Below are 72,089 nucleotides of genomic sequence, written 5' to 3'. Positions count from 1 at the left end.
GAGGAGCAACTGAGGACACCTACTTCCCCCTACCCTCCTACCAGCCAGAGCCAGCTTAGCATCACTGCCAACCTCAACCTGTCAAACTCGATGACCTCACTGGCCACTTCACAGCACTCACCAGGTGTCCATCTCTCTCTACAACAAAAAGCGTACAGTCACTCTAACTCTCTGTATTAAAGCTTCCTGTTTTTTCACCTTGTCTACATGTTTTACTTCATCATCTAGTGAATTCAAATCAAAATGTTCTCATCCGAGTCACAGTCCAGAGAGAAAGCTGGTCACATTCTTGTCCTACGTTACCTCCTTTTGTTTGAAAAGACATTTCTTGTAAAGGGTTAAATATTTACCAGGAAATTTCCTTCATCATGAATCATCTCGAGGGGGTTGGATGCTGAGAATTATTTTTTTGGACTAGAATTACTGCTTACACGAAGAGAAGACTTTCACATAGAGCGCTTGCTCATAGATAGTCACAGATGGCAGACATGATGAGTAGTGTTGTCTCATGTCAGTCATCTGTGTGTGTCTTGTGTTACAGACAATAAAACCAAAAAAGTTAATCTGTTAGTGATTAATCATCAAAGAAGATTCACAGAAACATAAAGTTTCGGTTCATGTTACTCGAAGTTAGACTAAAAACATCTTTCTAAAGGAAAGCAGTCAGTGATGGGAGAGGTGATGTTTTAGATGTTCTGACTTGCACGACATGCTCACTCCTGCGATCAAAGAGATCTCAATAAAGTCTCTGACGCAGTGCTCATGTCTACCAAACCTTCCACTACACTGGCAGCCCTGATGAAGTGTGGTTAAAAAATACTAAATTTGCATTGTTTCCCTTTTCACCTTTATCTCTAGAACCAGGCTACGATAACATCAGCAGCTCGTCTATTTAAGAATAGACGAGCTGCTGCAAATTCATAATAAGCGGGCGGTTCCGTCTTCTGCACGCTCAACCCACGAAGCACCCTTAGCTTAAATAAGCACCCGCTGTGAGGTATGGTTTCTAGCTACTTCCAGAACAGGTCTGCCTTGGGCCTCGTGTTGTGTGCAGGATGTAACAAAGAACACCTTTAGACACTGTCCTGACCTGATTCTTCAACAGTTTGTTATGAGGTTGAAGGATATAATATAGACATTTTAAGACTACTAGGAAATTAACAGTGAGTGGCAGTTTACTTTATTTGTACAATGAATACATGTCACATATAAAAACAAAAGTTCTGTTAAAATGCAACTCAGTATAGAAAAGAAACTCAAAGAGCTTATTTGAAGTCTGTTTAATTAGACAAACAATATTATAAACAAGCTAAGAGATGTTTCTAGAAAAAAACACATTTACAAACTCTGCAAGTCTGCCTAACCAAAAGGATTCTCAAACTGTTAGCATCCATCCATAAATCCATGTATTGTAGCAGTCATAAGGCACAGGCTTAAATAGAGAGACGGTCATTTTCATTGACAATTTGCATCAACCTAAGATGCATGACTTTGGACTGGGGGGAAGCCGAAATACCAGAGATAAAGTCCACACGCTGAGACGACATGCAAGCTCCACACAGAAAGGGCCCCTGGATGTAGATGCAGGACCGTCTCGCTGTGAGGTGACAGTGCTAACCGCTGCGCCACGTCTCCTTCGCAATACCTTTCATTCATCAGACTTGTAAATGTTTTAATTAGATAATTTCCCAAGATTAGAAATATATGGTTGGTCTCAATAACAATATAATCTAAAGAGATTTTAAGAAAAATGGTCGAGAAAACAATCCCAGACAAAGGGAATGCCTTTAAAGCCTGTCATCCCTGTGTTCCTCCAGGTGTAGATAAGGAGAATGTCCAGTTGTCCCCCAGCTCAGCTTTGTCCAGTGGAGGTCGTACTCGCCATGGTTCAGCCAGTCAGGTCCAGAAGCAGCGCAGTGCTGGCAGCTTCAAGAGACCCAGCATCAAGAAGATTGTCTGATCGACCAGAGAAGACAGCTGCCCCGTCACACATATACTTTCTTTCTCCCCCTCTCCACCTGTCCCAGGCCTGCCAGGCCTCATGCTGCACTCCACATTTACTCTTTAGTTCCTCCTTCACGGTTGTTGCTTTGGCAGAACAGGTGATCGTGTGTTTCGTAACAAGGAGGAATATTAGCAAGGGCAAACTTGAATTCTGCTGCTTGATTTTTATTTATTTTATAATTTTTTTATCATTATAATTGTTTTCTTTCTTCTTTTTTTTCTCAAATCTTTAACTTTAGACAGTACATGGTGTCAGACAGGCTCCTTCTCTTCATAGGGACAGTGTTTGGAAACACTTTAACTGTCCTGCCGTGAGGGACGCCACACTTTAAGTGGAAAAACTGAAGGGAAAATGGTGTGAATGGATTTGGATGTCGACTGTGATGTGTCTCGGTCGGCACAGTCCAAACAGGAAGTCTCTGACTTCAGGCAAGTCCCTTGGCCTTCCTCCAGACTAAATATTCCAGTGTCAGTGAGATGGACCAAACGACAACAGTAAATAGGCGATTGGGTGTGTCTGCGAGAAAAGACCTCTTCTCTGGACATCTCAGCTCCCCTCTCCCAGTACTGTACATATGTTACATAGATTATGTATAACTAGTCCTTAGTTCTAATTTAGATGTGGATGTTTTCTCCATGGTGTGCCTTTGTCAGGGTTTTTCAATGTGTACAATTTGTAAAGTAAAATTAAAATCTTGCTGGGGACAAAGACCAGGTACTAATCTTGGAGGCGAGCCATCCATATCTTCACAAGTTCACCAAGCTATGTCACGACAGGCCTCCAACGATCATCAAATATACAATCATCAATATACCCTGCTGCCTGAAAATATTTATCTTGTACAAGTAGATCATAGTACACGAATCATCTATTTACTTTCCATAAACTGTCTTTCAACATGAAGATTGCAAAACACTAGAGAAAATGCATCTGTAAATAGCTGCGAGCTTTCGGGTTTGTTTGGTTTTTCTGTCCTCGTGTTTTTTGTTGATATTTTATTATGAACTGTATTTTTTTTTAGCAGCATAGCATTAAATTTGTTTACACATGGACCATGAAAATTGAGTAATAGGCAATAATCCTCAACTCTCAAACTTTGTCAACCTTTTTTTTTTCCTTCACACAAACCGGAAGAACACATTACTGTCAGCGTGGTGCAATATGTGGCCAACTTCTGAGTTACTTGTTCAAATAGAGATTTAACTCATAGTGGACAGCGTGGTTTCTAGGCGTGTTTCATCTCGGCAGTCTGAGCTGGATCCTTGAAAGGAAAGTCCAACCAGAAAGCAGCTTCGTCTGTTAGAGGAGTTGACTGTGCTCTTCTGTTTTTAAATCTGACTAAAGTCGCCACTGTTCCCGTCTGTACGAAAGTGAAAATCAAAAAACTCGTCACTGTCATGCAGCCAGAGTCTTGCCTTCTACTTGCTCATAAATGAGGCCGTAGCTCACGTCCTGAGCCTCTGCCGTTTTGAGCTTTCAGTGATCTTTGCTGTGCAATCATCATTTTCATAACAAAATTATTACTAAATATTAGCTTTACTCACAGAAACTCATTACCTTTATTATTCAGGATGATTTTCAAAATAAATGTATTTTATTGACAAACACTTTGTTTTATCAGCAAACATTACCAGTATTGAAATAATAATATTCGTGTTTACTTTTCATGTTCTTATAAACATTGATTTTGAAAATAAGCCTAAAACAGACTTTTTTTTTTTTTAATTTGTGATTATAGCCATCAGCTGCTTTTTCCCCAGATGTCTTTGCTAAGATGGAGTATTAAGTAATCGTCCATCTGCCCGGCCCTTAAAATCATGTCTGAATCCCATCTACTGGACAGAAACTGGTTCTGAATTATGTCAACAGTGTCAGAAGCACCTGTTTCCAAGATGTACAGTGGGGCAAAAAAGTATTTAGTCAGCCACCGATTGTGCAAGTTCCCCCACTTAAAATGATGACAGAGGTCAGTAATTTGCACCAGAGGTACACTTCAACTGTGAGAGACAGAATGTGAAAAAAAAATCCATGAATTCACATGGTAGGATTTGTAAAGAATTTATTCGTAAATCAGGGTGGAAAATAAGTATTTGGTCAATAACAAAAATACAACTCAATACTTTGTAACATAACCTTTGTTGGTTAAACGTTTACTATAAGTCTTTACCAGGTTTGCACACACAGTACCTGGTATTTTGGCCCATTCCTCCATGCAGATCTTCTCAAGAGCAGTGATGTTTTGGGGCTGTCGCCGAGCAACACGGACTTTCAACTCCCGCCACAGATTTTCTATGGGGTTGAGGTCTGGAGACTGGCTAGGCCACTCCAGGACTTTCAAATGCTTCTTACGGAGCCACTCCTTTGTTGCCCGGGCGGTGTGTTTTGGATCATTGTCATGTTGGAAGACCCAGCCTCGTTTCATCTTCAAAGTTCTCACTGATGGAAGGAGGTTTTGGCTCAAAATCTCACGATACTTGGCCCCATTCATTCTGTCCTTAACACGGATCAGTCGTCCTGTCCCCTTGGCAGAAAAACAGCCCCATAGCATGATGTTTCCACCCCCATGCTTCACAGTAGGTATGGTGTTCTTGGGATGCAACTCAGTATTCTTCTTCCTCCAAACACGACGAGTTGAGTTTATACCAAAAAGTTCTACTTTGGTTTCATCTGACCACATGACATTCTCCCAATCCTCTGCTGTATCATCCATGTGCTCTCTGGCAAACTTCAGACGGGCCTGGACATGCACTGGCTTCAGCAGCGGAACACGTCTGGCACTGCGGGATTTGATTCCCTGCCGTTGTAGTGTGTTACTGATGGTGACCTTTGTTACTTTGGTCCCAGCTCTCTGCAGGTCATTCACCAGGTCCCCCCGTGTGGTTCTGGGATCTTTGCTCACCGTTCTCATGATCATTTTGACCCCACGGGATGAGATCTTGCGTGGAGCCCCAGATCGAGGGAGATTATCAGTGGTCTTGTATGTCTTCCATTTTCTGATGATTGCTCCCACAGTTGATTTTTTCACACCAAGCTGCTTGCCTATTGTAGATTCACTCTTCCCAGTCTGGTGCAGGTCTACAATTCTTTTCCTGGTGTCCTTCGAAAGCTCTTTGGTCTTGGCCATGGCGGAGTTTGGAGTCTGACTGGTTGAGGCTGTGGACAGGTGTCTTTTATACAGATGATGAGGTCAAACAGGTGCCATTCATACAGGTAACGAGTGGGGGACAGAAAAGCTTCTTACAGAAGACGTTACAGGTCTGTGAGAGCCAGGGATTTTCCTTGTTTGAGGTGACCAAATACTTATTTTCCACCCTGATTTACGAATAAATTCTTTACAAATCCTACCATGTGAATTCATGGATTTTTTTTTCACATTCTGTCTCTCACAGTTGAAGTGTACCTCTGGTGCAAATTACTGACCTCTGTCATCATTTTAAGTGGGGGAACTTGCACAATCGGTGGCTGACTAAATACTTTTTTGCCCCACTGTAGGTGTCATGTTATCTTTATATACGCCTGATAGCTCACAGCAGTACCAAAAAGTGTAAAATTAGACAATTTTCTACAAAATTACCCAAGAACACAAAACAATAGGTCACAGAGCAGGACAAAGCACTAAGACTGTGACTTATGGTTCATTTCTATAGCTCCTTTGACCTTTTCTGAGAACAAAATGTTTGATCAAAGAGGGTGACAAAGTGACTGAATATAGTGGCAACTGACAGTGCTTGACATTTACTTTATATGTAGCTGCCCACAAAAACGATCAGGTATTCAGAAAGAAATGGGCATCATACCCCGCTCCATTTGGTATGGTTTTCTAGCATTACTAAAAAAAGGTGAAATAAAACGTGGTTTCGGTTTCAGTCCTTAAAAGTAATTCCAGAGCTCCCAGTCCGCACGATCATAGAGATGACAGGTCTTCACTTGCAGAGACTGAGCAGATTCTTTGGGCGAAGTACGTGGTAGTAAATGCTTTTCATCTGTGTGGCTTCAGAACGGTCTACATAATAAGAATTGTGTTTCGGCTCATTTACTACATATCACGGGAACTGTGCATCACTGCTGACTGTTTTCAAAGCATGCTGTTGTGTTTTAGATGCTGTACTGCAGTTCTAACTTTCAGGGCAGCCTGCATGTGGTGATAGAAAGTGAGATAACAAAAAAATCTGCAGTACAACCCAACACGTCTCTACGTGCAATGGTGTCAAAGTATAAGAAACCGGAATGGTTTACTTTTACACTCACACTGTTCCACTCACTACATATGTTGGTCACAATACTCCAAAAATTGTTCACAATTAAAATTAAATCATTAAAAATTATTGGCTCTTTCATTATTGGGTTTTTTAAACTGCCAGTCATTGCTATCGTTATTGTCTTTCCATTATTATTATTACTCTTCACAATAACAATAAACCTCTGACAACACAAGCAGTCACGACGCTCAGTGTAGATTACTTAACCTGCCTTGCAGGCTGATCTGGATGTTGGAACCTGTAGCTGTTTTGAGAAAATGACTTGCTTTGGAAGTGATCACAAAATTTGTAGTGACACTGTGTCCTGGACCTGTGCAGTTAGTCAAAACACTTTAATCTATGCATAAAAAGAGTTGAGTATTGTTGAACAACTATGAATTTATTTTAAACATATTTTTTAAAGATTAATGTCATTTGTTGATACATCTGTGAATCGGTCGCAACAGATTTCTTTCCTTGTCTTGTAGTGGTCTGACAGGATGTTATTTTCTACTGTGCATGTAGCTCTTTCAGTCAGTATATCATGAGATTTGTCATAAAGGAGAAAGAGAAATACTTTAATGAAGGATGTTTAGTTAAATAAATGAACACATGAAACGTGACTTCTTATGTTGGCCTCCATGAGGCCATCGCTAACAGATTTTCTTGTATAAAATCAAAGAGTCAAAATCAAACAAGAAATATGTATTGCTGAAGTCCTAACATTGTTTTAAAGTACAAGAAGTTAATAAATGCACAAAGAGTTCCATTGATGTACAATCTGAAAGGGCCGGGAGGAAAAAAACATTTCTGAATGTTCCAGTGGGCTTCAGTCTTGCAGCTTTCTGGTCAGAGTGCTGAAAATGCAGGTAACTCTGGACACTTGACAGTTCTTCTATGTCAACTTTACACAATTTGTCCATCTGAAATACTCATTCTGTCAGAATAGATGGTAATAGAGACCAAAATGTTTTGCCTTAATTTGACAGAGACGTATAATTGGATCCATCAATATTGCTTCCTGACGAATCGTAGCATGGTGCCTTTCATGATTTGTGAGATGTCATTAGGATGGATTTAAAAGGAAGTGGCTGCTGGGAACAAGAAGTGTTGTCTGACACTGGCTCCCTCATCCACTTTTCTCATTTCCAGTGTGTAAATCCTCTCCTATAGTCTTAGCCCCTTACACCCAAAACATGAGTGGTGGCGGCGCAAATGCAAGGAGAAATGAGTCACCACAGCACCGATCTACAATGAGCATGAACGTCTGTGTTTATTAAAAATAATTCACACTGACGTGACGAGAATGTATGGATGCAATTTTTTATACACTAGATGTGTATAGTTAAATCACGCCATCATTCATCTGAGAACTACAACTTTCATGCAGAGATGGATTTCCAGGTCACAGGCAGACGTGAGACTGTCAAAGATTGGCTGTTAGTGCACTCTGTATTACTGTTGGTTGTAGAAGTTGTGTTATGAGGTAAAAAAAAATAAGGTAACCATTCTGTCAGATTGATTGTCATCCAATATGAATTTAATAATGGGAATTTAAAAAAACAAAAAAAACATCAAATGTGATGTCATGTAATATTTTGTCTCCAATCCTGGCATTAGAAAGTGTTGGTGGTATGACTCACAGCTTCCTATAATTTGAAGCATCTCCAGACCTCGAAGCTACTGATGATACTGAACAGATACCACGAGTGTGATGTGTTAAAATCTTATTTGACATCAGATTTTTACAAATATTCTTTTCTAGAGCCACACTGCAGTCACTGAGATTATCCATTTTCCTTATGTAACTAGGCCTACTCTAAGATCAAAATGCAGCATCAAGTTTTCTCTCTTTTTCTTTTGACCCTTCAATTTGTTAAAACTCAATGAGAAACTCATGAGATGTGGATCATACAGTCACTGATGCTGTTAAGGGACACATTTCTTTAGAGTTCAGTGTCAGAATTGCATTGAAACATCTCACGAGTAAGTCTGCTCACCACTCCTCACAAGTGAACTGTTGTTAAAGATATACTACAGAACTATGTCCACAGCCATCCGGTCAAAGAATCAGCTACTATACCTTTAACCAAACACAATCAGGAAACATCTGAAGGTCAGCTGTATTTGAGGAACATGGCAACGGGTTTCCATTATTTCCAGGTTTTAGTTTGACTTGTGTGAATGAAACTATTAAAAATATATATCCATAACCTCTGACACAAGTGGTTAACTTGCACTAATTTAAAAATGGTCATGGGTTTGTAAAGATGAAAAACCTCAAAATGCGGCATGTTTTATTTGATGTTATGCAAAATTCAATGTCTGTAGAGTATTAGCCGGAGTTTTGTTTTTAATGCAGTATGTGTGGAATTGTAAATACTTTGTGTACAATTTGAGATGGTATATTTACTATACTGTACATATGTGTGACATTGTATCATTTTGTTTTTGTAAAACAGTTAGTTTCTGTATAATAATAAACAAATTTAACTACTCCAGTGTTAGTAATAAAATGGTTTACTCTTCAAAATTATGAATTTGTGTGACATTTTTAGTAAATACATCTTAGCAACAATGTAAAATTAAGTTTCTAAAAGAAAGTGCTCGTAGGTCTGTTTCAGGTGAATATCTCATATCTTCATACTATCTTCTGCAGCATAGGTCCACCTACAAGGGTGGAGTCAAAGTTCCTACAAACATACACTAAATGTTGCAGACAGTGGACTACAGGCAATCTATAAATGATATGAAGATTGTTGTTCAGATTTAACTGAGTTGTGACACCAAAATCTTTGGTATGAAACATATACCTTTTTTCTTTTGTGAATTACACTTGGTCATTATGAATAAAGATGCCGGAGAATATATATATTATTTATTTTATCTTCATCGTCAAAGTAATTCAGTTATGTTTTTCCATATATCCACTGGCACAGACAATAAGCCTGTTATTAGCCAATTCAATCTATTTTTTATAAATTGTAAAAACAAAAACAAAAAAAAACATCAATACAAAATCAGAGCATAATTTCGTTTCTGTTTCCAAATTTGTAATTTAATATTTTAATACTTCTGGTCTTCACTATAAATTTGGTAACTAAAACAGATTACTAATTTATGCCTATCTGCTATAAACCAGCATACAGCTGATTTCTTGTGTTTGTGAAGTTACATTTCATTAATTGCAAAACCAAAAGTAAAATAAGTCAGTTGGTTAAAATATAAACTCGCATTCCAGTTTTAACCACAAAAGCTGGTTTGCTCTGAACCACATACAGTTTTAGAATGACCAGCATGGCTGTGTTTAGACTGTTGGAGGAAGCCAGAGCCAACGAGGCGCAAAGAGATCCAACGGCAAACTGCTGAGAAAGGCTCCAGCTGACCAGAGGCATCTACTACAAAGCAGGATTTTGGCTGGTCCAGGCAACTTCAGGGTTAACCCTGGGACGACCCACACCTCTGGAGCAATCATTTCTTAAGCCCTCAGATGAAGTAAGCCAGGTCAGCCAGCTATTGCTGTCCTCCTCCATCCTGTGTGATGATTGATGGGTCCATGTTGTTGTCCCCACTAGCTCTGTGGAGGATATGGGGGTCCCCTCTCCTTGTGTTTCTTCACTCTGGTAATCAAGATGAGCTAGATCTTCTCGTGCCTGTGGAGTTTGGTAGAGATTGGATGAGATTTCTTTAAGTTATAGCAATTACGAGCTTCATGTGAAAATATTGAAATTTGCCAAAGCTACCAGTTTCACACCCTTTAACAAAAACTCATAGTTTTTAACCTCCTAAGACCTGAACTCTTCCACGGCATGCATTTTTCATTTCTCTTTGATATTTGGGCATATTGGGAACCAGTGAATGCAAAAACAAAGAATTACCAGATTTTTTTTTTTACCTGATTTTTGTTTCTAAGAAAAATGAGAGCCACATATGAGGATATTTGTTTAAAATTTCGATAGAACAGTAGCAGTATAATGTCCTTGTAAGTGGATATCAGGCCCTTGTAGAGCAAAATTGAGTATTTTGGTCTAAATAACCCAAAATGGGATGTCCACATATGTGGATGCCAGGTCCTAGGAGGTTAATGTAACCCAAGACCAACTGTTCCCACTAGGTGGCGCTTTGACCATTGTCAAACATGGCAGATGAAATGTGTTCAGGGTCAAAGCCTTATCACATATGAAAAATTTGGTCCAGACTGGACAATGCATGTGTGGGTGGCAGCATATTAAAATTCCATAGCGAATGATCAAAATTCGCTGTGGTGCCACGGCCACCCCCTTTGAAGAAAACTCAAAAGCTCCGCAGTTTAATATGGCCCAGATCTGTAGTTTAGACTGACCAAATATGAAGTTGAGCTGATAAAATCCCCAGGAGTTTGCAAAAGTACAACAAAATTTGCAAAATCAAAAGTTTCGACCAAAAATATTGCAGTTTTATGAGTTTTTGAGCATGTTAAAAAGAACATTTTGGGGGAAAATAATAGTAACAATAAACGGAGCAATTACAATGGGGCCTATCTGACTTCACGTACATTATTTAATACAGGGTTTAAGTTTAAACTTCAAAATCACTTCATTACATTTTCTTCTTTTCTGTGTTATTCTTGAAATAGAAAATCAATTTCCCATTTCACATTTGAACTTTCACTATGGATATAACTCAAGTTTCAGTTAAAGTAATTATACTTCAGTTAGATTTGTCTCTAGCATGTTCTCACATGACCATTCATTTGAACATAAACATGGGAATATTTTCTTCACTTTCTCTTTAAAACTCTGGCCATTTCTCAATATGCGTATTTGTATGTACTTGAGTTGTGATAAGTCATCAGTCGCAGTTTCGAAGGCAAAAAAAAGAAGATGTTTACTTTATAATAAACTTGTTAGTTATCTTAGCTAAATTTTATTTTCACAAATGCAAATACAGTAACAAAAAGCCTAATTTTAAACATTACTATAATGATGTTTTATGTCACATAAAATTGATTCGTGGATCACTTAACAAAAAGGCTATGAAAACTGTTACTATTTGTAGTAATTACAAATTATTTGAATGTATGTAATTCTTTGTATTACACCCCCTGGCATATGTTAACTTTGTTCTGGTTATATACATGTTCTGTATACTGTTTCTTAATAAAGTTTAATAATTTTTTTTTAAAAAAACGTCATCAGTCGCACTACGCTCAAAATGCCCGGATGTGTTCTCGCTCCTCCCATTCTATCGAGCGTGCAGCCAAATATCCCAGAATGCATTTCGTCCAAAACTCAAATGGCGGAGGAGGGCGGGTAAAAAAGTTTGAAATATTACTGTTTCTGTGACACAAAATAAACTTTTAAGAGATTTTCATGCGATGATGCAGGTGTGTAAATTACAAGGTCAAGGTTCACTAGAGCCAGCGAGCACACCTGACTCCGGACACATCGTTGTTTTCCAAAAATGGCAGGAAATGAAGCCACGTCGTGCATATTAACTACAGTTATTGGTGCGACCCTTTTTGGTACAGCTGACCTTACTTAGCAATTAAACCCGTGTGTTGTGTCTGACTACTGCTTTGTGGAGAGGCGGGTGCTTCTTTTGGTTTGGCAGGCTAGATGAAACAATGGCGTGTTGCTGCCATCTACTGTTCGCTACCTCCCAAGTTTTCTTCTAGATAAGCGAGCTAGCCACACGCTCAGTCTCAGGTCTTTATATTCTCTACAGGTTAGCACTGCATAGGTAATGTAACAGCTTTCCTTTTAAAAATATTGAAAATAGTTTCTCCAGTTGATCAAAGTCTCTGAACAGCTTTTTCCTTTGATGAACATGCTGCATTACATCGACGTGTCTCTAGAGTCAGGTCAGGTCTGGTTCTGCTCCTTAAATGCTAAAAAACCTGCAGCTGAATCACTGTATATATGATGCAGTATCGTGCCTTTGGTCCTCAACCCACCAGAGAGCCCATAAAACTGATCTGATATACACAAGCTTTTTTTAAAACTCTGTTTTCACGTATGTACACACTACAAGCCACTCTGCTACTTACATGACCTTTGACCCATCTGTATAAATTTGTAAATAGCCAATCCAAAGGTGTTCCATCCTAGAGTAGGTTATTTTTACGATATCTACTGAGTTCTTTTTCCTGTTCTTGTTGAGTATGGACCTAGAATCAGCCATGATGGTATACCTGACCAACAGACAGGAGAACACACATCCATGTCAACAAAGCCATTTTTTTCATGTCATGGATTTCAACTCCTCATTAAAGTTGATTTTGACTTCCTTTGCTGATCCCAAGAATTCCCAGTGCTAGCCCAGTTTTAACCAGAACTATTACATTTTGTCCTTTTCTTTTGATTAAATACTTCAGCCCAAGCCTATATTTTCTCATTTTCAAAGGCATTTCACACATTTCTATTAAAAGGACAATATTGGAGTGGTGCAAAAATATCCGGTGCACTCGTAGAGTTTTCGACCAAATTATATCCAGCTTCTTGATCAATTTGAACTGCTTGACTCTCTCAAGGTCCTTTCCGTAGATTTGCAGATGTTTAGTTGGTCCCTTCCTTTTATGTCCAGTTATCATACACTTATTTTTATCAATAGATATTTTAAAGCCCCAATCATTAGCTGATGTAACCACATTCTTTAAAGCTTTCTGAATTTGAACCTATATTTCAGCCTGTATCAATGATGGCAGTGGTGTCGTCTTGTTGGCGGTTCATCAATGCTTTAATGAACCTCTTGGGAAATACAGGAGACCAAGAGGTAGCCCAAAAGTTTCTGTCTTACTGAACCTGTACAGGTCAAGAGGAGTGGTGTGCAGGTTTTCACATTCACACCACTCTTCCTGTCCTCCTATACAATTTATCAAATCCAACATGTGTTATCCAAATCAGTCCACTTGTTATAGTTAAACTGAAGAAACACTCCAACATTCCAGCTACTTCACTTGTTTCCTCTCTTTTATAGGTGTTAGCGTCTTGTCCATCTCTTTTACTTTATCCAGAGTTGCAGTCTTACACGCCTCCACGTCTTCAGCTTCTCCTGTATAAAATCACCATTTTGTCATCTGATGATTGAAAGAGGCAACCAACACACAATAAGTGGCCACACAAAGCTGGTTATTAACTCTTTAAGTTAACCCAGGGTGTCAAAATGTCAAATGTTTGTGAAAAATCATGCACAAACAGTTATACTGTGTCTTATTCATTGAGCTACCATCACTTCAAAAAAACCATCAAAAAACAACAAAATCGTTTAAATGCAGAGAATGTACATTTCTTGTGCTTGACAGGTTGGTTGATATTCTGAAAAGCAATTTATGCTGAACGGCTCTGCATTTTAAAAAGTGAAAATTTGGCTGTCAAATTCTATTCTGTGACTCTTTTGAGTACTGTCCAGGAGGTTGGGTCACCACTTATTTTCTCAATACTTTTAGCAGGAACCATGGAAAATGGGTATAGTGATTTATTGAAACATGCAAATGTATATGTATGTACATTACATAAGGCAAAAACAGAGATTGTGCAATTCTAATGAGCTTGCAGGTCCGTATTAACATAACCCAAACCCTGTCGGGAAAGATTTCTTGTAATTTATTTAAGCAGTCTGTTAGTAAAACTTATTTTAGTTTTGAGATGTCATTCAGCTGACTGAAATTTGGAATTACAGAACTGAACTGGTTAAAGTGTCTCTTACTTTGCTGAATGATTTGCATTTTAGGACAAAAAGCATCTCCTGATTTTTTATATTCTTTTTTTGATTGGCTGTTTTTGTTCACTCAGCGTATAGTTGGTATCTATGACAGTTAAGAGATGTTCTCCCAATTTATAATCTTATACCACTGGGAAGCCTGTTTCTTTCTCCTTGACTGGTGTCACAATTGTAAGGTAAATGCATTTGTGGGTTGAGCAGCAGCGTTGCAGATGTGGGTTGTATCCACGAAAACTTGCAAAGTGTTCGGGCGATCGTGGCTCAAGAGTTGGAAGTTCACCTTGTAATCGGAAGGTTGCCGGTTCGAGCCCCGGCTTGGACAGTCTTGGTCGTTGTGTCCTTGGGCAAGACACTTCACCCGTTGCCTACTGGTGGTGGTCAGAGTGCCCGGTGGCGCCAGTGTCCGGCAGCCTCGCCTCTGTCAGTGTGCCCCAGGGTGGCTGTGGTTACAACGTAGCTGCCATCACCAGTGTGTGAATGTGTGTGTGAATGGGTGGATGACTGGATGTGTAAAGTGCTTTGGGGTCCTTAGGGACTAGTAAGGCGCTATATACAAATACAGGCCATTTACCATTCTCTGCCAATGACAAATTACCTTACTTTTTGTGAAAAGTTTGTTTCGTATTTTTTAGAAAAAGAAATAATCTTGTGATTAAAACCTGTGTTCAATGTGTTACTAAACATGTAAATAAACTTTACTAAACAATGAAATGAACACAAAATAATTATACTTAAACTTATGTCAAGTATAAATGTGTTTCAACAGGGTATATAACAAAAGCCTTTGCACTTGATTTTACTGCACTACAAACTTAAAGTATAATATGTTAAAAAACAAACAAAGAAACAAAGAAAACCAAATGATTATATTCACAATAAAGTACTAATGCCTTAAAAGGAAATACTGCCTAGATAGTGAGGTACCAGAGAGGTTTGGACTCTGTGAGGGCTCAGTGTTTGGCTTTCTTTGAAAAGCAGTGTTGTGAGACTGGTCAGGTGTGTCTGAGTAAGGGCAGTTGATTTGAGCACAACGACTCTCTCTCTCTCTCTCAGCTTGAATAACAGAGAGATCTGCATTTTTGATCATTAACTTTAATGCATAATGCCCAGGTAATGTTGTCTTTGATTGGAAAGGGATTTGGGACATTGTAAGGCTGGGTCAATGCCTTGAGCTCTTTGTCTTGATCCTAGAACTGCTTCTGAGCAGCTTTGCTGTGTGTGTGTGTTGGGGGGGGGGGGGGGGGGCACATTGTCCTGTTGGATCTGTAAGGTTCTTGGTCTGCAACCATGTAAAGTGACATGAATAAATAAATAAATGCCATGACTCAAGGTTGTCCAGCAGAAAATTGTATTAAAAAGACATGCCCCAATTTAATTTTACTTATCACACAAGGTGCAAATCCTTCCGTTTGTAAAATTGTGCTATTTCTAACGTGACATTTGCCTTAATGTGATGGCATTCATTTATATAGTAAAATTATATGAACGCGGTGCTTTGTCCCATCTGTACTCGAATGTTCTTTTTTTCCTATTTTTTATAGTAAAAGTGACCAGGATGATGTGAATCTACCTGTGAAACTGCATGAGCTTAACAGAAGAAACGTTTACCTTTACTGCATTCTCAGTTGACGCAAGACTCCAAGCGGCTTAAACTTTAGAGTATCGCGAGAATTGATCAGCTGTTATGTCTGCGTGTTTTTTCTCTCTCTCTTTTTTTTAAGACTGGTACTGGTCTGTCAAACACGTGGGGAGGAGAGTGTGACTTTCCACTAGCGTATGTTTCAAAAAGCTCACGTTGTTAGTGTTGCTATCATCGTTGCGGTACCGAGGACCCAAAAACATTGTAAGTAAAATAATTAGTCCGTGAAGGAAGTGGCACACTGAAAAAGAGACTGTTAGCTTTTAGTTTTCTATTTAATGCGTACATGGTTGCTTGATTCAGTTTCATTGACATTTATGTGAGTATGTTTCAGGGAAAAAAACATTCACTGGCATTTCTACTGTTCTCTGTGGGTCGTCAAATGTTTATTGTGTCACCATGTGATCCCATGTCATTGAAAAACTAGCCTACAAAGCAACTCCTCCTAACTTGCCATTCAGAACAGCACATGTAGCTTCTGTTGTAGAAGTTAAATTTCCGCACTTGCTTCGTTTTGTTGAGCTGTGCACGTGCCAACGTAGGAGCATTGCTTCTCGGATAATAATAAATGCATTTTGGCCCACAGTTGGCAGTCATTGTCGCCAGGCTGGCTAGCAGGCTAGCATGAAGGTCTAAGGCCCATGCGGGGCATTGACAGTCTTTGGCTTCAAATGTCCTTTACCCCTGCATCGATTACAGATTCCCCCTCGTTGGTGCAGTTGGGTATAGTTAACGACTATGTATCACACAGCTTTATGTTGTGGCCCAGTACGTCTGTAATTCGGGGATATGAAACTCTGAAGTGGCTTTAATAATGTAGCCACCTACCAACATAGTCTAAAAATAACACAGTGGAGGGAACGTGCCATTAGCTTATATTTTTTCATGTTTAGCTAGCGTTAATTTTCATAAACACCAAAGCCACTGTGGTTGCTAGGTAGCTAACTTCATGCTTTGTATCCTGCACTGCGGCCTCCTTAAACAGCCATGCTGTATTTCGTGTTTGCATTAGGTCACAGCCATCTCTGCTACACGATTTCGTCCCAGACGGTGCCAAACTCCCTTTATGCATTTGTTATATGGGATTTAACATCTTACTGGCTGCAGGTTGTTCAGTTTAGTACGGGGCACAACTTCGCTGTTGGATATTTTGTAGAATCTGAAAAAATTCGGCATTAAAAAGGACCTGTCAGCGTATCGTAAGTTAAAGTTGTTATAAATTGCTGCCTGCCTATGAGGGTCTAAGCATATATTTTTGCGCTTCTTTCGAAGGTTGTTTAGGTTTTAGTTGGCTAATGCAAAGAACTGTGAGGGATAACCTTATAAAGACAAAATGAATCGCTTGAGTCATAAGTGAAAGTGGTATTTTGGTATCACAACGAATTAATTTTTCCTTACCATATAGTCATGTAACGTTAAACTTCGAGAATTATCTATGAAGGTTCACATTGTGGCCTTTGTACTTCCTAGCTAGCTAATTGTGTTAGCCGGTGTGTGACGATGGAGTGAATGACCACACGCCACGCTTTTGTTTTGTTTTTATTATTATTTTTATTTATTTAGTGGGACAGAAAGCATCACCACTATCATTATTGGGAACTACACAATGTCCTGCAGTTGTAGTATTAAGACATAGCTAGCTGAACGCTTTTAGCATTTATTGAGTCGTTGCTGAAAGACAGCTGGGGTGTTGAGGCGCACCTTCTGTACATCACTGGGCTTTGGTCACATGTAAACTGGACTGGTATGTGTCTGTAGCAACTATCAACGCCACCTAAGTTTAAAGTTGTTGGTAGCAGCATGGCTCCTGTAAGGTCTTGACTTTTGGCCACAGGGCATGCAATACTTGACAGCCTACTGTATTAATATCCCGATCTGTCTGTAATTTGCTTTGTAACTCACGTTTGTTTACATAAAATAATTTGGTTTTCATTTATGTAAAAACTGTCACGTTCATTGTTAATTTTTCTTAGTGATGACAGTGAGTCCAAAGGTTCATTTAACACGCATGATGATGATTAAAGGGATATTGGAAAATGTATGACATGAAGAATAAAGTTTAAACGCAAACAGGTGGGAATTAAGTGACACTAAACTTGTTGGCATGGAGGTCTTTTGAGGCTACATAATAATTTTACACCAGTCTGTCTGTGCTGGCATGACGTAAGGGTTATAACATGTAAAATAGTTTTATCATTCCTGTTTGAACAGCCAAGGTCACAGTAAGAGACGAGTTTACAGTTTGTAGAGAGTCTTGACTATAAGGCCAGGAAAGGAACCAATAAAGACTTGTCTGACTTGTAAGGACAGCTCTTCATTTGACAGCTTGTTGCTTCCATTGTGACCTTTATATAGTGAGTGTGTTGTCCTTGGATTTAACAGCAACACATAAAAGCTACACATAAAGCCTGGGAGCTTCATGTGTAGCATCTTTGCTGGTCCTTTCTGGACAGATCTTGAATGTTACTCCTGGGACCTGCTGGAACCGCTCGCCCAGTTTGGGAGTCACTGCTGTAAGTGCTCTGAATGCCACAGGGGCCACTGTTGCCTGTATCCTTCACTTATTCTCTAGCTCCCCTCTGAGCCCTTGGCATTTCTCAAGCTTTACGTATTTCTTTTTCTTGATTTTTGCTTTCATTTGGTATAGCTACATGTACTACTATGGCTTTATTCCTCTGCTTGTCCACTAGTAATATATCTGGTTGGTTAGCCATTGCCGGTTTGTCTGTGTGTATCTAGAAATCCCACAAGATTTTAGCTTGGTCATTTTCAACCACCCTGAGGGGCATATTCCATTTTGATCTTGGGACTTCCAGGCCACACTCTGCACACATGTTCCTGTAAACTGTGCCAGCCACCTTGTTACTGGGTTTCATGCAAGTTCCATGCATGTATCCAGGTAGCAGAGGTGGCTAACGTTTACTCCATTCCATCGTCTATATCCATAGGCAGTCTTGGTAATGATTTGACTGATTTGCACTTTTAACCTGAAATTTAATAAAATAAAGGACCCCCTATTCCACCTTGTATAAGTAGGTAGGTGATGCTGAGGATTGCCACTTTATCAGCATTAGCTTTCTGGCCAAGCTGTGAATGCCATTAAGTTCTTTTTAAAAGGACAGAGTTAGTCAAAAACCCTGCATCCAAAACAAAGCTATCAACACTTGGAGCATTATCCCTTTCAGTTACATTGAACAAGGTATGAGAGTTCTGACTGAAATCTTTGCAGAAAGGGACACCTCGAAAACATGAAGTTTCCAAATATGTTACTTTGGACCTTTGACTGCTTCTTCAAGGTCAAATAAGGTCAAATTTTCATTATGTCAACCTTTCATAAAATGCTTCATCTTTAAAACTATGCTTAAAATTCTACTTCTGTGTTTGTATTGGCAACATTTAGAAAATTATACTGGTAAATAGTGATTCTAAATATCACATAGTTTTGATCCAACACGTTTGACCTCTGATCTCATTTTTATATTTCACATTTGTCTTTTTTTCTTTTCTCTTTTTTTAAAGATTGACCCCAAAAATGCATTGTATTCAGGGGTGGAAATTGGCACCCACCACTGGGAAAATGCAGGTAAATTTATGAAGTGGCTTGTAAATTTGAGCAATAGACAAGCCACCATGGCAGGTTTAAATTTAAACAGAAAAAATGATTTTCAATTTGCACTCCTGACCTGTCTGGGGCAGCAATGCGCTTGGGTTGCTGCTAGTTTTTATTAGCACTTTGCATCGGCAGCACATTTAAAAACCTTTGCCCATGCAGCAGTATATTAATGACTAACATCATATTGTGGTTGGATTCTCAGTTGTTCATCTGACAAAAGTTTGACCCATTTACTGCATCCTGCCATGCGATTGCATTTGTCCCTAACCATTGGGAATGGTCATGTTAACTTTTATGGAGTGAAAAAAGTTAGCAGTCATCCTCCAGCTTCACGGTGTTTATATTATGTTAACCATAGCTGCGTACCTAGCAACCACGTAGCACATCATTGTATGCCAGGTAGTTGACTTCAGTAACACTACAAACCTCACTACTGTTTAGTTTTTTAACATAAATGACAGAAATAATAGTTTAATTTTTCAGAAATCCCTCAGTCAGAACATGGTATATAATCTTTAAATAGAAACTAGCGAGCTAACTTCAGACTCCATTAAACTTCATAAATTAAACTTAATTTTTACACCTGCTAGAGGAGCCACACTGATTATTTTATTAAAGATGAAAGAATTGAGACAGTTTGTAACTCTGTGATGCTGCAGTGTTTGTTTGACTTTGTGACCAGAAGTGGAGTTTGACATTATTAGCAGTTTCTGGGTCCAAACTTCAAGACCCAATGGAAAACCAGTCGATCCGAGTCAAGTTGTGGCGAGTTTACAAATCAATATCTATTATTGGGGATGGGAATCGAGAACTGGTTCTCAGTAGTCCAGTTCCATAGAATTGTTAGTCTGTTTTCCTGTCAATCCCGTTTATTGGTTCCATTTTTACTTGCACTACAATCAGCTGACTCAAGTTTGCCTGTCAGAGTAGGAAAACAGTGGTCTCCATTTCTACCTTTTCATGTTTCTACAGTAGAATCACTGTGATGATTGCTTTAAAGTCTTTTTGTGCCGGTTTTTAACTTTGCTTTGTGCTGTCGGCTTCACTTTATTTGCAGGAATGTAATGTTGTTGATATGCTGCTTAGCAATGGTGGTCACTGTCAAAGCAAAGAAGGTGAGATCCCAGTTAAGGAATCAATGAGTGATATAGATGAGAGAATCAGAATCTACCAGAATAAACTAAATTCTTAGCAATTCTCACCCCTTCCTATTATCCATTACCTACTCCTTCAAAATTTCTGTGTAATCAAAGTCATGTTACCTGGATTTTATTCTGTTTTTTTTTTTTTTTTTTTTTTTAATTATATTATTGCACACAAAATGTCTAAGAAGAAGAAAAAAATGTAATAAACTAAAACAAAATACAATACTATTCCCTAAAAGTAAATAACACCCAGGTGGACGTTTCCACTCTTGGAGTGCTGCTTGAGGGTAAAACTGCTTCTGTGTGTCTGGACAGTAACTGACAGAAGTTTGAAGATATTTAACAAGCCAATGTGCATAATAATGAATCTGGTACTTTGAAAAAATCTACAAGCCTGGGCAGGGTTGGGAGTTTTTTTTTAGTATTCCAAGTAGGAATGGTTTCTTCCAAATTGTTTTACAAAGCATGTCTGGGAGGCCCTCCAGGCCTGGTCTTTGCCGTTTTGTAAAGATTTAAATGAAACATCAGTAATGGGACAATAGAATTCCTCATTCACATTTAACAGTTGCAGTTCGGCACAGCATTTTAAAAAGACAAACAAACACAAAAAGCAAGAATTCCACTTGCACTGGAGGTTCACTTGAGGAATAATGGGCAGGGGAAAGGAACCACATCAACCTTATTTACAAATTGAGATTGAGTGGCAGGTCCATGATGGAATGCAAGCATATAGCCAAATCTTGTTAATGTGATCATTTGAGAACAAGACGACATAGGATTTTGAAATTCATATTATCTGCTTGGAGGCTGCTCCAGTCTTTCTCTCATCTACAGCACAGACAGAGGGCACCATTAAAAATAGGACAAAATGCAATATTGTTGCAAATATGACAAGACCTCTGTCAATTTGTCACATGAGGACTGAAGCAATCCTGGCTGCTGTGGAGCCAGAGGCAGGGTATAACTGAGACGGGTAGTTTGTCACAAGAGCGAAATACTGGCAGAAAATGAGTACTCTTGTAAACCTGTGAGTTTAATATGTTTTATAGCTCAACACTTGTCTTCTTTTCTAATGTGACAATTTATCACATCTGAGCTCTGAATAGGAAGGGGAGTCGAATCTGTTTCTCAGTAGTTAGTCAACGCTAATCGGCTCCACTTGCACTATACTCCACAGATTTCAGTTTATGCCACAGGAGGAAAATAATTATGTCATCTACAAGGAGCAGAAAGCTAAACTCACCTGCAAATGCCCTTTACATCCACTGCTTAGTTACTTAATGCAATAATTGACTGCGTAGTTTACATCCAAAGCTGTCGGATGAAACTGTAACAGCTGTACAGGATAACAGAACAGCTGCAGTTATCCAGAGCTTGTTAAAACTATACTTCCTAAAGTTTATGCCGTCACTCTGAAGGGCTTGGTTTGGGTTTTTGTTTTGTTTTTTTAAGCATGACATCATTTGCATCTCTCTTTAGACCTCATAGCCATTTATTCATAGCTATAGTGTGGCTGTAGTACCAATAAAATTACTATAATAAACATACGATACCTCTCCCGACAAAGACCTTGTACCCTTTTCTTCTCTTGGAACATCCAAGAGGTTATTTAGACGAATAGAAGTTGAACATCAAACAGGAATGTAATCGGTGAATCAAAATACATTTCAAGGTTTACATCAAATTTACCACTTGTGTTCAAGCAACTCTCTTAATGTCAGGAATTCTAGAATTTAATTTCTGACTAGAATTCCTTTCTAAATCAGCCTGTAGTCAATGAGCATGGTTTTCACACATCCGTAAGAAGTTGCATTTAGCTTGAAATGTTCCTCATACAAATGTTTGTGTGCTGTTGTGGCTTTCAGGTGTAGCTGCTAGTGTCTTGAGGAAATGCCACTGAGGTTTCGCTCTGTTGTACCCTATACACTGCCCGGAGTACTCGCACTGATTGGATGTTGGTGGTACATCTCACGAAAGAGAGAGCGGCTCATCAACCATGACAGGACTGAGGGAACTCCAACCACTACGGACCTTAAAACATCTTCAGCAGATGGTAGCAATGGTTTGGTGGAGAAAGACACTGTATCCCCCACAAATGACACAGACAACCCCATTCACAGACCTCCAAATGCCAGTAACCAGAGAACACAACATGAAAACATTTCACAGATCCATTTCCAGCACACTGAAGCGTCACCGTCACTGGCACAAAGTTCTGAAAAGTTTTCATGTAATTCTGAGAGAATGAAACAAGGAATCCATAGGCCTCCACAGTCAGCACTGCCATCACTTGATAAAGATGACAGCTTACAGGTATCATCAAAAGACCGTAAAGACCCAGAGAGGAGCTTGTCACTTGCCTTGGGAAGAGAGCTCAACCTAGTGAAAGATCCAGTATCTGATCTAGAAAGAGCCACATTTTCCTATCAGTCTACCAAAGTCACCAGCTCCTTTCCCACAACATCGCTGCTTTCTGGTGCAGAGAGACCAGACCCGGAGGGGGAAGTTGCAAAGAATCACAGCACTAATAATACACAAGATGAAATGATTGGCTGGGATGAGCATGCATCCAATGTAGAGAGGGTGGACCCATCAGAAGCAGACTCTCTGAATACACCTCCACCAGTGCAGGATTTTCACCAACACATTCTGTCCAGCACACCAACTGACCCAGTCCTGGCCTCTACATCCCTAAGTATTGTCCAGAACACAACAGCAGTAACACCAGAGGACATATTGGTACACGGTAGCCCTGGAGAGGAGCATGATCTTGAGGATCTTGCTGCTCGACTTATAACGAAGGTCATCTCAGCTGCCACCCAGGAAGTCCTTAGTGTCACAAGTTGCCAGGTTGTGGACAAAAGTCTGCCTAACTGCAGTAGTGGTGGACTATACCCAGAGCTCGAGCCAATCATAGCAACGCAGAAACACCATCATCTCTCGACAAGCCCTTCTCAGGTAGGCTGTGATTGTAGAGAGGCAACAGAAAAAGAAGCGCAAGCAGTGCCTAACGGCTGCTCCTCGTCTCCAGTATGGAAATCTGTTGATGTCAGTCACATAAATCATCAGAAAAATGCTGTTCACAGCAGCCACTGGTCAGCACAGCTGCCCCAAGAAGCACAAACCTCACCTGTGTTGAACATTAAACTAAAAGGTGACGAGGCTGCTCCGCTGGCCGAGGACTCGGCCTGCAGCACCTGCCACTCTGAGGATGGCATTAGCAGCGAGGATCTTCAAAGCAGCATGTTTGACAACCAAAGTGATGTGATCCAGCTTACAGACCTCTCCGCAGGAGAAGCGGCACAGGGCCAGGTGCAGGCTGAGAGTTTGACAGAGGGCTTAGTTTTGTCTGCAACTGAAGACGACTCTTTGGATGCAGCGTGTGAGATAAAGGGGCTAAATGCAGTAGGTGTAAGGAATGGAGCTCATGGGACATGTGAAGTAGAGACGGATCAATCTGGAGGTGAGATTCTCTCACTGACTTTTGTATGTTTCTCATGATAGCTATTTTATTTTTTATATCAAGAATGATAACAGTGAGTTAAGAAATGTGGTGTACGTCAGCAGATGCAGTATTAGTAGTAATTTGTGACACAAACTCATAACTCGGAACATATAGAGGCTCATTTGGCCTTTTTTTGCAGTGTATTCCCGGTTATCGAGCAGTGGGTCAAAAAGTCCCCAAGAATGTGATGCCTGTTAACAAACATGTAAATTAGGACAGTGACAAGATCAAAACTGATGATGCCGGGAATCTGAAAATTCAGATGCTGTCATGCTGACATTGATTGTTTCCATTGCCAGGTTCTGATGTAAACAGTATGGACTCTGTGGATAGCGGATGCACTATGGGTGCCCTAGAGAGTAAGGGCAACCATGCTGCCTCAAGCACTGGGCTGATCATCTGGGAGATTGAGGTACCAAAGGTGAGTAAAGACAATTCATGTGAAATACAAAACCATATATTTTGTCCATGATTCCAACGCTGTACACCTCACACTACTCAATTAAAATGTTAATGTCAGTATTGTATGGAGGAATGCTATCATGATTCTACAACTAGGCAAATTTACTTTTCATAATTGTAATGCATTCATAAGAAAGCAACTTAAATATGACCCTGATTAGTGGATTTTGCAAGACATGCTTGTTTGGTTAATTGGGCACATGTGAGGTAGATGACTTTTTATTGCATATAGAATAAAATCCTGTCTGAATGAGTGGCCTGTAAGACAAGTACCGTGTAAATGCCTGTCCATATTGACGATTCTTTTCATCAGCATCAGCAACATTTAGAAATATTTTATTAAAAAATATAATATAAATACAAAGAAATAAAAATACTTTTGTTTTGAAGTAGAAGTATAGCAAGCTTTTGACATAACTGTGACACTTGGAGTTGGTGGTTCTCTCCTGTATTGAAGATGTAATGAAAGAATAGCTGTAAAAATCAGGGTCACTGGACGAGCACCAAATTTGACCAATGCCTATCTACTTTGAGGTACTGTAATTTTAAGAAGGTAAACTTTTACATGGCTTCATTGGGTATAGTAAAATTACTGTACAAAAAATTGCTTATTATGGAATTACCAGTAACTGAAACAAAAGTTCCCAACAACTGGCAGCCAACTGTTGAATAGAATGTTGGACCACTCAGGACTGTAAGTAAAGGGAAAAACTTTTTTTAATGGTTACAATCACATTAGAATTCTGAATATCCTCTGACATTAACATTAGCAAACAAACTGGGCTTCGTGACATGCGTTTTCAAAGCTGAGCAGTTGTCTATATTGTGTATTTAAAATATTTTGTCATAACTTGGTAGGCAGCATGCTAGTGGGTTTGATTAAATGTTCATTTAAACGGTTTAAAGGAACTGTCCTGTTTACTCAGTATTGTCTGTTCTACCTGTCCTCTTGTACCAGCATCTTGTAGGGAGGCTTATTGGAAAGCAAGGTCGATATGTGAGTTTCCTAAAGCAGAACTCTGGAGCAAAGATCTACATTTCTACCTTGCCTTATACACAGGAGTTCCAGATTTGTCACATAGAAGGTGAGTACTGAGGAGTTTGTCCCCACATCTTTCCATCTTCTTTAGAGATTTGTGAACAAATGTGATTTTGACCATAGGAGAAAAGCACAAGCATTTTAAACTCCTGTTTCTTACCTGTTCGTTTGGACTAGTGGTAAAATTTGACCTTGCTTGATCTTTTTCTAGGGACACAGCAGCAGGTTGACAAAGCCCTGTCGTTGATTGGGAAGAAATTTAAAGACCTGGACCTCAACAATCTATATGCTGCACCACCACCTCCACTTACATTACCATCTCTTCCCATGACTTCATGGGTGAGGAAAAATACTTGTGTTAATGATACTTTTTTTTTCTTTTTTACCCCTCCACTGTAAGGCGGATGGGATATTGTCACTCCGTCGAGCAAGCATGTGGAAAAGACACCCAAGTTTGTGAATGCGATGACTCGATAAGAGGCGATGTAGGAGCTTCGAACTGATACCATAGGTGTATCTACTAAAAGTCTTGTATAATTTTGAATCTCAGTGACCCTGACCTCAAGGCCTAAGGTCAAACTCTGAAACTCTTGTGAATGTGAAACCTCGAACAAGGCAACATAGGATTTTGACATGTCTACCAGGAGGCTGAGGGGTACCAGTTATTAACATTAATAAGAATATTTTGATTGAGATGTATTACACTAGAAACATCATACTTATTCTTCATCATACATTTTTCTTAGCGTTAAAGTAGTAAAGCTAAAGTGTTTTAAGTCCTTAGAGAGTGATGAATTATTTGGGTATGCTGATATAAAATATAAATGAGACTGGATTAATGTATTTTAAGGTTTGAGAAAGTTGTTTGTAGTTTTATGCATGACCAACATTTGTTTGATATTTGTCTTCTCAGCTTCTCCTTCCAAGTGGAGTCACAGTTGAAGTGATCGTGGTGAACATCGTGTCAGCTGGTCACGTCTTTGTCCAGCAACACACCCACCCCACGTACCATGCCTTGCGAAGCCTTGACCAGCAGATGTTCCTTTGCTACTCACAGCCAGGCACCCCTGCCTTGCCCTCACCTGCTGAAAGTAAGCTTAGTTGCTTAGTTGTACTGTGGATACTGCTAAATGTGTAAAGTTTTAGTAAACATGCGCAACTATAGGTTGTTTTAATGAAACTTTGACATTTGATTTATGCCTAATTTTAAATAATTCTCACTGCATCAGTGAAGCTGTAGTTTAAGCAAGTTTTGTTTAGTTTTTTTTAAATTGCAAATACATTTTTTGGTAAACTAACAAGGTCCCTGTGCTTCTGTTTCTTCTTTTTCTACATGAAATTAACCCAGTTTGATACATGGCTGAAATAAGCTAATTGTCACATGCAGTTGATGAACAACAAGCTAATTTGGTAAAGGTCATTCAGCTACTTTTAGCTTTTATTCTGTTTTTTGTCTCTTTTCTGTTATCCAGTTGGTGTGATCTGTGCAGCTCCTGCAGTTGAAGGAGCCTGGTGGAGAGCTCAGGTCATCACTTTCTACAAAGAATCGAATGAAGTGGAGATCAGATACGTTGACTATGGAGGCTATGACAGAGTTAAGATTGACTCACTACGGCAAATAAGGTTATTATAAGAGATCTCACTGTATTAAAACTTGTACTCTAAGATGGCGTCATTTAGAGTGTTTGCTTTATAAAACATGCCTCACTAACACAAGCACTTTTTTTTCTTTGCTTAAGTGCTTTCTATCTAACATTCGCACACGCTCCTCAAGAGCAACTTGGTAGATATTACGCATGCAGACTGGAACAGCCAGTAGATTACCTCCCATCCCCAAACAAAGCATTTGCTGATTAGACAGTTTAGTTGTTGTGTGATTCTGGTATTTGTAATACCTTTTTATTTAATTCAGAATTAAGTAGTGAAGTGTTAATGCCAAAGTCAGCGAGAAACGAATCTCTTGCAAGGTAAAGTTGCTGCAGAAAGTTATCCCAACATGCAGACTAGAGAAGCTGGGAATCAAAATGCCAACGTTCTGATTAGTAGATGACCCACTCACCCACATCAAAACTTTCTGCTGTGGGGCACACTCAGTTCTTGAACTTTCTAATGCCCTAACCTGAAATTATGGAGTTTTTGAAAGGTAAGGTTAGCCCATTGGGTATTAGTTGTATGTATATATCCACATTTATAATGGCAAATAAATAAAGGTGCACAAAAGATTATGGTTGTTGATGTTGCAGAGTTTATCCTCCAGAGGGTATTCTACTTCTGTTGCCAACAGGTTGTAAGGCCTGAGTTAGACTTCTGTAGTAAAACTTTGTAGAGCCTGAGTGAATCTACATTAATGGACAACATTACTCAGTGCTGCATTATTTGCTAATTACCTTTTGGTTGTGTCCGTGTTTTATGTGTATTTATGGATTTTGGTCGTAGAGAAGCCCAGACTTCCTTCACCCCGACCTCCTCTTCTAGCTTGTATTGTCAGACACAGATGTTCCCATGTTATCTCTCCAGTGAGTATTGGGTCTGCCCCAGGAAATCCTCCCAGTAGAACATACCCACCTAGGAGGTATCCAGCAGGCATGCTAGTCAGATGCCTGAACCACCTCAACTGGCTTATTTCAGTGTCCTTTCAGCAGCTCTACTTTCCCCTCTTGAATGAAAGAGTTCCTCACTCGATCTCCAAGGGAGAGCCCAGTCACTCGTTAAAGGAAATGTTCCCCTCTCCTTGCAAGTGTCAGCAAGACCCATAGATACTTGAAATCCTCCAAGTGATAGTAACTCATCCCTGGCCCGTATGGGGCACTTTTCCAGTCTTTGCCCTTTTCCGCCTGTGAGCCATGGTTTAGGGCTTGGAGGTGATGTGAAGCCATCAGAACCACATTATGTGCAAAACATGAAGATGAAATCTTCTGGCCTTGAGAGCTTTTTGCCATTGAAACCCCGAGGGGTGCAGTCAAATCCCATTTCCAGGTTAACAAAACTCATGTAGACTGGGTGGGCAAACGCCTATGCACCCTTGAATGTCGTTGAGAGGATACAGACCTGGTTTCAGTGCAGGGACACTGGACCCTAATTTGTGTTGCATATGGGTTATCTGAATCACTTTGTCTGACCCTCCACTCAGGACTAATTTGCCATGGGAAACAGTAACAGGGGGCAACTTGCCCCTGACAGCATAGCTTCTGGGATCACTAGAACACAAACCCCTCCACCATGATAAAGCGGTGGTTCATGGAGCGGCTTATGGAGACATTAATTTATTATTCGTAATATTTGGGGGTGGCTACTAGGCCACTTGGTCAAGGTTGGTGGTCCAGTTTGCATGCCAAATACTTTTGGGCAAGATGCTAATCCCAAGTTGCTCTGTGATGCATCCATCAGAATATGAAAGCGTGTGAATGTTGGATAGAAAGCACTAAAAGCTTCGAAAGGAAAAAAAGTGCTTGTGTGACTGGGTGAATGAGGCAAGTTGTGTAAAGTGCTTTTAGTGCTCAGAGTAGAAAAGCAACATACAAGAACTCTCATTGATATAATTCAACAACTGAAAGTAACCAGAAATGCATAATAAGCTTCATGGGTAAGGAGCAGATTGGTCAGCAGCATTGAGGCAATGTGTAGTTAAGAGATGCACATCAGGCTGCATAATGGGTTGTGGTGTAGGATTTAAGAGTGGGTTGTGTTACTGAGCATTTATGCTTCAGTAAGAAATCCATGTTTTAGCTACATTGTAACCACAACTGATATGACCAAAGTTGAGCAGAGCATAACTGAATAATACATGACGTGCGTGTGTGCGACGGCGTGAGAAAAATCTGCCAAACCAAATGTTTGTCTTCCGAATCAGTCAGTCTGTAGTTACTGTTTGCTGTGGTTGGATATACAAGGAGTTCCTACAAATTTCTCTAGCTGTTTGAGTAAAGGTCTGCTAGTAGGAAAAAATCTTTTTAGGCAAATTCAAGAAGATTATCAGCAGAATTTGTTTTGTTGACAAAATAAGTATAGTGAGAATAATTTTGTAAGTTAGACAGTCAGTGTAGCTAGTGTTAAAGGTCACGTTATCATTTAGTACAGTTGAAAAAAATATATTTATTAAACTGCAAAGTGTATATACACTCGTCCAAGTCTGCTCATTGTTATTTTCCAGGTCTGACTTTGTGACACTACCATTTCAAGGTGCTGAAGTATTACTCGACAACATCGCACCACTACCAGGTACAGTTTGGAAAAGTCTTTGGGGAGATAGTGGTGTACCTACCTAATGTCAGTGGCAATTTGTTAAAACAAAGTATAAACTTTGCCTTATGAAACCTGCAGATACTCTTTTGCTGGAAGGATACCTGCAGTGTTGTTCTGAAATGTGTTTAAATTGTCTGTGATCAGGAGAGGATCGTTTTTCAGCTGAGGCCACATCAGAGCTGGAGGAAATGACCAGAGGAGTCCCATTGCTTGCGCAGGTGAGACCACCATTCTCAGTGACTTTTTGCAATGTAGAAAAGTTGGGCATTACTAAGTTGCGTGTTTGTTTTGTTTTTTTGCTGAAGGTCTCCAGCTATGATAACAACACAGGCCTCCCGCTGGTCCACCTGTGGAACATGGTTGGAGAGGAGGTATGACATAAGTCTTGGATCCTTGCCACTGTTTTCATGTTACCTCTGTACCTCTAATATCTTAATTAATGATTCTAATCCTGTTCCTTTAAGACGCAAGTCACTGATCATTTTGTTTCTTCCCCTCTTTCCCCAGCATAGTCTGGGATAGTCAAATATGCACTGCTATGATGCCACTTTTTTTAAAATGAAAACTTGATTTAAAGTTAAATTAAGTGTAAAGTTGTTGTTTTTTTTTTTTTTTTTTTGTTTTGTTTGTTTTTTTAAATTGGTGACAATGATGCTTATTTAATTGATGCCCAAAACCTCAGGCAGCAAGCACAAGTATATTTTTTTTCCATGCATTTGATTTTTTTGAGTTGTTCCCAGCTAGAAAGACCCCAGAGATTAAAGGCTGGGATCTCTTTAAATGACTGGTCTCAAACACTTTCTTTAAATCATCCAATAATCCATCAGAACACTGACAAAGTAGAAGAGAGAGAGAGAGAGATGATTACTGATATTACACAATATACACACATAAATGCATAAAGCATCTTGAATTGGTTTTACCTGTAGTGATTCACTGACTGTTGGTCTTCTTTTTGCAGGTTATATCTGTGAACCGTACACTGGCAGAGAGAGGCCTGGGTGTTTGGGTGGATGGATTTTGAACTTGCATGGTCTCTCAACTTCATCAAACAGTTCACTTGATCTAAAAAAAAACAAAAATTCCCTCCTCACGCTATTGCCCCTTCTCCTCTTTCCCCTCCTTTAAAAAGAAATACATTGTTTGCAGGTATCACGGACATGATGAACAAGAACATAACGCTACTTTAATATGACAGCCTTCCATTTTTGTTCTGGTGTTAAAATAGGAGAAAGGAATTTTGTCTTTTAAAAAAAACAACAACTTTTGCACACTGACAGTGGGTCGAGTGTGAAAGGACTGGTACCTGCATCAGTCTAATGTAGTCATCTGTAGGTTAGTGCATTTCAAAGCTGCCTGGCTTGCCTGGAGTGAAAGTGGGGGACACAAAAGCTTACAGCACTGCAAAGTGTAGAGATGGTCAGACGGTGTTCCCTGTGGGAGCACTGAGCTAATCTACCCGGCCCTGCGGCCTCAGAGCTCGGACTTCTCTCTGGTCTCCTTTAGCAAGGACAGAGGAACTACCTTGTTGCTTTTTGCTTTGTTTTTCTCCATGAAACTGATTTGCAATACCAAATAATTATCATAAATGACCTACCATACAAAATGCGGTTGAATGATTGCTCTACATGTTGGCAGGATTTTTTTTTTTTGTTTGTGTGTGTTTGTGTGTGTTTGTGTGTGTGTGTGTGGGGGGGTGGGGGGTGGGGGGGGTGTCCAGGTCCAGATTTTTCATCTGAGGAAGCAGATCGTTACTTTGGGGCAATGCAAGTTCCTCAACGGGAGACGTTCAGTTTGGCTGACAAAACTACAGATTGATTTTTGAGGTGCTGTTTAAAAAAACAAAACAAAACAAATGAAATAAAAAAATCAGTCTATTTAGTCTCCCCCATTCCTGAAGGTTGATTATTTTATACACAAAAGGTGAAATGAACCATATGCAAGCTTGTGATTGAATGTGCTGTATTTTCAAAACTAATTACCAAATGGTTAAAAATCAGACTTAACGACTAAATTCAGTTAGTGTCATGAGTTTCCATTTACGCTGGAGACTTTCTGCCTGTTGTGACACAGAGGGATTTCTTCTACACTTGGAAAACTTGGTTGATTTGACAGAATCCCATACTTCAGTACTTCTAGTCAGACATGTTGAGGGATATCTTCAGCTTCACTGAGCAATGATAAGCAGGCTCAACAACTGGCTTTGTTAACTAAATATACTCATGCGAACAAGTTGAGTTCTAATTTACAAATTACATGATCGCAGCTGTGAATGGAGTACCTAATGTGACAGACTGAAACTGACCTGATGTGTCAGGAGCTATGTTTGGAGGAATATATATATATGATTTAAATCCAGAAGGTGTTATAACACAGAAGAACATGTTTATGTATTTAAAGTTGCCTGTACATGTAAAAACTCCTACACGTCTTTCATTTTGGTTGGCTTTAACCATTTAATATATATTAACTGACAGTCTTTTGGTTTTTGTATAACTGCCAAGATGTATTCTAGATTGTGGGAGTCTGTATGTGTGTACATATTTATATATATAAAAATGGAAGACTGTACTGGAACAAAGAAAAGGGATGAAATTTTACTTATTAAATATAAAATGACACTTTAAGGCAACATTGGGTTTATTTACTGCCACTTACCCTTACAAGATAGCCTTGACCTGCACTAATAAAGTTCAGTATCATGGGGAAAAAAACTTGACTTGGGCTCCAGAAAGATTTTGATCTGATCCTCTGAAGTAGCCATGTATTTATTAGCGGTTCACCATGATGGTGTGCTTCTGTTAATACTGGGCTAGTTTTTTATGGGGGGGGGAGGGGACAAAACCTGTTGTCTTTAACAGTAAGAGCTTGGAGTCTTTAAAGGGAACTGATATTAGCCTACTGCATAAGAATTTATTTATTTAAGCTAGCTGACATGATGTAAGCCTGAGCATCTTTCATAAAGAGGCTTCAGAAGAGGAGCAACGCTTATTGTGGCAAGCTGGCTTGAATCACAAATAAGGATCAAATGTTCATATACTAAAACCAGACTTGCAGAGATGCTGAGCACAGGTCACCACTGAAGAGAACACAGGACAAAAATGTACTGCAGAGCGGATGGAAAGAAACTATAAAATGAACAGATTATTTCAACCCATTTAAAAACTGAAGATGTGGTTTAACTGATCGATGGAGCAAGGCAACCATGCAAGAGCACTCTTCTGTCATTTGTCGAGCTCGACAGCGAATCAGTCCAATCACATACAACTGCTGGTTTTTGGTTCAGTCTGTATTTAAATGGTGACATGATGAATCTACAGATTTTATTTATCAAATAGTAACTTGCAATGGTAAACTCAAAATGGTAACTGTCTGTTAGCACTTCCTCAACCTCATTTTAACATGAAAATGTTACAGTGAGTTTGCAGGGCATGAATGGATCCTGGAATGGCCCAAGTTTAAATGATATGGACTGTGTGCACTTCATTTTTTAATTGTTTTTTCTTTAACATGAATGAAATCACTGTTATTCTAGCAATAAGGCAGCTTTATTCTGACTGAAGAACAGATTAGGGAAGGGGTTACCTGTTGTTTAATTTTGCTAAGAATGTTGACTTGATACTTTTTGTCAAATTCTTGATTATAGTCAAACTCAATGCATCTCTCTCACATGGTTAATTCAGTGGTTTAGTGACTCAACCCGTTCAGATACCTTGTGGAAGAAAATGGGTTGGTTGTGTTCAAACCATAACATTGAGTTATATGAAATTAGGCATGCATACAGTGTGCTTCGCATCAGCCCTATTGGCTTTTGCATTTTTCCATCCATCCATGTTTTACATGATCTCTGCTCCTGTGTGTGTATGTTGGGTTTTTTTGATTTGTTTTGGGGTTTTTTCTTCAATTCATGCTGGTGTTTGTCCTCCTAACAACAATCCTTCACTACAGCCTCAGATTGTGATGCTTTTGTTCATTTTCCTGTAGATAAGATGACTGTAATTTTCTATAACACTGAAGACAGAAAGATAAGGGAACATTATTTTTTCGTTTCTAAGATTTCTTCCATTTCATCCTGCCCCTGCCAGCTTTCAAATGTTTTCAAGCTGTGGGACTGACTATTAGGGTTTGTATCGCTAGTCAAGTCATCATTTGATTATTTAACTGGATGTTAAACTGTTATGCCGAAAATCAATTAACATGTACAGATCAGTTTTTGTTAGGATTATATTAAGTTTGATTTGATTGTACAGATCTGTTAGGGAAAAAAAATAAAAGTTCTTGAAAGTGGTTTCAAATCGTCTGGAAGCGCCTCGTTTTCTGTTTTCTTGTAGTATAAATTGTTTATACTGCTTTGGCATCATCTCAGAGTGTAGTGGTTAACACGCACTGAGCATGAATCACAAAGATAACCACCGTTGTGATATTCATCATCTGAGGTCTAAGATTATGTCAAGCCAGCTAAGAAAGTTTGGCTTTGTTGAACTTAGTTTGTTGTATACTTGAATGGAACTGATACCATTGACTGATTCCCACGCTCACCTAAATAATTCTGGGACAATATAATTTAGTTTATACAGTCCCAATCAAAAGTTTAAGACTTGAAAAGACATCTGAAAAATGGCAAAAAAAATATCATACTTTGCATGGTTGGAGCTTAAGGATCCACGTAGATCAGCGGCCCCCAACCTTTTTTGCGCCACAGACCGGTTTATGCCCGACATTATTTTCATGGACCGGCCTTAAGGTGTCGCGGATAAATACAACAAAATAAAACTAGTACCGGTACCGAAAAAAAAGACGATTTATTAATAACACACCTGAAAAGACCCAGGAAAACAGAGTTAACGATAAAAACAATAACAAAATAACGCTGAAAACAGATTTAAAAACCCTGAAAACCATACATTTCACACCTGAGCCTCAACTCTCGCGGCCCGGTACCGTTCCGAGGCCCAGGGGTTGGGGACCGCTGACGTAGAGCTTCAGCATGCAACAAGAAGAAATGGGAGTGAGACAAAACATTTTTTGAGCATGAAATTTATTGAAAACGTTTAAATTGAAACAGGCTGTTTTACAGCTGATCAAAAGTTTAGGACCATGTGCCTTTAAAAGGCCAAATCAGTGCAAAAATGTGAATTCATTGTCATTTTCTGTCAGGTAGTCACACTGTCAGGATGTTGTGATGGCAAAGGCAAAAAAGCTTTCCCTTTTTGAACGTGGTCGGGTTGCTGAACTGCAATAGCAGGGTCTCTCGCAACGCACCATTGTTGCTGAGGTGGGACAAAAGTTGATTCTGTTCATCTGGACGTAGTGTTTTCAGTGGGAGAAACGTTTTGTCACTCATCCAAGTGACTTCTTCAGTCACTGAAGACTGAAGAAACTACATCCAGATGAACAGAATCCACTTTTGGAGATTTACTTACCTGGATGATTGAGCATGCATCAAGAAAGTAATTTGGAATTTCTTAAATGATCCTGAGGGTTATGGAATAAAAAGGTCAAGTGGAAGACACCAAAATTTCACCAGCACTGAGATGGAGGATCCAGTTTGCTGTGTCAAGACACTGGCTGATCCTCAACCCAAATTAAGGCCTTGACTGGTGCCGACTGCAGCCCCATAGCCATCAGACAGCATCTGAGACCGAATGGCTTCAAAAACATAAAACGTCTTCAAAGGCTTTGTCTCCTTGAACGCCACAGAACTGACCGTTTGGACTTTGCACCAAACATGAGACATGAAAGGTGGAAGAAAGTTTTATTCTCTGTTGAGGAAAATGTAACCTTTATGGTCCTGATGGTTTCCAAGGTTACTGGCATTACAAGCAAATCCCACCAAAGATGTTTTCTACACACACAGTGGAGGGGGCGCCATAATGGTCTGGGTTGCTTTTTCTTCAGTGGAACAGTGGAGCTTCAGGAGGTGCAGGGGCATCAAACGGCCGCTAGCTATGAAGAGAACATCCCTCATGACTGAGGGCTCTCATCTGTGTGGTAACGACTGGGTTTTTCAACAGGACAACGCTATAGTACACAATGCCCGCAGGACAAGGGACTTCTTCCAGGAGAATACCATCACTCTTTTGGACCATCCTGCGTGTTCCCCTGATCTAAATCCAGTTGAGAACCTTTGGGGACGGAAGGCAAGGGAAGTTTACAAAAATGGACAACAGTTCCAGACAGTAGATGCCCTTCTTGCAGCCGTCTTCGCCACCTGGAGAAATGTTCCCATTCACCTCATGGAAACGCTTGCATCAAGCATGCTGCAATTATAGATCTGATCAACAATAACGGTGGAGCTACTCATTACTGAGTTCATGTTTTGAACTCTGATTGCTGTTTTGGGGGGTTTATGGGTTTTTTTTGGAGGTGTGGTCCTAAACTTTTGATCAGCTGTAAAACAGGAAATCAGTTTAAGCGTTGTTTATGATAAATTGCGTGCTTAATAAAATGTTTTTCTCACTCTCATTTCTTCTTGGACCTTGTTAAGATCCAACCATGCAAAATATGATTTTTTGCCATTTTTCAAGTGGTCTTAAACTTTTGATCAGGACTGTATCTATCTGACGCTGCCAGGTTGCACCTCAGACTCAAGGAGCTCAATGATGCCCTGGTCCACATGTGGGAGGGGATCCCCCAAGACACCATGTGTTACAGTCCCTAAATTTAAGTATCATCTCATGAGGATTAGGCTCAGGCATGCATACATACAAGCATGTGGGGTCCATACAAACTACTGTGCAACATTTTAAGTTGTGGCAACGCTGGATCTTTTTTTTCTTTTTCTTTTTTACTTCAATTTTCAAGATGTCTTTGAATTCAGCCCTCTGTAGATTGATCACTTTAATTTCCTGACTTTTGTTCCTAACATTATCCAGTCCATATACAACATGATTCCTCCCACTCCTTTACGATCTGATGTGTTTTGTGAAATTGTGTTTTGTGAAGTGATTGATAGCTTATGGATAGTGAAAAATATAACAACAGGAGTAACAGCTCAATGTGGTTGAAAGTTTGAATCTGAAACAAAAGGTTGTGAATAATCAGCTAAAATAGTTCGCCCAACGTTTTAAGAAATAGAGCTAAAACTATGATAAAGGACGAAAGAGTTAAAAAAAATATTTATGTTAGACACCAACATCTAGTTGAAACTGAATAAACCAGAGGATGGATATTTTGATCCCAAAAGGTGACTGCTGAATTCTTTTGACGTACAATTGTGAGCAAAATTAAGTCATACAGTCTGTTCCTCAAAATGTTAATACCCACAAGTCAGACAAGCAACAGCCAAGCCTGTGTTAATTATTCAGTTAATAGTAGCTTTGAGTCTCTGGCCAATCTTGTTAAAAAACAACAACAAAAAAACCCGCTTGAAACTTTAAACTTGCAAAACAAATTCACGATGTTTATTGTTATTTTGCATACCAGTTCATGATGTGGTTTCAGGTAAGTTATGAACGCCAGGCTGGGAGACAGAAATTGTACATACATTTATTAGTCTCAGATTTAGCCATTCTTATATTTTGCTTGTTTTATGTTATTGTATTTTTGCACAACTGTTGCTAGTGAAGCTCGCACACAAGAATTTCACATCACATGTACTGTACCAGTGTACCTGCACATGTGATGTGACAATAAAAGTGATTTGATTTGATTTGATTTGAAACTATGATGTTTTGCTCTTCAAACACAAGATTGGTCGCATCTGAAAATCTTGATTTAAATTGACGCTTTTCCAGTCTTTCCACATTTCTTTCTGTTCCATAAGCTACTTCAGCTCAAATTTATCTGTTTCGGTCTTGCAGTATCTCAAATATACATTTTTCATCATGTAAGACATCGAAAGACTTCATGATGAAAGAAATTTTCAAGCTCACGGGCACGTCACTGCAACCCCCACTGGCTTCTGCTCCGCAGTTGCTGAATGACCCCTCATCTGGGACTCTCCTCAGCTCTTTCTGGGATAGTGGCGCGGCTGCCCCTCTGTTGGTCTTCCTTGGTCTCTTGTGTTCTGGGGGCCTCTGGATGTCTGGAGTTTTGATCTCCTCCATACCTGCTTCCTGCCCTGAAGGACGGGGCAGTGGCCCCCACACCCTCTAGCAGATCATTACATGAAGGAACCTTTTAAAAAACAAGCGCGTCCATGCTCACAGGTGTACACACGGGTGATCACACACACAAACTACACCCTTTTTGGCTCCTACCTCAAAGCACACTGTGCGCTATTGATCTTACGTGCTGCACAATAATGTTTAATATTTAGTATTTACTGTCATATTCCCATATATCATTGTGATGTTGTTTATTCTATTACTCTCGTTTTCTTCTGCTTGTTTTCTTTTTTCTTTCTCAACAGGTGATCCAGGTGATCGATATATGTTTTGTTTTTTTTGTCTGCTTATTTAGTTGTTTTTTGCCCTTCTCCCCCGTCCCTCTTCTCAGCTGTTTTTCTTTCCCTCTTTCTTTCTCCCCTTCTTTCCCCCAGTCAAGTCTGTCCCGTATTCAGCAAGTGAAAATAAAATAAACAATAAAAGGTGAATCAAATGGACCATTTGGTAAAGTAAATCCGTTGGGCATCTTTCTTCGCCTTTAGACAATAATTCTGATGGCAAAAGAGCCAAACGGGACAGGAAAAAAAAAATTCAATCTACACCAGAGTTACACTCCACAAATAAGATAACTCTTTGTTGTCACTGCACAGTCATACTTAGTACAACGAAACTGGAAAACTGTCCCATGTCGGCACTAAGCACTACTAAACACAACATGGAAGAAACTGAAGTTGGTGAAAATATGGTTTGTTTGTTTTTTGTGAATTACCTTCCCTGTTAACACTTAAAGTAATTGATATATTATTTCTTAAATGTTTTAACAAATAATATTGCACAGGTATGGGTATGTCTTTTAGTTTGAAGATCAGCGTATTTCATGGCTAACGTCATACATCCGGTAGCCAGCTGAATTTTAACGTCATTTCTGCTGGTAAGTGTGTAGCTACTGTATTCCCGTTCTAATGTTAAAAGCTGCTGTCCTGCTGGTCAGCTGTTCTTCCTCTATCGCGTGGAGCTTTGTGTGGATACTGTCTGTTTAACCGGACATCGGGGTCTCTGTGAGTTTTCCAAACATTGCTCTTATGTTTTTTTTACCCCATGTCGAAGGACAAGTTTAAAAGACATAGCTTTAACTGTCGGATTGTTGTGTATGCTTGCTTACTTTACCGCTTATCTTTGTAAACAGCAGCTTGGCGATTTCTTAAAATGTTGTTTTGAACAGTATGATTTCTTGCGAGGGAAATGTACTACGTGTTCTTTTAGCATCTGAAATCCGATGAAACATTTTGAAAGTGTCTTAATTTAGGTTTGATGATGCGACTGCGAATTACTTACCGAGGCCTCGGAATGACGATTCCCTGCTCGGAGGACCCTATGTACCTGGTAGTGATTAGTTAGCCAATACAGCTAACATATCGGTGCTAACCCTAGTTTAATTAAAGGGAGCTTAGAATGTTACCCAGTGTTACCTAAAGTAACCCCACCCCCGCCGTTTTTCACTTAAATTGCGTTAGGATAAAGACTTAATATTGCGAGCAAAATATACATTGAGAGTTGGACCGTTAGCTAGTTAGCAGCGACCTAGTCTGTTTAGAGCACATATAAACCCTGCTACGGTGCAGCAGCAGCGATATCAGACCCCTGTTTAAAAGCTGTGCTACATTCTAAACTTCTGAGGTTTTAACATGTGACAGTCCACGGTTTCATTGGTCTGACCCCGTTTGAATGTGCATGAACTCCACATTTAGGCTGCATTGAACTGGATTTATCAGTTCAAAATATAGGAGTCTCAGCGCAGTTGCTGATGGAGCATAGGGTTCATCCGTTATTACCGCGAACATCCGTCAGCCTTTATGAACGCATCTGCTGTTGTACTATCAAAATATCTGTAATTTCTGCTAGGGCTGCAACTGTCAATTTTTTATTTTTAGTAATCGGCTATTCTTTGGATTACTCCATCAATTAATCGAGTAATTGGATAAAAATAATTTTTGCGCTATTAATGAACAATAATGAATATTAAAAATAGAATAGAATAGCCTTTTCTTGTCATTGCACATGCATAACGAAATTGTAGGTGCTCCGTTCAAACTATGCATGGATAAAAATATAAATGGTAGGACAGTAAGAATAAATAACAAAACAAGAGGAATATATACAAAGCAGGAGAAATGCACACATTAGAGGACACAAAGAAAAAACACAGGTACTCCAAAATGAGCTGTTAGAAATGGCAATGTTTTAATAATTTAACTGCACAACAACATCTCTTAAAACAACTAATATAGTATTTTGTTGTTTTAAAATAGTTGGGTTTTTTTTAAAGAAAACATTTTCGTAAATGCAAAAATAAATAAATAATCTCAAGCATGGTAATATAAAATAAAATAAAATAATATATACATGCAACAAAAAATAAGGAATAAAATAAAATTGCCTGTACAGCACGGTGATTAGCACATTTGCCTCACAGCAAGAAGGTCCTGAGTAACTATGTGTTAGACTGGGCACACAGACCTGTACCCTGCCTCCTGCCTCTGCCACCATGACAAGGATAAGCGGAAGAAAGTGGATGGATGTCTTCTTGGAAGGCTTTCTAACATTAATATGTTGCAAAAATAATTTTGTGTTGCATCTGCTAGATGAGATAGATTAAGTGTGTTTTCATATGTATGTGTTTTGTGCATGTGTTTCTGCGTATTTAAGTGTGTATGTGAATATGAGAGTTTGTGTGTCTGTAAGCCTTAAAAGAGTGTGTGTGGTGGCTGCAATGAAGAAAAGCAAGCATATCAGCATTCTGAAGTTTGCCCTGTGCATTGATGTATAATGTTTTTGCTGCTGAACAGACATTATGATGGTGTAGATGTTAATAATAATTCACTGTCCAAACTAACAGCCCCAGGTCACTGGCTCAGAGTTTTTTGGGGGAAAAAGTTGTTGTGAGATAATATTTTATATTATTTCACTTTAAATCTGTAAAATAACTTCACAAAAGCCTTGAAATAAATATGGTCTCTAAACTCACAAAATATGGTCTCTAAACTCGCCCATTTATTGCAGGTGTCGCAGGTCACTGAGATGGAAAGTGGGACTTCTGCCGTCAGCCTTCAGCAAGCGGCGTAATTAACTTAGTCTGATACACGGTTTAACCGTCCATCTGCATATTTTAAAGATATCCCACTTACGTGGCTTTACTTTAGATTTTTGCTGTGTAAAACAAATGGTGGTGAATACAGCTACAAAGTTAGCTTTTCTTCACGTCAGAGTTCCACCTCTCAGCTCTTCGTGGTGTAAACAGACTCTGGCTCCATGTTAAACTATGCTAGAGTCATCGTCGCTGCTGCTGTTCTGTCAGTCTGTTGGAAAAACTGCGTGGGCTTAATATTGTGAAACTTTTTATTCACATGCTACTCCTACATATGGTTGTATTCCAGGTCTGTTTTTAGTCACAAAAGTTACAGAGTGATGTATCAATCGAAGCAAATAATTTGTGTCAAGGATTTTTTATAATACAGTTATTTGAATTACTGGATGACTGGTTGCTACATTAATATCTGCACAGTTCAAATAACTGTCTGCACAGGACAGGGCTGTAGATTAACATTGTTAGCTCATAGTACTGGTGGTAACAAGGTTGCCAGTTTTGTAGCACAGAGCAAAAAGTTGTAGTGCAAGCATGAAATGTGGTGGGTTTTTTTTTAACATTGTGTCTTTTAAATATCTTGTTTGACACGACATAAGAATTGCTTGATTTTCTCCTTTTTAGCTGCTTCTGAGCAGTAGTGACAAAATCAAAGCTGTGCCTTAGCATCATAAATCAGCCATGGAAAGTCGTTTTTTCACTTGCTGTTGTACTTGTAAGCCTTTCCTTTTCTTTCAGACGTACCTTCATTTGGTGCAGGTTGTGTGTTTGTTTTGTCCTGATGGGCTGGTTTTCTTTAAAAGGTTTGAAATATTGCTCCATTCTTTTCAGCGTGAAAATACGCTTCCAGATTCCAACTCCTTCTATAAGGACCCCCACACAAGATCACTTGGGGTCACTGCACCGGGTGTTCTGATGACCACAGGGATCACTGTTGCCTTCACCCTCCATATCTTCTTCGGTTCTTCTCTGAGGCCTTGGTACTTCTTGAGCTTCTCGTGTTCCTTTTTCCTTATGTTGCTGTAACTCAGTATAACAATCACTACGGCCATCTTCCTCTACTTGTCTACCACTCCTATGTCCAGGTTGGTTAGCCATCATCAGTTTGTCTGTCTGTATCTGAAGTCCCACAGGATCTTAGCTCGTCATTCTCAACCACCCTAGGAGGCGTGTCCCATTTTGACCTCAGGACTTCTAGGTTATACTCTGCGCAGATGTTCCTGTTCACTATGCTGGCCGCTTGGCAGCATCCCACGTACGCTCTGCCTGCTAGCATCTGACACCCTGCTGTTATGAGCTGGATTGTCTCGGGAGCATCTTTACACAGCCTGCACCTGGGATCTTGCCTGCTGTGGTAGACCCCAGCCTCTAACAATCTTCTGCTCAGAGCTCGATTTCTCGTTCACTTCTTTCATACAGCTTGATGACAGATATGTAGAGGAGGTGGCTGACGATTGCTCCATTCTGTAGTCGGTATCCGTAGCCAGTCTTGCAGTGATCTCACTGAGGGATTCAGGCCTATGCAGAACAGCAGGGGGGGGAGGTTATCTCCTTGGTAGATCCCACACTTGATGTTGACTTGTGCAGTTGGCTTGAAGTTGACCTCTAGTATTGTTCGCTCCATCCCCTGAAGGCATCAAAACTATGAATGAACAGATATGGAAATATGTAGTAAACAAAAAAGTGTGAAATAACTCAAAACATGTTTTATACATGTTTTGATTAAATTCTTCAAAATAAATACTCTTAAGTGAAGTCAAATAAAATAAAATAGGATGAATGTGCAATTTAAACTAAGGCTTAAAAATGTATCTCTACTCTGTCTTCTTGGAAGGCTTTATACGTTTTTTACACGTGTTTCTGTGTGTTAAACTGTGCAAGCATATCAGCATTCTGAAGTTTGCCCTGTGACGCAAAGTTTTTGTGCTGCTGAAAACAAGATGTTATGATGGTGCAGACGTTAATTAATGTTAACAATAATTCACTGTCCAACCTAAAATCCCTCAGGTCAGTGACTCACTGGCCCATATTAATTTTATTGGCATGTGAAAAAATATGAACACAATTTAAATGAGACAGTATTTTATATTATTTCACCTTCAATCTTAAAATATCATGAAAACATTGAAATAAATCTGGTCTAGTACACACCATGCTCCCCTTTGGATTCACCCCTGTTCATTTCAATTTAAAATAGGATGGCTGCTGCCAGCCAGGCTGCCTTTATACAGCTAGTTGCAGCATTTCTGAATCATAATCATATACAGGTCTCACTACTATCTTGTGAACTGCTGCCATCCTTCTGTCACAAGTCACCCTGACACTGCTAATCTCCACTCATTCCATGATGCCTGCACTCTCTTTTTATATTTCTGATGCACTTCTGGTTCTTTTTCCATGGTTTATCCCAGGTATCTACCTTCACTACCTCTACTCCTTGGATGTTGACCTTTTCACCCGTCTCCGTCTGAAGCTGGTTTTATGGTCGAGCAGAAGTGGTGTGTTCATTGTCAGCTTCAGTCCGGGCCCCTCTGCCTGCAGGGAGCTCTGCTGTCAGATGGAAGATATGCAGGCCACTTTTGCTCGTGTTGTTAGTCTGTCAGGCAGCCTCGGAGAAGAGCAAATATGTAACATCCAAAAAAAAGTGAAGTGAAACAGAGTGTTAGAAATAATGAAACGTGTCCACTGCAGCCCTCGTTTGTGCTTTTCAAGCTGTTTTTTGATCTTTGAAGTTCTTTTTTTCTCCTCAGTTCTCCTTTTCCCAGTAAACTCCACTACCCCATAAAACCAGCTTTATTTATACTCATGTATTCGGTTTTGCTCCTACTGACTTTCATTCCTCTTCTCTCCATTTCATACCTCCACCTCTCCAGGCTCTCTTGTAGCTGCTCCTTGCTCGCTGCAGATCACAATGACACCTGTGAACATCATAGTCCATGGAGTATCATACTATCACCACTGTAAACAAGAAAAGGTTAGAACCATTTTGTTATTCCACTCTTACCAGTCACCGTCTGTTCCTCCCAGTTCTTCAAGTACATGTTTACCTTTGCCATTTCATTTTCTCCCCTGCAAAATCCACTTCCATATGTCCTTCCTCATGTTAACATCATACCTAGCCAACACCTCATCACCTTTGTTCCCTTTATCTACATGCCCATTGATGTAAGCTCCAGTCATCACTCGTCTACCCAGGGACATTTTTTGTTACTTCATCCAACTTAAGCCTCGATTATGCTTTCCATGTCCACAAGTCTGCTGCCTGGTTTTAAGTGACATAAATTTCATAATAAGAAAGTAAAGGTGGGGCTTCGTACCAGTTTCCCATCTGTTCTTTGTGACCAAGCGGACTTGTCCAGAGAATTTCTATAACTGTGCACCAGCTACACGTGCCCAGGTGCTGAACTTCCAACCCAGTATCAATGCAAAGCATGTAACACCGGTCCAACTTGTGGATGTCACATTTTGCCTCTCTTAAGTGTGAAATGGACCCACATACAGAAGTTGCAGTACGCTACAGTACAAGCCGTGGTGATATTTTATTTCAAGCCAATGTGAAAACAAATGATTAAAGAGATATTACTCATACATTTAAATGTAAACAAATATCAGCCACCTAGCTACCTGACATAGAAGGAGCCTGAAATGTACTTCACGCCTTCCTTGGTCAGTAGTGACTTGCTGGCTGTAAATATTTAATCTCCCCCTGGTGAAACTGCAGCTTCTGTATGCGTGCTCTCCAGAATTCCTGATAATGAGCAAGAGACACAAGTCTATGTTGTCTAAATATTATGTTAGCAAATACATTTTTATATTTAATTTTCTTACATAGGCAATTTACTGTCTCACAGCTGCTTTTTAAAAATGCATTATGTACGAGAACCTAGGAGTAGTAACTTTGTTAACACCCTTACAAAATCACCTTACAACCCGGAGGGGTCCCCAGGGATGCTGGATATTTCCTGAGATGCAGCATATGGACATTAGTAATACAATACAGCTTTATTTCCTTCTAACTGATTGAGCTAACTTTAAATTTATTAAAAACTGTCAAATACTTATTACCACCTCTTTCTAAGATGATCCTGTCTGCTCTCTCTGCAGGTGGCGGCTGTCATGTAGTTCGGCCTTTTACTTCATGGATTTTGAGTCTTGAGGATTTTGAACATTTAGTTTTTGTCACTATTTGTCTAAGTTCCTAGACATTCTATTATACACTTAATCATGTGTAATGCAGTCCAATAATGAATAGAACTTTATTTTGAAGAATTTAACTAGGTTGGGAAAATTCTTGTTTTTCTAAACTCCAATCAAAATGCAATTTGTGTTAGAATGAGAGACTGACCGAGGAAGTAGTAAAAGCAAGTAAAACCAAAGGGGCCAAAGTGCTTGTGCTGGTAACAGAAGAGCCACCCTGTCAGTAGGTTGGCAGCGCCTGAGGTAGCCAGGGCGTGAGGATGACTAGCTTGTTTAAACGCAGTAGCAGCAATGGAGGCTCCAGAAGCAGCGGAAATGGAGGTGGGGGTGGCAGTGGACAGGGGCAGCTTAACAATAGCAGGCCAAGCCGACAGGTCAGACGCCTGGAGTTCAACCAGGCCATGGAGGACTTCAAGACCATGTTCCCCTCTATGGACTATGAGGTGATAGAGTGTGTGCTGCGATCTAACAATGGAGCTGTGGATGCTACCATCGACCAGCTGCTGCAAATGAGCATTGACGGACAAGGCTCAGATGACAGCTCAGACTCGGATGACAGCATCCCACCAGAGGTCAGTGGAAAGGGTCCAAGGGTACAAACACCAATACCTGCTGAGCTTGACTGGCTGTCAGTGCTGGCACTGTAAACCAAAGCATCCCCTGCATTTAAATGCACATTAGGGTTCTGGTGATGACCAGGCTTTTACAGTGTTCATGTTTGGATTTGCACATGTCTTGCATTCAGAAACGTGAGCAAGAAATGTGACGTTTTGAGAAACATGTGCATGCAATGTATATAATGCAAAAGCACAATATTATGATGTTTGAACTTTCTTTGATGGTACAGAGCATAGTGGCTCAAATCACATGATAATGGCAAGGCAACAGATGGTAAAATGCATCTAGGAATAAAGTAATAACCAGGTTTAAAGTTCAAGTGTTTAAGTTCCATGTGAAGGGATTAAAGGTTACAAAAATCAACGTATGGGAAGTTTAAAAACCAGGTTGCTATCTAACAGGATTCCTGTAAAAGCAGTCGCTGAAAATTTCAAGATGGCTCTGAAAAAAGAATGAATACATGTGATGAGATTTCTCAATCACATGTATTCATGTGATTTTTAGAAGTTCTGTTGATACAAAATTGTATTTGTTTTATTTATTTATTTTTAAAGAGAATCTGTTCTATAATTGGCTTACAGCTAAAGACTGGAACTGCAGAAATGTCCATTTTTTTGACAAGTTGTTGTATCGAATCAGATGTTCTTGTCTAGGATGTGGTCATATGCATGAAGGCACCATGACAAGTATAACAATAAAACGATGCTGGTCAGTCTTTTTACTGAAAAGAGCATAGCTACTCAGTTCAAGATCAAGAACTTTTGCAGTAACTTGAAGTTTATTTAGCTGGAAAAAATGGAAATCTAGCTTAAGGCAGCTTAAATCAATCAAAGCACCTAATCAAACAAAACTTGTGTTTTCTAGATATTGGAGCGAACTCTGGAGCCTGACAGCTCAGATGAGGAGGCACCTCCAGTTTACTCTCCACCAACATATGACATGCACATTTATGATAGAAAATACCTAGAAGCCCCACCAACACTATCTCCACGGTAAGTAACAAAGACTTAGGTGCTATGTTTTACATAATTGTTCTGTTAATTTTTTAAATAAAATATCTCTGTAACCTGCTGAAGCCTCGGGCATTGCTTTTGTAAATAAAATATATCAAGAACATTTCTTCAAATTTGGCTCAAATGTCTCTTGGACTCAAAGATAAATTGTCTTTTTTTCTAGGTCAAAAGTCAAGGTCACAGTGACTCATCAACATGAGTCCATATTTCAAGAATTCAGATTCTAGTTATAACAAAAAAGTGAAGTGATAACATTTTCCCAGGTTAATGGTCAGTTTCACTGTAATATCACAATGCAGACACATTTTTCAGAGTGGACATGGGTCCCTAAAATATCTCAAAATATCTTAAGTATTAAAGCATTTAATTGTCTGGGTGGGTGTTTCAGTCGTTGCAGTCACTTCAGTGTTGCTATTTTCACAATTTCACATATTTAGAGCAAACGATGCCTCTGCGCTGTGTATTCGAGGTGTTTTAGATTAAGAACAAACAGCTTCCATATATGTATATATGGTCATGTTATTTGCTAATAAAATGTTTTAAAACCAATGAAATCCTTCTAATTTTTATTGACTGTATAATAGAAACGTAAAAAATGATCTAAATAAGTGGCAAAGAAACAAATAAACATTGTACGTCTACCAAAACGTGGCCACAGTTGTAGTTGTGTTCATCCAAAGCGGGGCCTTTACAGTGTTTTTATGCTCGCTGCATGCCTCTTGTCGTGGCTGTCATACACCGATTTTGACGTTTGGCACGCTGGTCGGTTGAGCACACACTGTGGCCGAGTAGGGGTTTTTTGTTTGTTTTTTTTTGTCCTTCCCCAAGGGCAAAGTCTTCCAGGTTTGACTTCCCCTTCCTGTCTCAGCAACTATTTCACAGTGTTGTCTGAGTGGTGCCACCTATCATTCAGGAGAATGCTGCAGTCCCTTCCTGTGCCTTAACAGCGGGCATACCGGAGTGACTTTGTGATGATCATGTGGTGGCGAGTGAAGCAACCAACCAGAGATTATACTGGTGACCTTAGTTGTGCTTTTGTCCTTCAGCAAACTGTGGAGGGTTGTAAAGTACAAAGGCTTTGTTCAAGGACAAAGGACATGGTCTACGTAGGCTGAGTCCTTTGAAGGAACCAACCCCTGAATTTGCAGTGTGTAAACACAAACGGCCCAGCACAGCTGTTGTGTGGTTTTCCTTTTGTGTTTTTGATCTTTTGATGTTTTGTTTTTCCCCTTATTGTTGTTTCCTTTTGATACCTTATTTTTTCTTCCAGGCCTACATTTCAGACAACCAGCAGTTGACCAACACATACCGTCCACATAAGGAGATGCATTCTTTTAATTTTTAAATTTTTTTTTATTTATTTATTTTTTGGAGGACTGCACATGCCTATGTACGTCAATCTGGGTAGCAGAATAACTACGCAAACTGACACAAAAGCAGTGCCATCCCCCATAAGAGTCCTTTCCTTTCAGAGAGTGTATCCCCTGAGGAGGGTCTTTAGTGGGGTAAAAGTATCTTCCTTTTCGTGTAGACCCTGGTCCATGCAATTGATGAAGAAGTTTTCTCTGACGCTTTGTGCCGCCAAGAAAAGTTACTGCAATGTGAAACTTTGTAACTATTATTGACTTTATGCATTGCTTTAAGTGGCCATTTAAAAAAAAAGAAAAGAAAAGAAAATCAGCATAGGTGTTTCCCCAGTTACCACTATATGTGAAGGACAGTGTCACAGGGAATTCGTAGAACCTTTTTGTTGTGAGGTGAATGTCCTGCTGGGCTGGGGCCTTTCTGTGTGGAGTTTGGTCTGGTTTTTCTGACTTCCTCTCACAGTCCAAACAGACACATGTTAGGCTAATTGTCGATTAGACAAGTAGTTCAATAGTAAAACTATAAAAGCACCATGCAAATGCCAGTGTGGGTCCGATCCTGTGCTGCTCCTTTAACATCTGTATCAGCAGCTATGATAATTCATCCAAAGATTATTTACTGCAGTACAATGATGCAGAGATATGTAAATAGTTATGGGGTGACGACAGACAATACCATACAGCCCAGCACCTTTTGTGACTTGAACAAAAAGCAGCATAAGATTGTATGTTATATGCAAACACTGACAATGCTTTAAAGACCTAAACCAAGCAAAGAGTTGGCATGTCTTAAAATCGAATTAGCCTGTTTTAATTGTTTGACAGTATTATAGATTGTGTCTAGGCCACATTTGCAAACACTCACCAGGCATTTTCTCATTCATAACATCATTTTCCTGTTGAGATATATGGGGAAAAATAGATGTTTCTTGTCTCTAGCACTCCGTAGTTATTATTGTGAGAGCACCATATAAAGGATTTAAATAATTAATAATAGTTTCAGATAGAGACAACTTGAAAATGCAACTGGTAGATTTACTAATCTGTCCTGTTACTCCGTGGACTCTCCTAGATCTAAAGCCCAGCCTCCTTCAGCTCACCAGCAGGTCAGAAGCTACCGTAACTGGAACCCTCCATTGCTCGGAAATCTCCCTGATGATTTTCTACGGATTCTTCCACAGCAGTTAGACAACATTAAGGTAAAAATGGGATTGTTTTTTCCCCAAGTGTTCACGAGATGGCTCCTTTTTTTTTTCTTACTGTTAAATACTGTTAATACCATTAATGTCTTTTTCTTATGTTGGCCTTGTTTGGTTTTTTTTTGTTTGCTTGCTTTGTGATACTGTAATATGTATGTAGTTAAACAAACAAAAACGAAATAAACCTATCAGAGACAGAGAAAAGCCTTACGGAGTGGCTGAATTAACAATCTGGGACATGCTTAAAAAGAAGAATTGCATTTGTTGGTTAAGAAAACACCTTGATAACATATCCAAGTCAAGAACGTTGTCACACAAACGCACTCTTTATTAGGACGCAAGCTATAAAATTCCAGGATCTGGTGAAGTTTAAAACAGTGCAAATAATATATAAGGCAAAGAAAGGGATGCTCCCAATCGAAATAAGTAAATGGTTCTTAGAAAGAGAAGGGAGGTATAATTTTAGAGGGAAGTGGAATTTAAAATTACAGAGAGTAAGAACAACATTGAAAAGGATGTCTATTTCAATAGTGGGAGTTAAATTCTGGAATGAGTTAGAAGAAGAAATAAAGGTCAGTAGTGATATAAACCAGTTTAAAATAAAACTCAAAAAAGAAATTTTAAATAAGTATAAGAATGAAGAAAATGCAATTAACCCAAGACAGCAGTCAAACTGATGTTTATTTTCTTCTGCAAATTAGCAAATCGAAATATAGTTTAGTTGAACATGAGAAAATATTTTTTTTGTGATGTTATGTTCTAAGTTGAAGGCGTTGTATACGTTTTTGTTGTTCAAATTTAGATGATGAGGATGTAAACCTGAGGGGGCTAAATAAGTATATACTTCTGCCTACTCCTATTCAAACAACTGCATGGAATGATTTTATGAAACGTTGGTGAATGTATATGTTTGAAATAAAAAAGAACTGAACTGAACTGAAGGAGGTAGAGTGTCAGCCTTCACTGACAGAAGATTGTGTTCTGACAGCCACATCAGAAATGTTTGGCTAAGTTAATTATGTTAATTATATTACTGGGGGCAAGGAGGAGAACATCTTTGTGTAATTCAATGAAATTCAATTTTATTTATACAGCGCCAAATCACAACAACACTTCCCTCAATGCACTTTATATTGTAAAGTAGACCCTACAATAATACATACAGAGAAAAACCAAAGAATCATATGACCCCCCTGTGAGCAAGCACTTTGGCGACAGTGGGAAGGAAAAACTCAATTTTAACAGGAAGAAATTTCCAGCAACGGATGTATCCCCAGATATGTTATTTAAATATAGACGTTTGGTATCCACAAAAATGTCAGAATCTCAGCTAAAAGCGTACAATACCATTTAAACAACCACCAAACAGCAAACAATTAAAGAGCAGGTAAATCCACAAAACGATGTAAACACAAATCGCTGATCGTTCACCCGACATGCTGTCGGGTACTGAAATCCAACCTCTCACAGATTCTGAAACTGCAGGTTTCGTTGTCACATTTTCATCACAGAAAAGTTTGTTTTTCACTTTGTTTTTTGTGATATTCTTTTTATTTCTTTTGTTGATGCAAAGACAACTTTAAAAGCATCACAAACATTAAAAAAAAAAACCAAGCCAAACGGAAACAGTGAAAACTGTAGTGGCTTACTTGAAAAGTAGTTACCCTGGTACAAACAATAGTTATAAGGAGGGTGTGTGGGTGGAGACCATTTTGACCAGATTCTATAAATGTATGTTATGACCCAAAATTGCGATCTTTTCAATTATGTAAATTTCTTGCACAATAGCAACCCTTTCTTCAATGGTAGGTGCTTAAACTTTCAGCCATTTTCTTGTAATGGCAATAAATTTTGTAGTACATCACCCATATCCATAGTAGTGCATTTAAAAGGAATCTTAACACCAAAAACATTCTCTATGTTAATTTGGATTTCTTTCCAGTAACCTCTAATGATTCCCAGAAAATATGACCATGAGGGCCTCCTCTAGTCCCACAACGTCTCCAGTTGACATCTCCACTGCCCAGATGTCTTTTCTGAATGGGTGTGAAGAAAAATCTCAGTGTTCTTCCAATAGAACTCTCACCATGTATTTGTGAAAGTCCAATGAAGCTGCCATACGGTTTCCCAGGTTTCTGCTGGAGCCTCAGTTCAGCCTCGCACTTCTTCCTTAATATAGTCCATATTTCCTTGTTGAGACAACTTCCATTATAAAGTCTGGAAATCACTTTAAAACAATGTGCTGGTTTCATTAATGACAGGAAAGCCACCAAAAATCCCACATTATAACCACTCAGGGTATTTTTAAAAAAAATTTTGGTTGAAGTAATGTCTGACTTGTAGGAATTTGTAAAAGTCAACTTATTCTAAACCGTACTAATTTTAAATCTTTAAAACTCTTGAATGACTCCTTGTGGAGAAATGATTTACAGCATGTGAGGCACCTGAGGGTCCAATTTTTAAATCTGTCATCACTTTTGTTCAGTACAAAGTCAGAATCGCACCATCTCAACGTTTTGGATGGATCCTCTAGTTTAGAAGTGCTAATTACACCTTTCAAGGTGTTAAACTGGCAGTCCTGATAGGGGGTTTTCTGAAACCGTCAACTCATCCTTAAATTTTACTATCAGCTAGGAGGGCAATAACAGGGAACACCTTTCACAGTAATAACGAGTTACAATAGTCCATCCTAGAGGTAATAAATGCATGAACTAGTTTTTCTTTGTTACTCTCAGACAGGATATGTCTCATTTTTTGAGACATTGTGCAAATAGAAGAAAGCAGTCTTACATATTTGTTTAATGTGTGCATTGAACAATATATCCTCCGCAATTCCTCAAAGTGTTACTGGAGGCCAAGGTAATGCCATCCAGAGTAAGCTTCTAGCTAGATGCCAGATTTCTAAGATTTTTAGGGCCAAAGTACAATAACTTTAGCTTTATCTAAATTTAGAAGCAGGACCAATTAGAAGTGGCACAGTGGTTAGCACTGTTGCCTCATAGCAAGAAGGTCCTGAGTTGAATTCCACAATCAGGCCGTGGTCTTTTTGTGTGAATTTTGCATGTGTTTGTGTGGGTTCTCTCTAGGTAATCCGGAGGCCACTCCCACTAATTCGTTAATTGGAAACTCTAAATTGCCCAGAGATGTGAATGCAGGTGTAAGTGTGAATGGTTGTATATGTGTTAGCTCTGCAACAGACTGGCAACCTGTCCACGGTATACTTTGCCTCTCACCCTAAGACATCTGCGATAGGGTCCAGGCGCAGCTTTCCCAGCGACCCTGAAAAGGATAAGCGGAAGAGATGTCTTTACATCTGTATGACATTCCCACAGTTTAACTATCTGGCTATCTGGCTTCACGGATAGATAAAGTTGGGTGTTATCTGCATAGCAGTGAGAATGTATGCATACATTGCTATACCTAAGGGAAGCATGTATAATATAAACAGAATTGGTCCTAGCACTGAACCCTGTGTGTCAAGAGGACTCTCCATTTAAATGAACAAATTGGAGTCTGTTAGGTAAATGATTCAAACCATTGCAGCGCAGTACCTGTAATACCTACAGCATGTTCTAATCGCTGTAATAAAATATCATGGTCAACAGTATCAAATGCTTCTGGCTACACTGAGGTCTAGCACGACAAGCACAGAGATGAGTCCACTGTCAGAGGCCATAAGAGCATCACTTGTAACCTTCACTAAAGCTGTTTCTGTACTTTGATGAGCTCTGAAACCTGACTGAAACTCTTCAAATAAACGATTTCTCTGCAGATGATCAGTTTACAATAGAGTTTACAATAAGTCTTTCAAAAAAATGTTCAGATAAAAGGAAAGGCAGCTAGGTCAAGTGATGGCTTTTGAGGAAGTAATTACTGAATAAATTGGAGAAAAACAGTCTAAATAAATATTTGTGGTACACAATGTTAAGTCTGTGAGATTATGAATAATTTTTTTCTCTTAATGGTTAAAATTTATTTTGTGAAGAAGTTCATGAAGTCATTACTAGGCAACATTAAACAAATGGTTGGCTCAACAGAGCTCTGACTTTTTGTCAGCCTGGCTACAGTGCTGAAGAGAAACCTGGGGTTGTTCTTATTTTCTTCAATCAGTGCTGAATAGTGGGATGTTCTAGCTTTATGGAAGCCTTTTTATAGAGCAGCACCAAACTAGCTACAGATTTTTCAAGAGTGCAGAGCTGGAACTCCACTTTAGTAATCCTGGCCTCTGAAGTTGTAAATGGGCTATGTTTATTACAAGTATCGTTATTACTCAAGGAGGCTGAGGAGTAACTAAAATCTGACCGAGCAGGAAAGTGCAGGAGGGACTATGACCTGCGAGATAAAGCTTGCTGACACTGGGCATGACATTTCATTCCAGAATGGCTTGATAGTCTGGAGATTTAATTGTACACTGCATAGATTCAAGGCACCCTGTGTCACATGCAGCAAAGCATCCCCAGAACATGTCCATGCCTCCTCTGTTTTTCGCTGTAGGTTCAATGTTTTTTTTTTCTTTGCTTCATTTCTACCCCTCGACTGTTAAAGGCTGCTGGGGTATTATCGTCACCCCACGGGGCAGTGTGGACACTCAAGTTTGTAAATGAAATAACTTGAGAACAAAGTGATGTAAGAGCTTCAAATTGACACCATTGGTGTGTCAAGTGTGTGACGAGAACTTTCAAAAATTGATAGTATTGAACAAGTTTGAATCTCAGTGACTTTGGTCTCAAAGTCAGAGTAAACTTTCTGAAATTCTTGTGACTATGAAGCTTGTCCCAGGCTATCGCACAGCTAACACGGAGAGACAGACGACCATTCACACTCAAATTCACACTTTTAGAATTTAAAATAATAATAATAAAATTATAATTTTATTTCATTTTTTTCTGTGACCACTGAACTTTTTTTTTCTTTAGTGGAAAATGATCAACAGTTTTGTTCACATCTGTGTACCCTGATTAAAAATTAGACCCCCCCCCCCAAACAGCTGCTCTGTTTTTTACGTGAATTAGTGTGTTGTTTATTTAGTATTTATCCTCCCCATTGTCTTTTACCGCCTCATCCTCACTTGATTTATAGACCTGCATTTAACACACAGGCACAACATTTTTTCCATCAATTTTTCTTCACATCTACCTCTTAGTTTATTCTACAATACATTTGTAACAGGGTCTTTCTGTGTGGAGTTTGCATGTTCTCCTCATGTTTGCGTGGGTTCCCTCTGGGTACTCCGGCTTCCTCCCACCGTCCAAAGACATGCACTTTGTGGGGATAGGTTAATTGAGAAATCTAAATTGCCCGTAGGTGTGAATGCGGGAGTGAATGTGAGTGCGAATGGTCGTCTGTCCCTGTGTGTTGGCCCTGCGACAGACTGGCGACCTGTCCGGGGTGTACCCCGCCTCTCGCCCTATGACAGCTGGGATAGGCTCCAGCGCCCCCCGCAACCCTGAAAAGGATAAGCGGAAGCAAATGAATGGATGGATGGACATTTGTGGCCAGTGCTGGTACAAAATTTGTTTTTCATGCACTTTTCTGCTTCAGTTATTATTTTGATTACTTTTTTACATGGTTCTATGATGTAATGACGAACAGTCACAGGGATTTCATAAAGGGTTTTTTTGTTTTGTTTTGGTCTTTTTTGCATTTTTGGCATTGGTGCCACTGGTTTAGACAAAATAATAGTAATCCTGAGTACTAGATTGATACATACATTAATCCTTTTTTTTTTCTCAGCAGAGCTCTCAGAACAGTCTGTCTCAGCTGTCACCGTCCTCCTCGTCAGTTTCTTCATTAGGTCAGTGGACAGTGCAGTCTGGTTCTGGGTCTGCTGCTGGAACCACTGGGGGTCCTGGTTTAACAACAGCAGCTACAGAGCAAGACAAGAAACTGAAACAGTATCTGGAAGATGAGCGTATCGCGCTGTTCCTGCAGAACGAAGAGTTTATGAGAGAGCTACAACGCAACCACGAGTTTCTCATTGCCTTAGAAAAAGGTATTCCTGCTCACAGTATACACAGAAAAATTCTGCCATTAATGTCAACATGAGCCTGTGAGTTGCACTGCCTCGTCTTATATCTTACCTGATGTATTGGAATTTAAAAAATACTTAATAAGATACTGTTAATACTGAAGAGCTGTCAAGTCCTTTTACAGTGTTGTGCATCTAGCCCAGGGGTGTTGAACTCCAGGCCTCGAGGGCCGGTGTCCTACAGGTTTCAGATCTCACCCTGGGTCAACACACCTGAATCAAATGATCAGTTCATTACCAGGCTTCTGGAGAACTTCAAGACATGTTGGGGAGGTCATTTAGCCATTTAAATCAGCTGTGTTGGATCAAGGACACACATAAAACCTGCAGGACACCGGCCCTCGAGGCCTGGAGTTTGACACCTGTGATCTAGCCCATCACACTACCACAACCATGTCATATTGCTAATATGACTTATTTATTTCATTAAGTGCAGTGTTAGTTTTACGCCAGATGTAATCGGATGTAATCTTCCATAAAGTTCAATGTTTGTCTTGTTAGCCACAGAATTTTTTCCCAAAATCGTTACGTAAATTTTTTGCCAATTCTGAGATAAGCCTTTTGCCTCTTTTCCACTAGCACCTACTCGGCTTGACTTGACTGTACTTTGCTCTACTTGGTTTTGGATGATCCACCTGAATGTGGATGGGTTTGTTGGACCAAGGCAGAATGAAAGTTCTTTGTTGTATGTGACACAAACAACAAAACAAGACGTTGAGGTGATGGTATAGCTGCTGCTAAACTGATGGTAAACGTTTGCACCTCTTCACTGGACTTCCAGTGTGATGGTTTAACGAGACAGACGTGTGAAGTAACTGTTTATTGATGGACTTAATCCACTAAAAACGTAATCATTGACGATTTTTCTAGAGTTAAACCCACGATTGAGTGGGGAAGGAATCACAGGAGGCTGACAAAACACAAATATGCCTAAAATAGAAGATAAAAACAACTCACCGGCAAGAGCTAGCAATGTCTTGCTCGACTGGAAGCTAGATACTACCTACGTAATGGAAAACCCTAAGAACAGAAAGTCAAGTCCAGCTAAGTAGGTGATGGTGGGAAAGAGGCTTTTTGCGTTCTTTTTGGTCAGCAGTGGATTTTGCCTTGGAACTCTTACATGGACAGAGTTTTTACCTGGTCTCTTTCTTAGTGCTGAATTATGAGCAGTCAACTTAGTTAAGTTCAGTGAAAGTAAGGATTGAATTCCTTTAGTGTATTTTCTTTTCTTTTCTTTTTTTTGTGACCTCCTGGATGAACCGTTGATGCTCTTTTGGAATAGCATTGGTAGACCTTCCACTACTAGGAAGGTTCACCACTGTTCCAGGTTATATCCATTTGTGGGTAATGGCTCTCACTGTGTTTTGCTGGAGTGCCAATGCTTGGTAAAGATTTGCAACCCTTCCCAGACTAGTAGATATCACTTATGTTTTTTTCTCATCTATTCTTAAGTTTCTTTAGATTATATTATGTGCTGTGTTGCCTGCATAGCCTATTTCACTTTGTCAGACAGGTTCTTGGTAAGTTAGGCCTAGCGAAATTGAACTCAACTTTCCAAAAAGGTGGTTAATGACAGTTAATTTATCATTTAAATTACTTTTTCACACAGGGCAAGGTAGTTTTTTTCCCCTTAATGAATAAAAACATAATTTAAGTTCACATTTTGTAGTCAATCCAGTTACCTTTGTCTAATACTAAATAGTGACGTGGGCGAGTAGTTGACTTGCTGACTAATCATGGCTAGTCGGTACCAGACTAGTTGTCTAATCTAATTGTTAAAATTTTAATTGATGCCCAATGCCTGTAAATTATTGTCATAAATGTTATGCAACCATCTGCCACCAGATAGCACATTGTTTTTGAGAAATGTAATAAATCTGTGAATCTAGGCCTTATCTTTTTGTATTAGAGCATGGAGGAAATTAGCTTTCTCTGAAAGGTGGATGGCTTATCCCTTTAGCAACAGGGTAGGGAGCTCAGAGTAGAGCAGCTACTCCTCCACATCCACTCCTCCACAGACTCCTGGGTAAGGTGTCCCGACTGTGAATGTCCTACCAGGAGGAGACCCCGGTGTAGACCCGTAACACACTAGGGAGATTACATGTATTTGCTGGCGTGCAGAATAATCTATGTATATTTATTCGTAGATTACCATTCTTTTTCTATTATATAACAGAAAATTACTGACTGCAGGATTTTGTGAAAGCACACATTGTGTTTTGCTGAGGACCACTGAATGTAAACATAACTGTTTAAAGAAAACTGCACAGTGCAGAAAACTGTTTATTTTTTCTTGTTTTATTTTGCTTTGTTATTGCCAAGGTCTGCTTTTATGCTTAAGTATTATGCTTGGTTTTTTTTTATTACTTTGGTTAAAGTAATAAAATTTAAACGTTTGCTCTCATACAACACAGTATTAACAAAAAAGCTAAAGCTACCAAGTCTAGAGAATGCTGGAACCAAAATCTGAAAAAGAAGAACTCTCAAACACATCTGCATATGCTTGGCAGTCACCGCAAAACAAGAAATCTGTGTTCATTAAACAAAACAAAACCTATTTTGGGGTGGCTCGCATTCATGAAAAGTCAACTTCTTAGTGATAGTTCACTATAAGTAGTGGGATATATCTCTGTACGTTTATTGTGAAAGATTTGCACAAGAAGTTGCTGCATTTACTCTACAATGTGCCAGAGCTCTAACAGTTTGCCTTTCCCTGCAGAAACTGAGATTAAGAATTTAAATTTGGGTCATATTACTTTCATGCTAGAGCTCGTCACATCTGGGCAACACACATTAGTGGTCATAACATCTGCTCTCTTTTTAGATCGCTTGAAGTATGAGTCAAAGAAATCAAAGTCCAATCATTCAACTAGCTTGGAGAATTCCACAGGTAGATATCACTCATCAAGATTTCTCTGCTAAGCTACTTTGAGCTCTGTCTAAATTGTACAGAGTACTGGTTTATGTGTTTGTGCATTCACTGTGTTAGCTGCATCAATCATTTGCACTCAATATATCACACTGTGCATATTTACGTTTGATATATTTGATCTTCAGATGCATAAGTGTACTGTGTGGTAGTGCTTCTGTGTATGTGTGCAGGAGACCAGTACTCTGGAGCTTCCATGGAGGCCATCTCAGATGATGCGTTCAGAGACAAACTCAAACACATGGGCAAATGTAAGTCTGCTGATTTACAGTAGTATTATTGTTTCACAATACCTACCTAGCAGGATGGCTGCTGTGTTTGCTTCGGATTACTCCTCACCCCCCACCCGACCCCGTGGCTTGTTACGTGTTCCATAATGTTGTGCTGTGGACATTTATGTGCTTTTTTGTGCAGAGGAGTTTTTTTGTTTCCTGTTCTCATGCTGTCCTCCCAGGAGCCCAGCATGAGCAGAGGTCTCTATTTTTCCTCTTGTACTTTCCCATTGTAGTGTATACTTCAGTGTTTTTCTGTAACGCTACCGATCTCCGACCTGTATCCCCATGTGATGTCTGTGTTGTGTGTGTGTGTGGGGGGGGGGGGGGGGGGGGGGTCCTATTTCACTGCAGGGCAACCTGCACGTGGCGAATGAAGCCTTGATTGATCGATTGGTATTTATAGTCATTTTGTCGTTTGATTAATGGAGCAGGAAGTTGTTTTTTCACCTTCAGCAACAAGAAAGAAGCTGTTTGAAATTGCCAGAACATTTTCAGAAAAGACAAAGAGAAGAAAGTCAAAAAGGAGGACACTCCTGAAGCATCATTCGTATCCTTTATGGAAATGTGGTCAGGCTGAGATTCTTGTATTTTTAAAAAGGTTCCATTTCATGTTGTGAGGCAGTACAGTAGCTAAAACAACACATTAAATCAAAACCACTTTCAAAAATGTTATGATAATGGTTAGACTTCTAGTACACTACACACAGAAGATTTTTTTTACTGTTGATAGTACTTGTTTTAATGTACAGCTGTTTCTTTTCACTGCTGTTAAGTGCTAATCGGTGACTCAACTCCTGGGTCCTCCGGTCTGCATGTAGAAATACCTTGGGAAAGATACTAAACACTAAGTTGCTCCTTTAGTTGTTTGTGTGTATGAGACAAAGCACTTAAAGGCATAGAATGAAAGTCTTTTGTAATGAGACATAAAAAGCAATACAAGTATTTTGAGTGCTCAGAAAAGCACTATACAAGTAGCATTCCACAATGGAGTACATTATGAAGAAAGAGTAAGAAGAAAAATTTAACTGAGTAGTATGTAAATAAGTAATTAGTTAAAATTGCAGAACGTTCTTGTCTTGTTCTTGTACTTAATTTGATAAGTGTTTGATTTCGTAAGTCACTAACATTAAACTTTGTGTGTTGGTAGTGTTGTTTGATCATACAACAATATTTGGATACTTGCTAACCCCCTTGAGTGTCTTTTAGTACAGCTGAAGGGTAAAACACCATCAACTTGACACTCTAACTATGTTCAGTTTAAACCAGTGTTTAAACTGAACATAGTGAATTGATATACATCTGAACTTCTGATCACAGGTGACATGAAAGGTCTAAAATTTGGCATTTTAAGCATGGTGAAACATGGTGGACAATTTTAGGCATAAGTGTGTTCAGTTGATGCAATAGAGTTGTAGGAGGCTGAGGCTGTGAGGGGAGGGCTCCAGCAAGACACTGATGACACTTCCTTTGGGGTTCGCTCACACTTTCTTTTATTCCACACTTTTGCGGCCATACTTCCCAGTTGCCAGCCAGCTCACAGCGAGTTTCCAACTGCAGAAACCAGCTTGGCTCAGCTGTCTTCCTTCATCTTCTCTCTTCCACAGCATGTCTTTTATCCTGTCTTCCTTCTCTCACCCCAACCGGTCGCAGCAGATGGCCGCCCCTCCCTGAGCCTGGTTCTGCCGGAGGTTTCTTCCTGTTAAAAGGGAGTTTTTCCTTCCCACTGTCGCCAAAGTGCTTGCTCATAGGGGGTCATATGATTGTTGGGTTTTTCTCTGTATCTATGAAGCGCCTTGAGGCGACATTTGTTGTGATTTGGCGCTATATAAATAAAATTGAATTGAATTGAATTGAATTGAATTGAACCCAGCAAGCAACTGTTGAAGAAATGGGGAATGGCTGATTAGACAAAAACTGACATCTGTGTGCAAAACAAAGTGATATCTGCGTGCACTCTGGTGAAATGGCCCCATGAGGGTGGGTTTGATCTAACAGACTGGTCCATCTTTGAACAGCAGGACCTGGTGACCTTCACTTAGTCTGTCCTTTTCTACATTAAAGAAAGTGTAGAGAATGCGACAGTGACCTAAACTGTTTGCATTTTTCCTAATCGAAAATCTTGGATGACAAATGAAGTACAGGCTCTGGTCAGAATTCGTAACTCAGGCTGAGGGACAGCACTACCAGAGCCAACCTGAGGAGGGGCATCGAACTGGCCAAGGAGGGCCTATAGGAGAGTGTGGAGGCCGTCTTACTGATAACATCTCCTACCAGGTGTGGAGAGGAATCCAAGCCCTCACCAAATACAAAGGCCAGAGCCCCCCCAACAGGAGCCTCAAAATTGCAGAGGAGCTCAGGCAGGCATCCTCACCAGATTGTTCAACCTTTCCCTGATTCATGCCACTGTTCCCACCTGTCTGAAGGCCTCCACCATCATTTCCATCCACAAAAAGCCTGGTATAGACCATCTCAAAAATGACAGACCCATAGCCCTCATGTCTGTAGTCATAAAGTGTTTCGAGCAGATAGTGTCTCCACCCTTTTGCCTACAGAGCAAATCAGTCCACGGACAATGCCATCAATATCAACCTTCACAGAGCACTGAGCCATCTGGAGAGCATGAAGAGCTACATCAGGATAATCTTTGTGGACTACAGCTCGGTGTTCAACACTATAATCCCAGACATCCTCAGCACCAAACTGGTCCACCACCACATCCCACTTGCTTTGTGTTATTCAGAGGTTATTCAGATGTTGTATGAAAGTACGAGGTAGTTTAGTGCAGGCTAAACAGTTAGTTTGCAGTAGTGTGGTAATATTTAAAGCAATGCACTATGTTGGACTGTTGTAGGCATCTGTGTTGTTCATGGTCACTGTAACAGGCATTTTAAATTTAAACTGATGATTAATTCAGTGAATTTGACCTTTATACTAGATTTATGCTGTCTAGAGTTTGGAAATCAATCATGATAGCTCATGTAACACATGCTTGTATCTTGCTGAATTCAGTTGAAACCAAAAAGAACAATAAAACTTAGAGCAGCACAGGTTAGATGACCACAGGCTGTATACAAAATAATCTGCTGGAGCACACAACAGAAATCACTGTGAATGATTTCTAAGTTACTCCTCGCTGCACCACTACAATTGATCTTAGGTTTCTCACTCCTGCTGAATCCCACTTTAGCCCATGAGTATACTCACTTAATAGGACAGGCATTTGTTAAATTTTGTTTGTTTTTTCTAAGCTTTTTTCCCATAATGTTTGTATTCCAATAATATCATTTTATTGGTATATTAACATGACATAAGGTTCTGTTAGCTGTCCTCAGTAATAGCTGGTAGATATGTCCTTCAATAAGCTACTTTTTAAATTGCATTTTTACTGTATTTTGGATAATTTCAGAGGCTGTACTTTTTATCAGTACTTTTACAAAACCATCTACTGAAGTGACAGATGTGCAGTTTTGCCACCTCTGGTGGACCAGTGTTATTCATAAGGTGCTAAGCACCATATTCATATTCTGAGAAAAGCAGTTCCATAGTCTGTGCCATTGTTACCGAGGTTTTTGGTTCTCATATTATTGCTAGCCATGCATAAGCTTCCATAATTGCATTTATTTCTCCATGTTTGTGAGTCCATGAACTCTGAGAGATTGATCTGGCTTGCAAGGTCTGAGTTTTGTGGCTCTTAACTAAACTCCTTTCCAGATTGGGCACAGCCAACTCTACAGCCAATCTTCTTGATGATGTAGAAGGACACCACTGTGGTAAGAAATCATATGAACGATACAATTCTAATGGGTTTCATGCTATAATGTAAAGGAGTGTTTCCTGACTGATCTAGCTTAAAGGTCAGACCTCAGAGAGAGAGTAATGGTTAAAGCATAAAGCACCCTAACAGTGATTCTGTGTTTTCAATCCTTGCATTAAAACACAAAGATAAGTAACTGAGCCACATTTTAGTTTTAAAGAATTAGTCCTAACCAACTTTGTGGTGGGCATAGTTCCAGTTCGGAAATTCAGAAGAGGACTGGTACAGAAGTTAAGCAATGTAATATTTTGGCATATTTGGGTTTGGCGGCAAAATGTGTTTTAGCCAGTTTCAAAAAAGGTTTTAAAAACCTAAATAACTTTCTGACAGGAAACTGAACTTCTGACCACATTAGACATAATTTGTCTTCTTTTCCAAACCCAGCTGTGGTTGGATACTTGCATAAAGGTCACAAAGGAACCAAACTACTCCTTTAATGTGAAAAAGCAAATCTGACACAGGACCTGATGCAACTTGTCCTTCGGTACGACCATAATGTGTGGTTCAAATGAAAAACATGTACAGGAGGTAGTCAAGAGAAGGACACAGGAGTATCTTCAGCTGTCTGTAAAACACAGTACAGGCTTTGTCATTGTATTGATTGATTGATTAATGCAGTAAAAGTACTGTCATATTTGGATCCACCATGAAATACCACCTGAAAAGGATATGATTAGCAGCAGCTTGATTTTTCAGCATGAAATGAAAAATGAGTAGCCAATTTTGTTTTGCCTTTGTTTGGGAACACTGTTGTCCGTCTTACCCTAACCCTACCTAAAATTTGGACTGGTAACTCAGGAGGTAGAGCAGGTCTTCTACTAATCACAGGTTATATATTCTTGGGTAATATACTAGCCTTGAGTTGCTCTTCAGTGCATCCATCGAAGTATAAATGTGTGAGAATGTTAGAGCACTTTTTAAGTTTTTTAGGTGCGCATGTAACTGTTCATTTACTTTTGTGTGTGTCCAGAGGAAGATGGCCAGCCTAGAAGAGCAAACACTCAGGAAGAAACTGAAAAACGCAGTGAAACAATATCATGGTAAGATAATCTTTTGTTATTTTTACAGTTCTTAAATGAGTCTATGTATAGTGGCCACTTTATAGATCCTGCATCATGATTAGGGCTGGGCATCGATTTCAATTTCTATAACTGATTTGATCCAGATTTGATTCAATTTTGACTCCGACAGTCATAAATATTCTAAAAAAATATGGATATGTAGAGATAAATGATCAGAATTATATCTATGTATAAAAAACCAAAGCTGATAATGTGATACGGTAGTAACTGAGGATAAAACACAGAAAAATATAAAGGAGATTTTGCTGGCCTCGCTTATTATGGCAGATAAATATTCTGCAATAAATCAAAATCTGAAGAAAACCATAAATCAACATATTTATGGTTTTCTTCATTAACTGCTGCTGCTGAAGTGAAGTGAAGTTTTATTGGAGACATAGCTAAGCATGTTGCAATTTGGCATAACTTGTAAACGTTTACATTTCTTCGGTATTAAACAGCAGAAAAAAACAAACAAAAGCAAAACAGTGGCTGACGGCACTGAACACAACAGTAGACTGGTGCGTAATAAGCAAGCGAATAATACAGAAACAGAGAATTTTTTTTATAGTAAACTGTTCTTGAAACACACTGAGAGAGAGCTGTGCACGAAGCGCGATCTTATCATGATGGAAGCAGAGCAGCAAAAGTAAGAGGGAATTAATGACGATGTTTATCAAACATGAAGCGTAGTTTTGATCTTCTTTTGCTGCTGATTCAGTGAATTTTGGTTGGAGAGTGAGGAAACCTGCAGCTTCATGTGAGATGTCAGCTTTCAGCACCCGACGGCAATTCTGCATACATGCCGCCGAGTGTGTTTAGATCTTTGTGCCGAAACCTTTTACTTGCTTTCACGTGCTGTTTTAGCTCTTTGGCGGTTGTGCAAGTAGTTTTGTGAGCTTTAAACTGAGATTTTTAGCGTTTCTGGCATTTATATTTAAAAATCGATTCAGGATTTAATGAATCGATATCGCATTATTCAAACTAAAAAAAAATTGAATCGGGTAAATCTTTTTTTTTTGGTTTTGTGTTTTTTAACCCACACCTAATCATGATGGAGAAGATGTTCTGTGACCACGTTTCCAGTTGCATGGGGACAAATAAGTGTCATCTGCAGTGGTATCTGCATCCAACTGTCCTGAAAGGTGGGACCTCTGTCCAAAATGACACATGCACAACTGCTTCTTCTCATCCATAATGGGAAACATCAGCACCTTCACAGGAGCATTCAGTCTTTACAAGGACTGCCAAGGATAGAGGTGGATAAAAAAAAAAGATGCTTCTTCGAGAGGAATACTGTTACGGACTCTCAAGATCAAGGGTAATGTGCAGAGGAGTGGGAGAGAACTACGTGATGGTGGTGCAGGACATATGTGGGGAGGTGTGCAATAGGAGTGACATATGGGTTAAAGGTAGGGGTGGTATGTGATGATATTATGATCGGTAGTGGGAGTAAGAAGCAGATGGAAGAGTTCCTGGTAAAATGGAGGTATATACTGGAGAGACTGAATTAAATTAAATACTTCAGATCAACCATGTAAAGTGTCATAGTATGGGCTCAAACTGTGGTCATAAATATTTTGTACTTGTAAATCAGGATTTGTATGTGTAAAAAAACAAAATTGTGTGCTTAAAATAAGATTTGTGTGTGGACTTACGTGTGAAACTCTGCAAGTTACAAGTACGAATTTTGACCCTACTTTTCTTCCTTTCATCTGATTGGCCAATGTTATGTCAATCACAAATTTAACTATCCAATCAGAGAACAGGTGGGTGCTTTATGGAGCTTCAGGTCCTTGAAGGGAATAAATGCCCTTTTACATGCCAGCCCAGCGTTTTCCTTCATCACCACGAAAAAAAACAATCTGTGGTCGTCCCAGTTTGGTGATTTTTGTGTCACAGGTTTACGTGCTTAATACAGGGACCTCCAGTGCCTTTTCAACAGCGCTGTGGACCGCGGGGGTGGGGGTGCATTGTTTTGGAAATGACAGTCTTCACTAGTGGGGATAGTTACAAAGCTTTCTTCGTGAGCATACATGTTTTTATTGAACATTTGAAGAACTAGCAACAAAAACAAACTCTTGTAGAGGACATAAAGTTAGAGATAGAAACGACAAGGAGCAGGTGCATCTAGTACAGGTAGAGCTGCTGCAAAAACCCACAGAGCTCAGCAGCCAGCGCAACAAATTCTGGATCCTTGGCTTTTAGTTAGCAGTTAGCATTAGCAGGACATCCTGCGTGCGATGTGAAAGGACCTTTATGCTGCGCACTTTGACTCACAGCAATGGTCCCGGGTCAGCCCTAACTTTGTGTTAAACTAATCCTAAAGTAATAATGGTGTTTCTAACCACTGATATACCACAACTTTATCCTTTCAACAGCTGCTGAAAGTTAGGGGACCTAGCTTTTATTGGATATTTATATAGAGATCCTCCAGCTTCAAACTGTATTACCCTTCAAGGACCTGCAGTTCAAAAAAGCGCCCCTCCGACAGCCAAACCCATCTGTTCTCTGATTGGATAGTTAAATTTGTGATTGACATGACATTGACTAATCAGATGAAAGGAAGAAAAATAGGGTCAAAATTCGTACTTGTAGCTTGAAACTTGAGTGCGAGAGTTTCACAGGCATTTTTTGGCTAAGTCCACACACAAATCTTTTTTACGCACACACAAATTTTTTTTACACATACAAATCTTTTTTATACACACACAAATTCTTTTTACACATACAAATCCTGATTTACAAATACAAAATATTTATGACCACAATTTGAGCCCATATCATAGAGTCCAAAAGAGGGGTGAAGAGAAGGGTAGGCATAAGCATCAGAGGTGACTTGTAACAAAAGGATAGCAGTGCAGAGAAAGGGTCCTGCTATGGTGTATGTTTCTGAAATGTTGACATGAACAAAAAGGAGGCTGGGCGGGAGGTGGCAGAGCTGAAAACATTTTAATATTTTCATTGGGAGTGATGAGAAATTAGAGAATGATTATATCAAAGAAACCGCTCAGGTTGATTGGAGACATAGAGCGATGATAGAAATATTGGATAAAAGATATTGAATGTGATCTTCTGTGATCACTTGGACTTTTTTAAAGCTTCTTTTTAAAAAAGAAGGGAAAAAAGGCACAGATTTTGTTTTGGTATAAAATCATAATCATCTAGACTCTTTGCTTTTCAGATCCTCCCGTGCTGCTCCATATCGGTTTCCAAGGTGACTACAGCATCACCCATGGGCAGTGGTTTTCTAGCTCGTGTTGTTCCTACTTGCTCCTGTCCAAATCATCTGAAGAGTTAAGACACCCCTGCCCACCCCTGAAAGAGGAATCAGACTGTTCCCAGCCACTGGGCAAAAACTTTGTAAATGCATAATCTCTGTGTTCTAACATTTTATTGATATATCATTTTGAACATAAAGGAACACACGTTATTCCTTACAGTATTTGTTGATGACTTCTTTTAATCCACTGTGGAGGAATACTAGCATAGTGAAGCTCTTTCCATACAAACCCTTCTCCAGTCCTGTACTACAGCATACTAGGCATTTCAAATCCAAAGTGTGAACATGCATCTTTATATACACTAAACCATGTAGGGCTTTTTTTTACCTCGTTTTCTCAAGCATTGTAATATTTAGCTTTATGTAATTGAATTTTTTTGGTGTACAAATATTGTGGTTGTCTGTGGCTGCCTAAATGTCAAAATGTCACCATGGACAAAATAACCATTAGGCTGTGTTTTTAAAGAATGGTGTTCTGGGAAATAAGGGTGTTGCAGGGTATGGAGCAGTTTACTGTTTTTTGTTTTTTGTTTGTTTGGCAAGGTGAAATTTTTCAGTTTGCGTTGTTGTCTATTTCAGTAGTACTGTAGGCACTGTGCTGTTCGAACATTAACCCAGGGTGACCAACTAGAAGCTGTCAAGCCAGGGAAAACATCAGCATCTTATTAGGCTTCATAAGGTTAACTGGTACACAAAGTCCTTCACATACATTATTGTCTAACCCAGTCTGAATGGAAATTTTTGAGCTTTTAGGCTATGGCCATTTAAAGGTGAAATGACAGGAATGACTAAATTTGAATAAAGTCTTCACAGTCACCCCTCCCCATTGAGTTTGGGCCTTGAGTTTGGCATTTGTCATTGTTGCCATCTTGTTTTATTTTATTTTTAATACATGATCGAAACCCAACAGTGGAGATGGGAAGTTATCAGCTAATACTACCTAGTTTAGTTGGCGAGGTACGTCCATTATTTACTTTGATGTCAATTGGGATAGCAATTATTGCTAGTGAAAATAACAAGATGTACTCAAAGGAAAAACTGAACAAGACATTTTTGTAAAACTTGTAATTTGTGTATAGCAGCAAATGACTGACTGCCTGGAAGGTAGGACCAACAACCAATATGTTGAAATGTTGTTAAGTTGATGAAGGTTCTCATCTTGTTCACGGCTTCACCTTGGTAGCTTGAACCCGACGCACATTCCACCCTTATCGTGTGAAGCCTGTTACTGGTAGGTGACAGAAGAGTCCGGTCCTAATTAGGTGCCAGGTTTCCAAAAATCTTCATGCAGATCATTTTTTGTCTTTATTTCCTGAAGGAAAGCATATTTACAAGTGATGGTTCTATAAACAATGAGATGGTTGTGGGTTTGTGAAATCTGGTGGCTGAACAAAATGACAACAGAAAATAATGTTTGTGGGATTTTCATCTTCATCTTTCTACTGTTTTTATTTGCACGTGTAGCTGTGAACCTATTGTGGATTGTTAATTGTAATGTTGGGAAGAACAAAAGAAATCAAACAATATGTAACTGCTTTAATTTAACAAATGGGTTTAGCAAAAGTATTGCAACCAGTTTGATGACCAGGTGATGCCTGTTCTCATATTATTGCATGATAAAGTAATCCGATAAAAGATTTAGATATGATTCCAAGGGTTGAACTTATATTTGGCATCTTTTCCCCTGAATTCTCAATATGAGGTCCGGAGATCTTGATGCACAGGAAGCAGGCCATATCAGAGATGTGGTACATTCCTAAAAAAGCAGGAATGCACTGGCCATGCTCACTGGCCACAGAAGACAACTAAAGTGGATGCTTGTTGTGTACACTTTCCTTGATTTAGAAAAACACAACATCTAGCCATCTGCCTATGATTGTCATTCTCTGCAATCAAGAGATTACTTCACGATTGTGAATAGAGGTTTACAACAAGATCCAAATACTGGTTACACTCAAGAACAGGGAGTTCAAAATTGAAAAAGCCAGAAAACCTCTAGGGGAGCCCGATCAGTTCTGGGGGGAAAAAAGAATCCTTTCCTTTGGAAGATGAAATCAAGATGAACTTGTACTAGAACGATGGAAAAAGGAAATTGAGAAGGTGACTGCAGTGAATGCTGATAAAAACAGTATAATGAATTCTGAAGTGTGTGGCTATGATGTCTTCTCAGATTCAAACAAATACTGCAAAATTGATTGAATAATACATTTAGCCAACTTGGTCACATATTCTCAACTTGACATAGCATGCTTTTTACCCCTAAACGGTAAAAGGTATTGTCATCACCCCGCCGGGCAGGAAGGTAGGTGGGCCTTGAAGTTTGTGAATGCAATATAGGTGCTTCAAGTTGATACCCTTGGTACATCTTCTAAAAATCTCGGACAAATTTTAATCTCAATGACGTCGACCTCAAGGTTAAAGGTCAAGATTTCTGACAGTATTACAAAGCAATAACATGAGAAAGAAGTCACCTAGGGTTCTCAAATCGATGCCATAGATGCATCTAACAAAAATCTCAGCTGACTTTGAGAAACCATAAAACTTCCAAGGAAGTAATTGCAGCATTTAGTGATGTCTGTAGATTCTAGACTTGGGGTTGTCATGTGCTGCAAAGGTCATCTAATTTTTGAAAACACATTTAAGGTTATGTTAGCTTCTTTAATTATTTATGAGATTCTGTAAATTTGGGACTGTATATAAACTTTGCTGTGATAAGTAGACAGTCAATGCGGTAATTCTCTTAATCCTCTTAACTTGTTTGAGTTTAAAGTCCCATACCTATGGACCTACTTGTATGAGTAAACTAACAGTACAAGGCAAGTAAATTGCAGCTTGATAAATAAACCATTCTGGATTTGTCTGCTCTACTGGATTATTTGATGATGAGTAAACTTTACTTGTCAGTGATGTCAAATACGTAATTTCTCAAAGGACCATTGCAGTGTTAAATGCATGTTCTGGCCAATTACTTTAGCAAAGGTTCATTTTGAAGTTTGGTTTGTCAGTGTCTCATCAATATTAACCTCACTAGTTTTGTCTTTTTCAAGAAACTACCTGATGTGTCACAAGTAGCAGATAGATAAAGATTGGCTAGTAAATCTAGTGCAGCATTTGGCCTCTAAAATTGTAGATTTTGGTTTGTTTTGTTTGTTTTTTAAAAGAAAACAAAAACTCAAGAATTCATGGTGCCTTACAGGAAGTTTTCAGACCATATTGAACATAACTTAACATGGATGTAACAGAAGAATTTAAGTTATGGATGTCTGTCTACACATCACAGCATACAGAACCTGTGGTAATCCTTTCCATGGTCACTGATGTCAATGTTCCTGGTGAAAGAAATGCTAGAAAAAATGTTGATATTATGTCAGTGTTGATTTTAATGTTTGTTTGTTTGTTTGTTTTTTGCACCAGGGCAAAACACAAAAACAAAAACAGCTTTAACAGAAAGAAACATGCCAAACACTGTGCTGGTCCTTTAAGAGATGAGGCTATGTTGTTGAGTAGTAAAGTCAGCAATTTAAAGTATCGATGTTAGGACATATGGTGTATTTTCAAGGGACAAATTCCAGATGAGTCAGGTGAAGTGTTAGATGAGGTTTTATGTAGTCTTTGTTTTGTTTCTCATGTAGATTATGTTACTGTAAAATGCAGGTCAAACTGTCAAATTTGAATATTTGACAGTTTGATTCTGAAACTTGGTTTCCATGTCGGACCTAGAAGAATAAACAAAAGCTTTAATCAGTTTTGTAAAGAGGCAGGAAGCCTGAATGGGCTTTTTGTTTGACCTTTCACCCACTTCCTAAAAACACGTAGGAAATGCATTCAAAATCCTGTTGGCTGATTAAATGTAGCATAATGTGCACAACAGGAATAGTAACAGCAGCATAATGTCCTACAGGGTAGTTGAAGGCAATGCTTGTCTGATTTATATAGGATGGTTGGTTGTTGTTTAAGGATACTTCTCCTCAGGGAAGTCTAACACTAGATATCTTAAACAGAAGCACAAAAATCTGTTATTTCACCGAAGCAACAATGGATTGCCCATTTGAAACAGAGACCAGAAATACTTTTCTTTTTTATTTGAACTTTATGAAACAGCCATTTAGCAATAGCAAATCAGGTTTTCTGATTTCAGACTTTTTTCTGTAATGTTTGTAATGCTATACTCAATAATTAGTCTTCCAAAACACTGAATCCAAAGGATATATATGTTTTTGTTTATTTTTTGTTTTTAGAACCAAACAAACATAAACATCCCATAAAAAACCTTATATTTACTACGTACAATATAATTACAGTTGTAACTGAATTATGTTATAGTTAACTAATTTAAAGCAACATTTTTCACTTTAATGTTGGATGTTGAAAATGGTTCAAAATTTGCAGATCAAATCTAAATGTTTTATTATTTTAGTGTATATTAACAACATTAGTGTTCCATTAAAATAAGGCAGATACAAGGACATTTTCTAACATGTATTTTTGTGGAATATACTAACTAGTAGACTAAGAGCTGAGAAATCCTTTTTACATACCTACATGTTCAGCTGCATCAGTCATATTAGATAGCCAGAAAAAAAAAACTTTGATACTGGTGAGTTGTTTACAGTGCATATGGGCTTATGAACGCACCTGTAAGACTATACAGAGAGAGCAAGAAACATACAACATGTTGAACACTTTTAAGTAGGTAAAATTTACTGGGTCCCATGTTCTTTAAAATGCGAAACAGAAAACTCTGTCTATTGTTTGATTTCAAATTCTTTTGTTTTTGCACAAACACCACACCCTCGTGCTTGTAAGAATCCATTTGGATCTTATATTAGCCAGTCTTGAAACTGCCAACTTGCTAGTACAACGTCCATGTGAAGTGGATTGTGCCATTGTGTGAATACTGTAGGTAATATTCTAGTGCAATCATTGCTAGAGTATCTCCAGCAGGGTAAAAGCAGGTTATTTACAAATGCATACTAAATGTATACATGTATATGCCCATGTGTATATATGAGAAAGGACAACTGTGGAGAACATCCCAAACTAATTCTGCTCTCTGAAATTTATGTGTGAATACAGCTACAACTAGTAACTTTACAATTTGGCTCAATTGCTTGAAGAAGGTGGGAATTAGAGAATTTGTTTCTTCCTCATTTTGTGATGGTTATGTAATTTTTTTCTACCCTGATTTGTCTGTAAACTGTATTTGTGAATACATTAACACAACCAATAAAGATTTTTTTTCTATAAAGTAACATTTTGTGTTGCCAGTATACTTTAGGTCATCGCTATCCTGAAAGACGAACTAATACCCCATTTTCAAGTCTAACCAGTTTCTCAGAGGACTCGTGTTTGTAACATTCATCTTTCCGTCATTCTGGCCACTCACCACATCACTGACAGTGTTGGGAAGGTTACTTTTAAAATGTATTCCATTACAGAATACAGAATACATGCCCCAAAATGTATTCTGTAACGTATTCCGTTACGTTACTCAATGAGAGTAACGTATTCTGAATACTTCGGATTACT

General features: G+C 39.2%; 3 protein-coding genes across 8 annotated transcripts in view; all 3 read left to right on the top strand.

The window, feature by feature from the left end:
* nf1a (neurofibromin 1a) overlaps positions 1–3,896 on the top strand; it is a 117,216-nt gene extending 113,320 nt beyond the window's left edge. For 2 of the 3 annotated variants that reach the window (XM_087841715.1, XM_087841706.1), the window contains exons 56-57: positions 1–124; positions 1,818–3,896. The exon at positions 1–124 is cut by the window's left edge and continues 93 nt beyond it. In XM_087841715.1, the coding sequence (XP_087697841.1) occupies positions 1–124; positions 1,818–1,960 (267 nt within the window). In that variant the 3' untranslated portion in view covers positions 1,961–3,896. Of the gene's footprint in view, positions 158–1,772 lie in introns of all 3 variants that reach the window. The other variant, XM_087841709.1, reaches the window with a different exon arrangement.
* An 11,710-nt stretch (positions 3,897–15,606) lies between these two features.
* On the top strand, positions 15,607–31,282 carry akap1b (A-kinase anchoring protein 1b). Of its 2 annotated transcripts, none has more exons than XM_006799291.3 (11): positions 15,607–15,787; positions 22,207–23,804; positions 24,146–24,267; positions 25,267–25,393; positions 25,559–25,686; positions 26,261–26,438; positions 26,820–26,970; positions 29,498–29,565; positions 29,734–29,807; positions 29,895–29,960; positions 30,551–31,282. In XM_006799291.3, exons 2-11 carry the CDS (start codon positions 22,232–22,234, stop codon positions 30,611–30,613), a joined length of 2,550 nt encoding a protein of 849 aa, XP_006799354.2. In that variant the 5' UTR covers positions 15,607–15,787; positions 22,207–22,231; the 3' UTR covers positions 30,614–31,282. The 2 variants fall into 2 exon arrangements, with proteins under 2 accessions (XP_006799354.2, XP_006799355.2); XM_006799292.3 differs by lacking the exon at positions 15,607–15,787 and adding an exon at positions 16,506–16,782.
* Positions 31,283–38,571: 7,289 nt separating this feature from the next.
* cuedc1b (CUE domain containing 1b) lies at positions 38,572–71,787 on the top strand. 3 transcript variants are annotated; one of them, XM_087841673.1, is made up of 11 exons: positions 38,572–38,695; positions 44,884–45,548; positions 46,459–46,586; positions 49,044–49,170; positions 54,907–55,162; positions 58,023–58,088; positions 58,301–58,378; positions 58,856–58,949; positions 62,114–62,172; positions 63,187–63,256; positions 66,462–71,787. In XM_087841673.1, coding segments are annotated over exons 2-11 (1,191 nt in total). In that variant the 5' UTR covers positions 38,572–38,695; positions 44,884–45,236; the 3' UTR covers positions 66,463–71,787. The 3 variants fall into 3 exon arrangements, with proteins under 3 accessions (XP_087697799.1, XP_006799357.1, XP_087697796.1); XM_006799294.3 differs by having other exon boundaries at positions 54,904–55,162; XM_087841670.1 differs by lacking the exon at positions 38,572–38,695 and adding an exon at positions 42,570–43,753 and having other exon boundaries at positions 54,904–55,162.
* Positions 71,788–72,089: the final 302 nt, after the last annotated feature.

Source organism: Neolamprologus brichardi, chromosome 1 (assembly GCF_056152115.1).
Source record: "Neolamprologus brichardi isolate AB-2024 chromosome 1, ASM5615211v1, whole genome shotgun sequence".
Taxonomy (NCBI): Eukaryota; Metazoa; Chordata; class Actinopteri; order Cichliformes; family Cichlidae; genus Neolamprologus; species Neolamprologus brichardi.
The sequence above is the reverse complement of the archived record's forward strand: the minus strand, read 5'-3'. Positions and strand labels throughout refer to the sequence as shown.

Coding starts and splice junctions, on each gene's coding strand:
- akap1b (XM_006799291.3), top strand. CDS start 22,232: ATGCCACTGAGGTTTCGCTCTGTTGTACCCTATACACTGCCCGGAGTA. Junction 24,268..25,266: donor GGGAGATTGAGGTACCAAAG/GTGAGTAAAGAC, acceptor CTCTTGTACCAG/CATCTTGTAGGGAGGCTTAT. Junction 29,961..30,550: donor GGAACATGGTTGGAGAGGAG/GTATGACATAAG, acceptor TTCTTTTTGCAG/GTTATATCTGTGAACCGTAC.
- cuedc1b (XM_006799294.3), top strand. CDS start 45,237: ATGACTAGCTTGTTTAAACGCAGTAGCAGCAATGGAGGCTCCAGAAGC. Junction 55,163..58,022: donor TCTCATTGCCTTAGAAAAAG/GTATTCCTGCTC, acceptor CTCTCTTTTTAG/ATCGCTTGAAGTATGAGTCA. Junction 62,173..63,186: donor TGTAGAAGGACACCACTGTG/GTAAGAAATCAT, acceptor GTGTGTGTCCAG/AGGAAGATGGCCAGCCTAGA.